The 57,879-nt window shown below is 41.9% G+C and overlaps 2 protein-coding genes across 2 annotated transcripts; one reads left to right on the top strand and one right to left on the bottom strand.

The window, feature by feature from the left end:
- The first annotated feature begins 7,377 nt into the window (after positions 1–7,377).
- LOC139405886 (progestin and adipoQ receptor family member VI) lies at positions 7,378–16,995 on the top strand. The gene is made up of 7 exons (XM_071148326.1): positions 7,378–7,587; positions 9,960–10,087; positions 10,299–10,504; positions 13,573–13,699; positions 13,790–13,886; positions 14,167–14,311; positions 14,582–16,995. The coding sequence occupies exons 1-7, from the start codon at positions 7,393–7,395 to the stop codon at positions 14,845–14,847; spliced, it is 1,164 nt and encodes a 387-aa protein (XP_071004427.1). The 5' UTR covers positions 7,378–7,392; the 3' UTR covers positions 14,848–16,995.
- A 9,012-nt stretch (positions 16,996–26,007) lies between these two features.
- On the bottom strand, positions 26,008–54,821 carry LOC139405885 (high affinity nerve growth factor receptor-like). Its single transcript, XM_071148325.1, has 17 exons — positions 54,465–54,821; positions 49,135–49,209; positions 48,483–48,554; positions 43,423–43,491; positions 42,914–43,068; positions 42,507–42,649; positions 42,047–42,185; positions 34,690–35,022; positions 34,473–34,493; positions 34,161–34,219; positions 33,959–34,061; positions 32,909–33,061; positions 32,619–32,749; positions 32,330–32,502; positions 29,769–30,024; positions 29,370–29,528; positions 26,008–26,988 (listed from the first exon to the last, which is right to left on the bottom strand). Exons 1-17 carry the CDS (start codon positions 54,656–54,658, stop codon positions 26,803–26,805), a joined length of 2,421 nt encoding a protein of 806 aa, XP_071004426.1. The 5' UTR covers positions 54,659–54,821; the 3' UTR covers positions 26,008–26,802.
- Positions 54,822–57,879: the final 3,058 nt, after the last annotated feature.

Below are 57,879 nucleotides of genomic sequence, written 5' to 3'. Positions count from 1 at the left end.
CCAGCAACCTTTCGGTTACTAGCCCAACGCTCGAACCACTAGTGCCACATCGCGGCTCTTTTTAGGGAATATTCGCACTCCACATGCCCGACTTCCACGGTAAGTGTTATTCTCTTGGGAAAAATAGATCCCAATCTCTCACCAGAAAGTTTCTCTCTGAGATTGTCTTTTCAGCCTGTGCCATAACTGAACATAACTGCTCATTTATCTGTTTGTCTGTGATTGTTGTGTGTCTGCCTTTACCATTTCTCCAGTATTAATGTCATATGAATGTGACTCCAGGCGTTGTACATTCCTATAAAACGGCACATAAATTTGAATAGGATATACGATTGAGTGCTCTTTGAGAAACGGTGTCCAATTGTTGGATCTTGTTTCTCTCATGAAACTATGCACTCAGCATTTATTCTTTTTTTTGCCATGTTCATGTTGTAGACAACTTCAGAGCAATGAATTGAGTTTCACCCTCTGCTCTGCCTCTGGCGCAGGGTGTTAGTTTGTTCCTCTACAATGGTACGGCGAGAGACCTACCTAGGCAATATGAGTTAAACATTTCATAGACCATATGTAGATCTCTTCCCTACACATCTGGTTGGTCTGGTCTGCTGTTAATGCCACTCTTTTGCAATGACAAGTTGTAACTTGTTCCATGTGACACTATGTTCTTGTGGTTAATCACAGATGATCATAAGTGATATTACTGGTTGACACCACACCTGCAGCAAGGAACTGTGTGACCCTGTTTAAATCATGTCAAATGCATTGTGAGAGAGTCATTCATCCGTTTGTAGATTAGTGCAAGCAAAGGCTCTGTTACGCTTTCAACAATGTATTCATGTTGGGTCAGCGATTACAGGAAAGAAGCGACACGAGAGGAAGAATGCATTTAAGAAAACACAGATCTTACTCTTACTGAACATAACAGATGATATTCAAATCCATTTATCACTAGCCTATAATAGTGTCATGTGGCATAGTGTGCATTTAAAGTCCTCAACAGACCGCGTTAATGAGTACTCCATCTGGGTCAATGGGAGGGTCTGATAGTTGGTTCAGCTATACATGGAGTTATTTAATGGATTCATACCTTCTGCCTCAGTACGGACATGAACCGGTGAATCCTGTTGTTCAGGGTACACTTGACCGTCAGTCATATTGTGTGTGTGTTGAGGTGATATCTTCCATGTTCCATTTCCTGCACACACTGTACAGAATCATGCAGCTAGATGACAATGCAATGTTCTATGGGGCGAACGATGTGCCCTGTTCTTGTTTGCATAAAACAGACGTGCCCATGTCAACATGCTCCCCGCGTAGACTTCTTATCTTCAGCTCCCGAGTTATAGTCATCTATTGAGGAAGGTCATGTGACGAGATCACGAGCCAGGGAAAGAATTTCAGAATTCAGGAGTTGGGCGAGAGAGTGGAGCAGAAAGAGGGAAACGGGGGAGAGAAGCTGCGTATTCAGAAGAGATGGGGTAAAGGGGAGGTGGAGAGGAGAGAGGGAGGACGGAGGGGAAGAAATTAGAATATTTGTACATTTTGAAACACGATGGTAGGGGAACTGAGGATGGCCACTGGCAGTCACTCTATTTAGAGTGCTTGTTTTACCCTTGTCTGCTGTATGTGGCAACCATTACCATGCTCTTGCACACAAACAAACAAAGTCGGACACTCACTGACACCTCTGACTGAGGGTTTAACCTACTTCTCACATTCTTGTTACTATTTTGCACAATTGTATAGTATTTTAGATAGAAAGTCACGAATGATCAAGTCCTTGCCAATACATGATTCAGAAGAGAAATATGTTGCTACTGTGCAGAACAGCCTTGTGAGTGGGTGGTGTAGTTGAGATTGGGTGGAAGTGAGCACATGAGAAGTGGTTGGCATCAGAGGCCCATGAGCAACACCTCCAAAACCTCCCGTTATTCGACTACAACAGAAATAGACCAACAGAATTCCCATTCTATTAGTTGATGGAGACAGTGGAGGATGATGAGGGGGAAACGGGTCATAATAATGTATGTGATGGCACAAATGGAATGGCATCAAATGCATAGAAACCATGTGTTTGATACCATTCCGCTGATTCCGCTCCAGCCATTACCACGAGCCCGTCCTCCCCAAACTCCTGTGGATGGAGAAGGAAATTTGAATCGGAAAGGACCGCACACTGTTACTACACACACCCAGGACTCCAAACTGACATGCTCAGTTTCACCATAGTTTTAGATTCCAGGCTATACGTCTGTGTTATTCATAAGTTGTTTTACTGGTTGTGACAGAACGTGCAGGGTTTTTTTTTTTAAGTGAACTGAGAACCATCATATCTATGCACTCATTGCAGGGTGCTCATTGTCATGAGATCTAATCAGATAGACTGGTCTTCATCAGGACCAAATTTACAACATGAACTTGCTTCTTGGGATAACTCAATTAGCAGAATAAGTATGTGTGCATACAGGTAGTGCCATTCCAAGGAGCACACGAACCCCCCCCCCCCCCAAAAAAAAAAATGGAGGCCACGGTGTAATCACTGTGTCCAAAACATTAGGAGCACATTACTAATATTGAGTTGCACCCCTTTTGCCCCCGAACAGGCTCAATTCGTGGGGGCTTGGATTCTACAAAGTGTCGAAAGCGTTCCACAGTGATGCTGGCTCATGTCGACTCCAATGCTTCCCACTGTTGTGTCAAGTTGTCTGGATGTCCTTTAGGTGGTGGACCATTCTTGATACACACAGGAAACTGTTGAGTGTGGAAAAAAACAGCAGTGTTGCTCCTGGCAATTACTACCATACCCTCTGAATGGCACACATACACAATCCATGTCTCAATTGTCTTAAGGCTTAAAAATCCTCCTTTAACCTGTCTTCTCCCCTTCATCTACACTGATTTGAAGTGGATTTAACCAGTGACATCATTAAGGGAGCATAGCCTTCACCTTGATTCACCTGGTCAGTCTATGTTATGGAAAGAGCAGGTGTTCCTAATGATTTGTACACTCAGTGTATATCATATCAATATGTGCAACCCACTATCGAAGCTTATTGTGAAATAGACACTAATTACTTGGATTGCAACGTCATACAGAATTCATTATAATATAATTCAAATTGAAGGGGCAGTAATTGGGAGCACGCTAGACTTTGAAGTGACTTCAGTGAATCTGTGAGGAACAGGAAATTAGTGATGTGCAGGTCACAAATTATTATTTTTGAAACAACCTTTTTTACTGCCTCGAGAGATGTGTTCCTAATGTTTTGTACACCCAGTGTATGTTTTAAATGAAGACTTTGCCTATTGAAACCAGCAGCACGCTTTGCAAACCACACACTGATACGCACAGCCTTGTATTTATCCAAATCATTGGCACCTCATCACCCCTCTTTCATTGATATGATTATCATGCATGCAAATTATTCACCCTCTGTTCTCAGCCCTGAACCCAGTGACCCCACTAGCATGGTTCAATGTCACAGACACAAGCTATTGTCTTGTCTCGCGTTCTCTGTGTGTGTGTGTGTGTGTGTGTGTGTGTGTGTGTGTGTGCGTTTGCATGTGTGTGTGCACATTTCCATGAATAAGAACTTCCAGTTCAGCATGTGTGTGTATTGAGCAGAATTGCTACTCATTTTCATAGAGCCCAGGCCAGTCTGTAACAGTCGGCCCTTGGCCCTGCTCTTTCCAGACTGGGCCTCAGTCACAAAGCACACTTTGTCCCAGCAAATGTGATAAGGCCTGCAGCTGGGCCACCATGCAGTGTCATGTCCCCTCTCACACTGCACATCACAGAGCCTGAGGTATGCATAATAATGTCAGGGCAACCTCCAGGTAATATTTCACCCAGCCAACACTGAGATAAGTGCCCTGACTCTGACAAATCATCAGACCAAAGCAACTTCCATTCTGAGCCTTAGCATAGGACTTATATGAGGCTGTTGTAGTAACTGTACTCTCACAAAGAAAGCCGTATGGATGGTGGTCACAGGAGGTTTGTGGCACCTTAATTCGGGAGGACGGGCTCGTGATAATGACTGGAGCGGATTTTAGTTTGATGGTGCTCTTTAACATACACTCTTAGAGGAAAAGGTGCTATCAAGAGCCTTAAAAGGGTTATTTGGCTGTCCCCATAGGATAACCCCTTGAAGAACCCAAGAAGTCAATTTCTTCAGCAAAGTGCCATAAACAGAAGAGAAGCTGTGAAGGTCAGTTGATTGTCATCATGTCATATTATTGCATACAATCCATACGGTTTGCTTGTTCAGCACATACATGTTCCGCTGTTTGTGTGTGCCTCAGTGGCTATCACTTAATATTTCCTGTAGTGATGGGAAGTTCAACGCTTTTTACCGACTCAGATCGTTTCGACTCGTTCAGTCAAAAGTAGGACTCTTTCGACTCATTTCGTTATTTTTATTTAGTCATGCCCAGAGCGCGCAGGGCCCCCTACCGGCCAACGATTAACTAAAAACTTGACCGCCTCATGATTCTACAAGCCTCTCGTTCACCATAAGGGGCTTATTGGAGCTGTCATTTGTGACTTACTAAAGTGTGCTTCAAACAATGTACATTTGTGATAGCTAGGCATACAACCAGACTAGATTGTGAACGACTCTTTGCGGAATGACTTGCCTGCCGAGAGTGGGAGATAAGCACTGCTGCAGGCCCCCCAAATGATTCTTCCTCGATTTTATTGAACAGAGGCAGGCTGTCTAGGCTTCTACAAAGCTGTATAGCTTTCAATAATCAATGAATCACATTCATTATTACGCCATGAGATCAAGTACCAGTTCTTAACATGTCTTCTTCTTCTCTATGCTGCAAGATCTATTTTCGTGCGCGCACATCTCTAGCCCGTCTCTGGGACCGCTGAGCTGGAGAAACGGGTCTGAATCCTGCCGTAGAGGACTCATCGTGGCCAGCAGAGCAGATCAAACTAACCACTAAAAGGAACGGGTCACTCTGGAAAAATGTATCATGACTCAAGTCAGTAAAAAAGGTTGTTTCAAAAATAATCATTTGTGACCTGCACATCACTAATTTCCTGTTCCTCACAGATTCACTCAAGTCACTTCGAAGTCTAGAGTGCTCCCAATTACTGCCCCTTCAATTTGATTGATATTTGTCACGGCCGTTGAATGAAGAGGACCAAGGTGCAGCGTTGTGGGCGTACATATTCCTTTATTTATATGACGCCAACAATAAACAATCCAAACACAACCGTGACGCTATAGTGCCAACAAACAAAGACAACTACCCACCATCACAGGTGGGAAAAGGGCTGCCTAAGTATGGTTCCCAATCGGAGACAACGATAGACAGCTCTCCCTGATTGAGAACCATACCCGGCCAAAACAAAGAAATACAAAACATAGAAAAATGAACATAGAATGCCCACACTAATCACACCCTGACCAAACCGAAATAGAGACATAAAAAGCTCTCTAAGGTCAGGGCGTGACAATATTGAATTCTGTATGACGTTGCAACCCAAGTAATTAGTGTCTATTTCACAATAAGCTTCGTTAGTAGGTTGCACATATTGATATGATATACACTGTGTACAAAACATTAGGAACACCCGCTCTTTCCATGACATAGACTGACCAGGTGAATCCAGGTGAAAGCTATGATCCCTTATTGATGTCACTTGTTAAATCCACTTCAATCAGTGTATATAAAGGAGAGGAGACAGGTTAAAGAATGATTTTTAAGCCTTGATACAATTGAAACATGGATTGTGTATGTGTGCCATTCAGAGGGTGAACAGGGTAGAGGTACCAGACACACCAGTTTGAGTGTGTTAAGAACTGCAACGCTGCTGGGGTTTTCACGCTCAACAGTTTCCCGTGTGTATGAACAATGGTCCACGACCCAAAGGACACCCAACCAACATGACAAAACTGTGGGAAGGGTTGGACTCAACATGAGCCAGGAAAGCTTTCAACACCTTGTAGAGTCCATGCCCTGACAAATTGAGGATGTTCTGAGGGCAACAGGGGGTGTAATATATTCCTAATATTTTGTTCACTCAGTGTATTTCCATTTAGCGTATCTGAAATACCATTGAGTTAGAGACAGGGAGATATGATGAGAGATTTAAATATCAGTAAGTAGGGCAAAATGAAACTTTCTCAACAGAAACTCTCAATAGATGAAGAATAGATGAAAAACTAGCATTTTTTTGTTGTTTTGCCAGCTGAAAAATGGCAAGCAAAGCATGCCTGCAACATTGAACATGGTTTGAGTTGCTGGGTTCACAAACATAAGGCTCTTATTGTCACGTATTAACAAGGTAGGTGGAATCAAGCGCAGAGAGCAGGTGCAGTGAGTCGATAGTTTATTCTCCGGAACAAACACTGAAAACCCGAAAACAGGGTGAAATAATCCAACACAGGATTAAGATATATCGGAGCAAATAACACAATACGTATTCACTAAAATACATGAAACCAAAACAATCCCGCACGAAACAAGGGCGGGACAACCTACTATAAATAAGGACGTCAATAAACTAAAATACACACAGGTGAAACTAATAAGACAAAACCAACAGACAAACGAAAAAGGGATCGATGGTGGCTAGTAGGACGGTGACGACGACCGCCGAGCACCGCCCGAACAGGCAGGGGAGCCAACTTCGGCGGAAGTCGTGACACTTATTGACTATGTCCCATGCTATCTGAACAGAAGGAGCCCTCTGTTCAGTACTACATAGCAGGAACATGTTATTGTCATGCTAGTTTTGTTAGCTAACAGCCCCACCATAAGACACTGCATCTCAGTGCAAGAGGCGTCACTGCAGTACCTGGTTTGAATCCAGGCTGCATCACATCTGGCAGTGATTGGGAGTCCCATAGGACGTCTTCTGGGTTTTGCCGGGGAATTTGTTCTTAACTGACTTTCCTAGTTAAATAAAGGTTTAATTAAAAACAATAATAATAATGTGACAATGCTAACCACTGTCTGAATCTGAGTCCATGTCTGGGGACGTCTAGAGAAGGTTGACACAATGGAAGAGTCCAGTCAACAAGGACTTTATGACAAAAGAAGAAATACTCATTTTGATGGAACCAAATGAAAATGATTTTGAATATTTTTGTTTTGGTTTGTAACTTGAAATGAAGTGGAAACAGAGTGGACTATTCCCCAACCGATTCACATACAGCATATCATGTGTGATATGTAAACACATTTTTTCTTCTGATGGGTATGTAACAGTCCTCACACAATATATCTGAGTGTATGGCAGTGTAATTTCTAGAGAATTATATCTCACAGACGTTTTCTTCCCTTTCTCTCTCTGCAGTGTTTCCTTTGTGGTGGGGGGGTGGGGTGGACAACGGTGGTGGGGGCTGGGCCCAGGCCTGGGGCTGGGACCGCTGTATGCAATGGGAACCAGGGCCTGGAGAGGGGGCACAGGCCCCAGCATTTGACTGCCCAGTCTGGTGTGTCCTCTGCCAGGGATGCAGGGCTAGGCTCAGGGAGGCCTGCCAGAGAGGGAGGGGGGCCATCAGACTGCCCACAGACATGCTTAGCATCAAACTCCCCCAGCTCTTTGACATCCACCAAGTCCCCAAGGTAAGAGTGGCCAGACTGAAAGAGAAATCTTTCACAACCATTTCACAAACCTTCAGAGGTTTCACTGACTAAATGTTCATGTTTTCCTAAATATAGGATATGGTGTCGAGATCAGGATTGTGTCACATAGTTCCTAGAGGGATGTTTGAACTTATGTTCAACCTAGTCCTTGCTCCATCTTCACCCGGGGCCGTATTCACAAAGTGTCTCAGAGTAGCAGTGCTGATAAAGGATCAGTTTTGCCTATTAAATTATGAAGTGACGCCCGACAACCTGCCCGCTCAACCCCATCCCCTCCTCCCTTCCCCAGACCATCTCTGCAGACCTCCCATTCCTTACTTCCCTCATCAACTCATCCCTGACCACTAGCTGTGTCCCCTCTGACTTCAAAATGGCCTGAGTCGCTCCCCTCCTCAAGAAACCAAGAACTACAGACCTGTATCCCTTCTTTCTTTTCTTTCCAAAACACTTGAGCGTGCTGTCTCTGACCAACTCTTTCACTATCTCTCTCAGAACCATCTTCTTTATCCTAACCTGCCAGGCTTCAAGATGGGTCACTCAACAGGTCACTCAACCTTCGACACCGTGAACCATCAATCCTCCTCTCCACCCTCTCAGGGCTATGCGTCTCAGGCTCTGCACTCTCTTGGATTGCATCCTACCTGGCAGGCCGCTCCTACCAGGTGACTGACTGTGTTTGCATCATGTACCCTAACTATTGGTGTCACCCAGGGCTCGGTTCTAGTCCCTCTCTTGTCTTCTCTCTATACACCAAATTACTTGGCAGATATCTCAGCTTGGATGTCGGCCCACCTCAAGCTCATCCTCGACAAAACAGAGCTCCTCTTCCTCCAGGGGAATGCCTGCCCTCGCTCCAAGACCACTCTATCACGATTGACAACTCCACGGTGTCCCCCTCCCAGAGTGCAAAGCACCTTGACGTGACCCTGGACAACACCCTGTTGTTCTCTGAAAACATCAAAGCAGTGACTTGCTCCTGCAGGTTCATGCTCTACAGCGTTAGTAGAGTATGACCCTATCTCACACAGAAAGCAGTGCAGGTCCTAATCAATCTCTCGTCTGGACTACTGCAACTCGCTGTTGGTTGGACTCCCAGCTTGTGCCATAAAAAACCTGCAAAACCTGCAACCTACACCCCAACCCGAGGACTCGGTTCTGCCAACTCTGGTCTCTTGGCCCTCCCACCCCCACAAGGGCAGATGCCGTTCAGCCCAGTCAAAGCTCTTCTTTCTACTGGAACCATTTTACGAAAACATCTGAAACCCTACCTCTTCAAAGAGTATCTTAAATAATCCCACAGCACCCCCCCCCCCCCCCCCCCCACACACACACACACACACACACACACACATTTTTTGTAAATAAAAAATTAAATAAAGATTGCCTTTCGTGAACTAACACTCAAAATTCAAAAGGCACTCGCACATCTGAGCGATCTTATTTGCAGGTGCCTGGCAACAGTTGAACAAGATGAAGGAAAAAGGAAACCGCACACTGCTCTTGGTAGTATCACTGATCTTTAATAAGCTTACGTATCGGCCTCACGTCCTTCATCAGAGCTTTTGTGAGTAAAAAAAAAAGTGCACCCTTATGTAGACCTGGCCCCACCCACATCCGTTCCACACATTGAAGGGGGTTGGAGGCAAAGGAAAAACAAATAAGTTACCAAATATAACAACATGCATTTCATAAATATTACAAAAGTGTATAAATAAGACGTATGAAACACGTCTTTAAAACCACAAGGACCCCGAGGACATAGCAAGTTTTCATTAGTCATTGGGAACTTCGTACGAAAAACATCAGAGTAACCTTAAATAGGCACATCATTCATGTTCAAATTCACAACATAACATACATAGGCATTTAATCATTAAGTCCTTTAGGAAATAATGTCTGGGGGGTGAAAATCCCCAAACATTCTCTTTTACTCAGAGTATTATTAATATCTCCTCCCCTGTCTGATATCTTAACTTTCTCTATGCCACAAAATCAAAAAGGTAGACTAACACTCGCACTTGACTTTTCCCCCTCTACTAGCACTGACTTTGCTGATAGCTACTAAAAAAAGTACTTACTATGACTGAGATATGTGGTTCTCCCACCTAGCTATCTTACGGTGAATGCTATCTTAAGATGAATGCAACTGTAAGCCACACTGGATAAGAGTGTCTGCTAAAATACTAAAATGCCAATGTTAATGTTGTTCAGCATTCCTGCTCTAAGACACTTTTTAAAATACAGGCCCAGATGAACCAGACTAGGAGGACAGGTCTTGATGTCCTCCAGTTGTTTGTTAGATAATCTCTATAGTAGCCTGTGTACTGTGTATCACAGTGTTTTGCCTTCAGGTGTTCCGGGAGGATGGCATCATCTCGGGATACCGTCACCCCCAAAGCTCCGCCCTGGACTGCATCCTTAGCAGCTTCCAGATGACCAATGAGACCGTCAACATCTGGACCCACTTCCTGCCCACATGGTATGTACACCAAAGCAAACACTCTGAATGAAGACAAGGAGATCAGACCCATAGATGGCGGGAAGGTATTCTGTAACAATTAGGCCTGGTTTTGACTGGAAAACATACGTATCAGATTGATGTCTTCCTGTCTTCATATCAAGTTTTCCGATCACTCCCCCATTTCATTTGAAATGGAACTGATGGTGTTGCGACACGTCTCATATCCCAGGTACTTCCTGTGGCGCTTCAGTGTCCTGTGCTCCACACTGAACTTCCTGTCGGAGAGCTACACCTGGCCGCTGCTGGTGTACATGCTGCTAATCTGCGTGTACCCCTTCACCTCCAGCTGTGCCCACACCTTCAGCACCATGTCCCCCGAGGCACGCCACATCTGCTACTTCTTCGACTACGGCGCCCTCAGCCTCTACAGCCTGGGTAAGGCCCGCTGCATGAAGTCTGACTGTCGGCACTTCCCAGTTAGACTATTAGTGCTTCCTTTACCTTTTAGTTATTTCTTTCTGGTTACATTTCCTCCAGTACCAAGACTGCCAACTCTCACAGTAGGCTACTGCTTCCCCTAATCCGAACTGGTGCAGTCCCACAGGGTACAGGCCACGTGCCATCTTTCAAGTTCCAAAAAGTCTCGGTGAACTTGGGCAATCAGTTGCACAATTAGAACTTTATATACTACTTCCCACATTTGTAACCATTGTTTGTGTGGTTACTTCATTGTTTGTATGTTTTATTTGGCGCCGTGTGTGTCATGTGTGTGTCTTTGCTGTCTGGGCTTGTCAGATTCACTTCAATTAAAGTTTTTGGCCCACAAAACCTACTCATACATGTCTTGTTCAAGTATCAAATCAAATGTTATTGGTCACATACACATATTTAGCAGATGTTATTGCGGGTGTAGGGAAATGCTTGTGTTCCTAGCTCCAACAGTGCAGTAGTATCTAACAATTCACAACAATACACACACATCTAAAAGTAAAAGAATGGAATTAAGAAAAATTTAAAAAATTGGATGAGCAATGTCGGAGTGGCATTGACTAAAATACAGTAGAATGGAATACAGTATATACAGTTGAAGTCGGAAGTTAACATACACTTTAGCCAAATACATTTAAACTCAATTTTTCACAATTCCTGACATTTAATCCTAGTAACAATTCCCTGTCTTAGGTCAGTCAGGATCACCACTTTATTTTAAGAATGTGAAATGTCAAAATAATAGTAGAGTGATTTATTTCAGCTTTTATTTATTTCATCACATTCCCAGTGGGTCAGAAGTTTACATATACTCAATTAGTATTTGGTAGCATTGCCTTTAAATTGTTTAACTTGGATCAAATGTTTCGGGTAGCCTTATACAAGCTTCCCACAATAAGTTGGATGAATTTTGGCCCATTCCTTCTGACAGAGCTGGTGTAACTGTGTCAGGTTTGTAGGCCTCCTTGCTCACACACACTTTTTCAGTTCTGCCCAAAAATGTTCTATAGGATTGAGGTCAGAGCTTTGTGATGGCCACTCCAATACCTTGACTATGTTGTTCTTAAGCCATTTTGCCACAACTTTGGAAGTATGCTTGGGATTATTGTCCATTTGGAAGACCCATTTGTGACCAAGCTTTAACTTCCTGACTCAATATATCCATGTAATTTTACATCATGATTCCATCTATTTTGTGAAGTGCACCAGTCCCTCCTGCAGCAAAGCACCCCCACAACATGATGCTGCCACCCCTGTGCTTCACGGTTGGGATGGTGTTCTTTGGCTTGCAAGCCTCCCCCTTTTTCCTCCAAACATAACGATGGTCATTATGGCCAAACAGTTCTATTTTTGTTTCATCAGACCAGAGGACATTTCTCAAAAAAGTACGATCTTTGTCCCCATGTGCAGTTGCAAACCGTAGTCTGGCTTTCTTATGGCTGTTTTGGAGCAGTGACTTCTTCCTTGCTGATCGGCCTTTCAGGTTATGTCGATATAGGACTCATTTCACTGTGGATATAGATACTTTTGTACTCGCTTCCTCCAGCATCTTCACAAGGTCCTTTGCTGTTCTGGAATTGATTTGTACTTTTCGCACCAAAGTACATTAATCTCTAGGAGACAGAACGTGTCTCCTTCCTGAGCGGTATGACGGCTGCGTGGTCCCATGGTGTTTATACTTGGGTACTATTGTTTGTACAGATGAACGTGATACCTTCAGGTGTTTGGAGGTCTTGGGTGAGTTATTTTGATTTTCCCATGATGTCAAGCAAAGAGGCACTGAGTTTGAAGGTAGGCCTTGAAATACATCCACAGGTACACCTCCAATTGACTCAATTTATGTCAATTAGCCTATCAGAAGCTTCTAAAGCTAAGACAACATTTTCTCAAATTTTCCAACTGTTTAAAGGCACAGTCAACTTAGTGTATGTAAACTTCTGACGCACTGGAATTGTGATACAGTGAATTATAAGTGAAATAATCTGTCTGTCAACAATTGTTGGAAAAATGAATTGTGTCATGCACAAAGTAGATGTCCTAACCATCTTGCCAAAACTATAGTTTGTTAACAAGACATTTGTGGAGTGGTTGAAAAATGTGTTTTAATGGCTCCAAAATAAATGTATGCAAACTTCTGACTTCAACTGTACATATAAGCTGAGTAAAGCACTATGTAAACAAGTTCGACAGCTCAATACCAACAGTGAAATCAGAGTTTGTTTTATTTTACAATTCTTTCACCTTGGAATAATGTTTGCTTTTCGTTTACAAACAGAAAGCATGCTGCACCAGATTGCACTGTCAGATTTAGGTCAACAGACAGCATAGATTAAAATATCAGCCTATCTTTTCCTCTCGGATCCAGCATCTGGGAAAAGTTTCTATGGATGTGTGCATACCACTGCTCTACAGCTTCACATGTACATTTTCCATGGATTCATGTCTGTTTCCACATGCTTGCTCAACCAATTCACATACTTGGGTATTTGCGTTCTGCTTGTGAATACGTGTGCTTTTCTTGGGTGTGTGTTTGCTTGTATGGGTGTGTGTGATAGACTTGTCCCTCTCTTTCAAACATACACTTTTTCAAAGTAAAAGACAAAGTTTATTTTCAAATCCATATTAATGGATATGAGGCCCATGCAATATGATCCTTATTCTACCACAATTCTCCTTACTGCCAAAACATACCCAGCCCTAAATGTCCAAACGTTTCTGGGATAAGAATTGCAAATGTTTACTGTAGGTGGTGTTCTGCAGCCAAGCTTATTTAAAAAAGCCTCTAGATTTATTGAAAGTACATCATTGGGATTAAAACTGGTTTTGAAGCATATTTACAGCAAGTGCAAGGCCAACGTTTCATTAGTAGGTTATTAGAGCCTAATTGATATGTTATGAGCGTTGCAATTTATAATTAAGTGTTTGGTAGGGAAATGCATGGTACATTTAGTTTCAGATGTTGTATGTTTTTTTTTTTTTTTTTTAGCTTTCAGTGTTTTTGTGTTTGTGTTCAGGTTGTGCCATAACTTATAGCTCCTATGTGATGCCTGACTGCTGGGTCAACAGCTGGCTGCACCAACACTTTGTGCCCATCGCCATCTGCAACACACTATTCTGCACGAGCCTGTCCTGCTATTCTAGGTAGGCAGCCAATAAGTTATCCTACCCATGATGCATCACTCTCCTGGTCGTTGAAACCATTAACTTAACTCTTTTCTTTTTTTTTCATAGATTTCTGGAGATGCAGTTTCCACACCGGAGTAAAATTCTCCGGACAGGGGCATTTGTCTTTCCATTCATCTTTGACAACATCCCTCTATTTTACAGAGTGAGTTTATTTTGAAAAGGTGTAGACAGAGTTCACAGAAAGTCTGCTTGTACGGTAATTGGGTTGCATTCTGTTTGTTATGTCACAGTTTAGATCTGATTAATGCCTCTCTTTAATACTTTGACCAGGACTTTTGGCTCATTAACTTAGAAGCTGATTTTGTGTAGAATAAATAAAGATTTGACCACATGCTGTTAAATCTTTTAATCTCTTGGCCGCTGTTTGTGCCAATGATCTTATGTGGGTTTGTATATGTGTGTGTGTCTGTGTGTGTGTGTAGCTGCTGCTGTGCTGCGGGGGCAGCTGCTGTCACAGTGAGGCCCTGCCCAGTCACTGTTACCACCTCCTCTTCGCCTTCCTCACCTGCTTCCTGTTTGCCTCACACCTCCCAGAGAGGCTGGCCCCGGGGCGCTTCGACTACTTTGGTACGTCCACACCAGCGCCCGGTTACCATGGCAACTGGAATTGGAAGGTTATATCAGTTATTGAGCAAGCTTTAGCTACTCTGGCCTGTGGCCAGTTATTGTTGGCGCATAGCGGTATCATTTCTACTGTATCCGTTATGGTACTGTAGGCAAATATTTGAACAGTGACAATTCTTTGAGCAATCCTGGTAAATCCTTGCTCACTGCAGTATGATCAAATTCAAGCATTTCTAATGACTCTCTCTCATTGATCTCTCTCTCCTCTCTCAGGTCACAGTCACCAGCTTTTCCACATCTGTGCCGTGGTGGGTACCCACTTCCAGATGGAGGCGGTGCTAGCAGATATGACCTCACGCAGGGCGTGGCTCATCGCCCAGGCGGCCGTACCCTCCTTCCTGAGTACCCTGGGGGCACTGGCCCTCGGCATCATCCTCAACCTAGGCATCATTGGCATCTTCAGTGCACCTCTGCTGTGGAACCCTCACCACAGTGCCAACCACCCACTGACGCCACCCACGAAACGCAAGGAACAGTGACACTCCCCACAACCAGTGACCACCCAGTATGTTCAAATGAAAAGGTTTGGCTAAATCATTCTACCAGTCGTGAACTTTGGAAATAATAACCATAAGAAGTTACAGTATATTATACCTTTTAAAACCAGGTAGTATTTGTATAAACCCATTGGAATATTATCACAGGATGGTTTTTCTACATGTTATTCTAACGTCATTATAAGGTTTGTTTAGGAGTTTATTAATGTGTTCACTGTTTGAAGCCGAATACCCAGCTATTTTTATGAAGCCTTTCAGTTATTCAGTATCATTGTATACTGTTAAAAGTTTTGGAGGTATTTTGAGTTAAAGTATCATATGCCAACTTCTTTTCACTTATACTTGAAAGGATCTGGGTTGTATGAAGCATATGTGATGTCTAACAACACATAAAAGTGCCTTTTTATATATATATATATATATATATATAATGACCCAAATGTTACCTAAGTACTTGTAAATATTATTTCTGGTTCGTGTAAATCTCAAACTGGAAAAATCTTTAACTGTAAATTTGCAGGAAATTTTCATATTAATATATAAGCATTTAGCTACTGTTTTTCAAATATCCTATATATTTATTAGCCATTATTAGAACATCTCAAAACCCATATTTAATATAAATTATGACTATCCATTACATGCTTCTCATGACTTCTAAAATAATCTATACTCTCACTAACTGGACTACTTAGTATGATTCCACCATTTTGTTTTAATATTCAATACCATCTCATTTAAATCTCCACTATCACTTTAATAGATTTACAGACCAGTGTGGTGCTCATTCAGATTAACCTTCTCTAAACGTCTACACTAAAAAAGGTGCTATCGGGGACCTAAAAGGGTTCTTCGACTGCCCCCATAGGAGAACCCTTTAAAGAACCCTTTTTGGTTCCAGCTAGAACCCTTTTGAGTTCCTTGTAGAACCCTTTCCACAGAGGGTTCTACATAGAACCCAAAAGATTTCTATCTGGAGTCAAAAAGGGTTCTACCTGAAACCAAAAAGGTTTCTCCTATGGGGACAGCCGAAGAACCCTTTTGGAACCCTTTTTTTCTAAGTGTGTACCTGAAAGCTAAAGCACTGTACTATGTCTATGATTAAAAAACAGGTGACATTTTACAGAGGTACGTTTCCATGGAAACTTCATGGTTCTTCGCAGTTTGTGTTCCTGTGAATGCCCAGTCACTTGAATTGTTCTTTGGAGTACTCTTATTTTTTACTTCTACAACATACTGTAATGGTCATTGGATGCATTTTTTTTAAACATTACGTGCTGTTTAAATGTCAGAGAATTACTGAAATTCTACCTAACATACATATGTTTTAGGGAGATAGGACATTCCAAATGACCTTGTTTATAACAGCTATCTAATGGAAGAAATCTTAGATGATGGTGCACAACAGAACTGAATAAGTGATGTCATCTCACCTCCCAGGAATGGGGATGTGGTCAGTGGAGGTCAAAGGCTCTTGGCACTGTCGTATTCATGTGGTATCGTGGTGGTCATTGCAGGTTTATGGCAAACCAATACACCGCTCACCCCATGCTGGTATAACATTGTCAGTGGCTATTGTTTACATGTATCCTCGAAAAAGAGTGTGGTATCTCTTGAGTATTTATTCCTTGTAGTATAAATAACAGCACCTACTGTTTCTGTTCAGTTGTAAAGTGTGAAGCATATGTACAGGTAATGTACAGCCAAAATAAAGGAAACACCAACGTAGTGTCTTAATAGGGTGTTGGGCCACCACGAGCTTCCAGAACAGCTTCTATGCCTTGGCATAGATTCTACAAGTGTCTGGAACTCTATTGGAGGGATGCGACACCATTCTTCCACGAGAAGTTCCATCATTTGGTGTTATGTTGATGGTGGTGGAAAACGCTGTCTTAGGTGCCGCTCCAGATTCTCCCATAAGTGTTCAATTGGGTTGAGATCTGGTGACGGAGAGACACACACACACACACACACACACACACACACACACACACACACACCCTTTAAAACCCTTATGCTCCTTTGAGACCCCTCTTTCAAAGTCACTGAAATCTCTACTTGCTATGGTAGCCAAAATAATGGGAAACTGGGCATTTTTATACATGACCCTAAGCATGATGGGATATTAAGTGCTTAATTAACCATTAACCATTAACCTGTGTGGAAGCACATGCTTTCAACATACTTTGTATCCCTCATTTACTCAAGTGTTTCTTTTTTTCTGGGAATTACCTGCATATTTACATTATTATTGTTGTAAATGTTTTAGATGAGGAAAAATGATTAATTACATCCCCAACATCATATAATCATTTCTTGACATAATAGCACTAACATGTACCACGCTAGACCTAACACACATGTCATTATTTTATCATGTAGCTCTGTGTCCAGTATGTAGGGGAGACCAGGGTTGGTTGTCACAGTGCTTATAACTCCCAAACTAGAGGGCGTTGTGTAATCATTTTAAGATTAAAATGTGTGAATTCTTTGAAAGAACTAATCCATCTGGTTAATTTATGTCGTCATAACTAATTAGCATTGGGTGCTGTTGCTATAAACATCCCGTCCCAATTAACCTGAACACCTTTGGCCGGCATATCAAAATGTGTTGGGAATAATATACAGTTGAAGTCATTAAAACTCATTTTTCAACCATTCCACAAATTTTCTGTTAACTTCTTGATCCTACTTGAGACGCAGATGTCTCAACTAGGCACCTGGAAATGCAAATGCGCTACGCTAAATGCTAAATGTACTCGTTAAAACTCAAACCTTAATCAAAATTCACATACAGGGTATTGAATTAAAGCTACACTCGTTGTGAACCTAGCCAACAAGTCAGATTTTTAAAATGCTTTTCGGCGAAAGCATGAGAAGCTATTATCTGATAGCATGCAACACCTCAAAATGCCTGAATGCGACGTAAACAAAGACTTTGCTTATCCGGTGCTACACAAAACGCAGAAATAAAATATAAAACATTCATTACCTTTGACGAGCTTCTTTCTTGGCACTCCTATATGCCCCATAAACATCACTATTGGGTCTTTTTTTCGTTTAAATCGGTCCATATATACCCAAAATAGCTTTCTATGGAAGCTGTGTCATTCAGAAAAAAACATTGTTTTTAAACGCTGCGTCGTTTTTTAAAATTAAAAAAGTCGACGATAAACTTTCACAAAACACTTCGAAATACTTTTGTAATCCAACTTTAGGTATTAGTAAACGTTTATAATCTATCAAAATGATTACAGGGCGATGTATATTCAATAGCTCCTCGTCTGCAAATCAATGGCTGCCAATGTGCACATTCAAACCATCCTGGTGGAGACCGGAAGAAACGGAATCCTGTTAGTTGGATTTTCCAACAAAAAAGTCCATTGAAAATGACGACAATGGCGACATCGTGTGGAATCTGTATGAATTGCATGCAGATCCATAATTAATTTTGTGCTCTTTTAACAACCCATGAAAGTGACTTATGGAAATTATTTTTAGCTTTCAGAGAGCAGTTTTTCTTGCGTTTTTCAATGAAACACACGATCTGTTATAGTCACAGCCGTGATTTAACCAGTTTTAGAAACTTCAGAGTGTTTTCTATCCACACATACTAATCATATGCATATACTATATTCCTGGCATGAGTAGCAGGACGCTGAAAAGTTGCGCGATTTTTAACAGAATGTTCGAAAAAGGAAGGGGTAGACTTAAGAGGTTTTTAACAAACTATAGTTTTGGCAAGTCTAATAGGACATCTACTTTGTGCATGACACAAGTAATTTTTCCAACAATTGTTGACAGACAAATTATTTCACTTATACTTCACTGTATCACAATTCCAGTGGGTCAGAAGTTTACATACACTAAGTTGACTGTGCCTTTAAACAGCTTGGAAAATTCCAGAAAATTATGTCATGGCTTTAGAAGCTTTTGATAGGCTAATTGACATTATTTGAGTCAATTGGAGATGTACCTGTGGATGTATATCAAGGCCTATCTTCAAACTCAGTCCCTCTTTGCATGACATCATGGGAAAATCAAAAGAAATCAGCCAAGACCTCAGAAAAAAATTGTAGTCCTCCACGAGTCTGACTCATCCTTGGGAGCAATTTCCAAATGCCTGAAGGTACCACTTTCATATGTACAAACAATAGTACCCAAATATAAACACCATGGGGCCACATAGCCGCCATACCGCTCAAGAAGGAGACGCATTCTGTCTCCTAGAGATGAACGTACTTTGGTGCGAAAAGTGCAAATCAATTCCAGAACAACAGCAAAGAACCATGTGAAGATGCTGGAGGAAACAAGTACAAAAGTATCTATATCCACAGTGAAATGAGTCCTATATTAACATAACCTGAAAGGTTGCTCAGCAAGGAAGTAGCCACTGCTCCAAAACTGCTATAAAAAAGCCAGACTACGGTTTGCAACTGCACATGGGGACAAAGATTGTACTTTTTGGAGAAATGTCCTCTGGTCTGATGAAACAAAAATAGAACTGTTTGGCCATAATGACCATCATTATGTTTGGAGGAAAAAGGGGGAGGCTTGCAAGCCAAAGAACACCATCCCAACCGTGAAGCATGGGGGTGGCAGAATCATGTTGTGGGGGTGCTTTTCTGCAGGAGGGACTGGTGCACTTCACAAAATAGATGGCAACATGAGGGTGGAAAATTGTAGATGTATTGAAGAAACATCTCAAGACAACAGTCAGGAAGTTAAAGCTCTGTCCCAAATGTGTCTTCAAATGAACAATGACCCCAAGCATACTTCCAAAGTTGTGGAAAAATGGCTTAAGGACAACAGAGTCAAGGTATTGGAATGGCCATCACAAAGCCCTGACCTCAATCCTATAGAAAATCTGTGGGCAGAACTGAAAAAGCGTGTGCGAGCAAGGAGGCCTACCAACCTGACTGTTACACCAGCTCTGTCAGGAGGAATGGGCCAAAATTCACCCAACTTATTGTGGGAAGCTTGTGGAAGGCTACCTGAAGTGTTTCACCCAAGTTAAACAATTTAAAGGCAATGCTACCAAATACTAATTGAGTGTATGTAAACTTCTGGCCCACTGGGAATGTGATGAAAGTAATAAAAGCTGAAATAAATCATTATCTCTACTATTATTCTGACATTCCACATTCTTAAAATAAAGTGGTGATCCTGACTGACCTAAGACAGGGAATTTTTACTAGGATTAAATGTCAGGAATTGTGACAAACTGAGTTTAAATGTATTTGGCTAAGGTGTATGTAAACTTGCACATTGGGAAGATGTTGCAGAGACATCAAAATAGAATATGAATGCCTGGCCGACATATGCATTCTGCAGTTCTACATAGTTTATGAAGTCTAAAAACATCTGTGAGATGCCAATTAGCAAACAATGTCTAGACTGCATCTCCCTATTCATAGCGTGTACATCCATTGGCCAGAGGTTTCTCTGCTATCTGGGTTTGTTGCCTTTCTGTCCCAAACACTTTTTCTGTCACACACCGACACATGTACACATGTGTGTGCAAACACACGCACACACAAATTGACTCAAAATGTCATATGTTGTTCTCAAGGCATAAAATGCTGAATTTTGCTAGGAATATCATTTGATCAAAGAAAGGCATGGCTATTTCTAAGATGCTGTATGCTATATTGCTTCATGTCCTGTTACAAATGGAAAGAACTACTAGCCAACATTGTGACAACCAACCCCATCAGCGGAGTCTGCCTAGGGGTGGACGGCGCATAATAATGGCTAGAACAGAGCAAATGGAATGACATCAACCGCATGTAAACTATGTATTTGATATATTTGATACCATTCCACTGATTCCACTTCAGCCATTACCACGAGCCCGTCCTCCCCAATTAAGGTGCCACCAACCTCCTGTGAACCTTATACTGTGTGATAACTGGTTGTCACAAGTGGACAGAGTGTGTTTGATGGCTTATTATGGCTTATTACTCCATGCTGGAATAAGACATACTAATAGGATCCCTATTTCAACCCAAGACCTTGGTCTTTCTGTTAATGGTGAAGGAGTCTTGTTATATATACACACCAGAGTAAAACGTGTGACAACCAACCTCAGTCTCCCCTAAAGGCGGTTATGAGGGAATAGAAAGTGATATTGTGATCAGTGAGGGAAATGGACTGTGTTGCAGGTCGGGCAGAGTGTACAGGCAGTGTAGGCACACACACAAATACACACACGCGCACATAGACACACCTAATTTTACTCCAACGAGTGCCCTATTGTTTGAAAACCATGTTTTGTTTCCAGGGGTTAGTGTATTGAACACAGATAGACCTTTATATTTGCCCTTTTCATCATCATTATACTACTCAGTTTTCCACTATTGATTTTGGTATGGTGCTTTCATCGTCATACGACTTGTTTCTTGGAAGTGGGTTGTGACTAGCGTGTGGCCGACCATATCGACCATAACTGTATCTGAATTGACATGTTGTAGTGCTGAATATATCTGCAGTTGGTGCATATAACCTATTGTCCTTTTACGTTTTTGAATATTTGAATGCTCAACTAAATTTCTAAACATTCTGTCATGCTTTTGTCATTGAAATCTACTTTCGATTTTTTTTAACTAGATTATCGCTGGAAAAAAGTGATGACCTATGAGTTCAAATGCGTCTGTTTGTTTACGGCGATCCCTTTCATGAAGCTACAATGATGATTTCTCAAAGTCTGTTCATATTGAATGACATGTTCCAGTAAGTAAAATAGGAAGCTATGCAAAGATTTGGTTGGATGACACAGAGAACCACACACCAATGACCTTCCAGTGACTCCTGAAGAGTGCTAGGTTTTAGCAGAGAGGAAAGAAGCGGTTTGAATGAATGTCTGTGCCCATTGTCCTTTTCTCACAACCTTTAATTAAACATTTATTTTAATTTAGCATATGTGCTGTGTTTTGTGTGGAGAACTTAATATAGTTCCTGGGGGGAAAAAAAACAGAAAAAAAAACGTTTCTTTGTTACTAAAATTGTATCAATGCTGCCTTATTAGAGTGTATTCGTCACCGGAATCATTTCTCTAATAAAAATGACTTACCACATATTTGACAGCATTAATGTGTTTTGTCTGTCAACTGTTGGGTCACATAGGGGAGTACTGCAGTTATTTTCAAATACACTAGATGACAACCTTTCACTGAGCAATGATCTACTGTAAAACAACCACTGTTCTACTGCAAGACGGAACAACGTATTGGTGTATGTATGAATGTGAGCAGTAGGGGGCATGATTGTACAAGGATCATTTTTTTTGCTTGTGTAGCCAACAAGTATGTAGCGAATCTCTTGTTGCCAAGCTAAGCCCACCTCATCTAAGAGAGTGGAAAATATAGTTATTTTTGCCACATTCTACCACTTTGTGGTAACATACAATAAAATGTTGCTTATCTTGTTTTGAGGCAATTTGAGGTTCTTATTTTCTATCTGTCAATGGGGAAGATGCTGAGATCTCGGTCTGTGCACTTCAGATGGGGAATAGAGGCTCTCTATCACTCCTCTCTTAGGGTCTTAAAAGGTGAGGAGTGTTAATGAGGGAGTTGAGATAGTCAAGGCAGACTCGCTTGGCTCCAGCCCTGGAAGGAGATGGGCAGTGGAATGTATATATCTATAGCGGGGTTGAAGGTATAGTCCCGTCTTTGCCTGTAAGACGTGATAAGCTCATGCTGGACCACTGTTTCCTAACAAGTGTTTTCATTTCCAATACACTAAAGAGAGGGAGAGAGCCAGCGATATAACATTACTCACAACCCATTAGCACTCCTAAGGGAGTGGATGTGGAGAAAAGGGAGGGAGAGAGAAAAAAGTGTCAGGTGAAGAGAGGCTGCTGTAATATATCCAAAGTGTGTTTGTTTGTTTGGGGGGTGATGTAAGGTAATATAAAACTGTATTCTTCCAGTAACTGATGTGTGTGGTAAGACTTCCAGTGAGAAAGTACTGCTGTGTGTAATTCAGGTAATTGATTACGGACCTCCACACAATGAAAGATGCTTTTGCAGGCTAAAACGTGTAGGTACAATTAGTCTATATTTATTCATCCTCAGAAACATTTTAAAAATATGGTACTGTAAGATGGTATACAATTGGAAACTGACCTCTTGAACCAGATGGTTGTTTTATTCGTGGGCAGACGATATACAAAGTGCTGGGGTAACAATATTTGAACATGACAATTTTTTAAACATCAATAAAGCAGATTTACATATTTACATTCAAAGGTGTCCAAATTGTTTTACTAGTCTTGTAAAACGCCTGCTTTTATTTTCAAGGTGAAAGGTTAAAAGGGAGAGTAGACCTTGTTGTGGTCTATAGGTTGTATCACGGTCTCTATTTCAACTCCATCTGTCACTCTCCTCCTGAAGGCTCGAACAGTGTTATCCATCTGTTACATGTGAAACCATTTCGCTGTATCTCTCTCAACCATCTTGTCCCTTCCTGGATTTCAGCAGCTTGCTTTGATGTTAAAGGCTGATGTTAAATGCTTTGGGGTCACTATAAGGCATGTTAACATGGCTATTTCCTATGAAAGCTATGTAACTGTACCTGAACCGATGAGCTATAGTCTTGCACTGCGTACACATGTTTTTATTTGGAGTATCCTCACTGGCCTTGGACAGAGAAATCATTCTACGGTATTTAAGTGCAAAACATTTAAGAATAGCATGTCAGGAAAAACACCTTCCTGGCCTTTAGTAGAAGTTCCCCCGCTGTTTTTTCAAAAATATTCCTATTTTACAATTAGTCGTCTTTGTTTTGTCCTCTGACAGTCCTCTGCATACACAGTAAGACATTTTAAACAGAGTGATACATTCGATAAATAATGAATTAAGTCAAAAGAATAACTATACAACTCTACTATATAATGTTTGTAAATATAATATTGTACATTCGGATTTGAATTAGTAGGCGGAGAAATGCAAAACATTGTACTGTATTCCTTTTGCTATAACCAACTGTAGTGAACAATATCGACAGTAGACGACGTCCGGTCAAACTTACCATTGCGCGCACACACACACACACACACACACACACACACACACACATACATATATACACACACACATTTACACGCACATATACACACACACACACACACACACACACACACACACACACACACACACACACATATATACACACACACACACACACACACACACACACACACACACACACACACACACACATTACTGTATTCAGACATTTTCAATCCAGATGATGGTTAGGTTTTGGATTATAAACGAATTGGGTTACCAAATAAGATTAGATTGATAAGGAGCATCTCTTAATGACCATTTACTTTTAGTTCATATTGCAAAATGCTAATTGATAATTGATATCCCAATACAATGCAAGTGATAGCCATGAAGAACACAGACTTTGTATGCAGTTTCTTTACTATGGTCTGGGCTATGCATATGAAAAATAATAGATCTGACATAACTGCCTAACAATAGAAAGCTTTCTGATTAGTGCAATTGACTTGGCACAATAGGCCTCTCTTGAAATCACTTTCACTCCTGCAGATTATATCACACAGCTTGAAAATGGAAAGATGGCTTCTTACTGTTACAATACAGAATGGTTATAATGGTAAAGCCCTTTTTATCAAAATTGTAGAAGAATGTTTGAAATTTCACCTATGAAAAGTATGCTCGGGGTTGAAAATCACTGAGCCCCTTAAACTTCACTAAAGTAATTCAACTTTTCCATATTCTCAGGCAACAGTAAATCCCGGAAAGTATTCAGACCCCTTGACTTTTTCCACATTTTGTTACGTTACGGCCTTGTTCTAAAATTGATTAAATAAATACAAATTCCCAACAATTTACACACAATACCCCATAATGACGAAGCAAAAACATTTGTACATTTTTTTTTAGCAAATGTATGAAATATTTAAACAGAAATACCTTTTTTTTTACATAAGTATTCAGACCCTTTGCTATGAGACTCGAAATTGAGCTCAGGTGCATCCTGTTTCCATTGATCCTCCTTGAGATGTTTCTACAAGTTGATTGGATTCTACAATTTGGAAAGGCACACACCTGTCTATATAAGGTTGACGATGCATGTCACTGTTGACAATGCATGTCTGAACAAAAACCAAGCCATGAGGTCGAAGGAATTGTCCGTAGAACTCAGAGACAGGATTGTGTCGAGGCACAGATCTGGGGAAGGGTACCAAAACATTTCTACAACATTGAAGGTCCAAGAACACAGTGGTCTCCATCATTCTTAAATGGAAGAAGTTTAGAACCACCAAGGCTCTTCCTAGAACTGGCCACCCGGCCAACTGAGCAATCAGGGGAGAAGGGCCTTGGTCAGGGAGGTGACCAAGAACCCGATGGTTACTCTGACAGAGCTCAAGAGTTCCTCTGTGGAGATGGGAGAACCTTCCAGAAGGACAACCATCTCTGCAGCACTCCACCAATCAGGCCTTCATGGTAGAGTGGCCAGACGGAAGCCACTCCTCAGTAAAAGGAACATGACAGCCCGTTTGGAGTTTGCCAAAAGGCACCTAAAGACTCTCAGACCATAAGAAACCAGATTCTCTGGTCTGATGAAACCAAGATTGAACTCTTTGGCCTGAATGCCAAGCATCACAACTGGAGGAAACCAGGCACCATCCCTACGGCGAAGCATGGTGGTGGCAGCATTCTGCTATGGGGATGTTTTGCAGTGGAAGGGACTGGGAAACTTGTCAGGATTGAGGTAAAGATAAATGGAGCAAAGTACAATGGGATCCTTAATGCAAACCTGCTCCAGAGTGCTCAGGACCTCAGACTGATGCGAAGGTTTACCTTCCAACAGGACAACGACCCTACGCACACAGCCAAGACAACGCAGGAGTGACTTTGGGACAAGTCTCTGAATGTCCTTGAGAGCCCGGACTTGAACCCAATCGAACATCACTGGAGAGACCTGAAAATAGCTGTGCAGCAATGCTCCCCATCCAACCTGACAGATCTTGAGAGGATATGCAGAGATTAATGGGAGAAACTCCCCAAATATGTTGTAGCATCACACCCAAGAAGACTCAATGCTGTAATCGCTGCCAAAGGTGCTTCAACAAAGTACAGAGTAAAGAGTCTGAATACTTATGTAAATGTAATATTTCAGTTTTTTATTTGTAATACATTTGCAAAAAGTTCCCGAAAACCCATTTTTGCTTTGTCATTATGGGGTATTGTGTGTAGACTGAGGGACTATTTAATACATTTTAGAATAAGGCTGTAACGTAACATGTGGAAAAAGTCAAGGGGGCTGAATGCATTCCCAAAGGCACTGTATAGTCTGGATTTCTCCAATCATGCAAAACCGTTCATCAGGACGACACCCTTTCAGTTACACAATAAAACACTCACAGTAAACACAGGTCTTCGCTGGCTCATCTTCTTCCTCCCGCTCCCAGCCAGCGGCAAACAGAGTTGGGGCTGGGTCGTCATGAGACGAGGCGAGCTGAAGCAGCATGGACCAGGAAGTAGGAAGTAACCCCCATTCCCATAGTCTTCCCATCGCTCCAGGGTAAGGTTTCTCTGAGGTACAGATCTGGGATCAGCTTCACCACCCCCAATCCTATCTGTAACCATTAGTGGCCAAAAAAATACCCAGTATCAGCGTCTAGAAGCAACTTCACCTTACTCCCTTCCCAACCCAATGGTCCCTATCAGAACAGATCCTAGCAAAGTCCAACCTGAACAAATATCCAATCAGAGGGGGTGTCGGTGTGGTTAAGATCCATAGACGTAAATGACAGCAATGCTTAGGTACAGGATTGCCATAGCACAGTCCTTTACCTGACTTCCACCCCTTCCCAATACCCGTCATTCCTGACCGTAAGTTCCCCTACTTCCCCTTGCCTGGACACTGCCCCAGCCTCAGCCACAGAACTCCTAGCCTCTACCCCAGGATGTCCAGATAGATAGGGGGGCTCTTAACCAGAGCCAAGAGGCGGCTGTGGATGTCCTTGATGACCAGTCTCTGCTGGGGCTCCCTCTGCCAGCAGCCCTGCATCAGGCAGTGTACCTCCTTGGGGCAAGTGCGTGGTCTCTCCAGCTCCCGGCCCTGTGTAATGCACTCGATAGCCTGTGGGGGAGCAAATAGAGGCATAGGGAGGGGGTTAGAATTAGAAGGTCTGCTAGCTCCAGTAACTCTAGGTTTTTGCTTTGTCTCTTTATCTGGGGCTATTACCTCAGGGTTTGAATGTTTTCATGTTCGTCACTTTTCATTAATTTGACCAGACAAGCTCAAGCTACCCTGGAGAGCTTAAGGTGAAGACACTTAGATAAGAACAATAAGTGGAGTTGTCAAGATGAGTCGACAACTTCTGTACAATTCTGGAGAACATTCTGTGAGAACCAAATATGTTGCCTCTAATAAACTGGTGATCTTGCAAAACAATGGAACAGTATTCATCAGAAATGGTCAAATTCACACATTCTTACACTTGGCATGGCTCGATGCATTTATCACTGTCAAGGACTGAATTCCGCTATGTCGATTCACATTCAAGGACTGCCCTTGGCCCCACATCACATAAAGAGCCAGCGACTTAACCCTTTTAAAGAGTTCAATATTCCTGACCTAATCCAATGAACTGAAGAGACCTGTCAGCACGGAACCTCATCATACCATAATACCCAACTAGCACATTTGGTTCCTTGGAAGTTGTGGGAATGTGCATTTTTGGTTTCCCATTGTTTCTGGGAATGAAGCCATACATTTCCTGACCAGTAACGCGGAATGTATTTCAAACATTCTGAGATTTGAAGTGATAATTTTTCCTGTTCTGGGAATGTTCATTTTTAGGTTCTGAGAACATTATACTATAGTTCCCTGAAAGTTTACTCTGAGGTTTTATTAACATTCTGAGAATGGAAATGATAGGTTATTTGAAGGTAATTAAATAACGTTCCGAGTTTCAATAAGACTGCTAGCTTAGAATCATTGTTTTGAACTCCAAGCACAGATAGGACACATGGAAATGAATTTGCTTAGGCACTAATCATGTAAACATATTTATTTTTTATTGTGGCACAGCGTCAGTGAGATTCAAACCTATGATCTTCTGTTCTTCAAAAAAAGTCCACTGCACTACCAGGATGGAGCTTGCATGCCATGTTTTTTTACTTATACAAAGCTATTCATTTTTGTAATTTCGGTCTATCTTTTAGGAAACGTTCTGTTAAAGTAATGAAACACCAAGAAAATAATGTTTTTTGTCAAGTTTCTTAAATGTGCTGAAAATGTTTCCAAGCAACTATCCTGCACCATTCCCAGAAAGTTGTGGGAAGGTTGTATGCATAATAACCATAGGACAACCACACTCTCACCGAGCTCTAAGAAACATAAGGTTCTCAGAACCTTATGTGAACAAAAATGTATAGTGACTTTCCAAGATGGCCGCCCGTCTCCTTATCTCAGACCTACAGTGGATGGAGTGTTTGGGATGATTTATCCCTGCCTACCCTAATTAGACGACATAATAATTACACACGTCCATCATTGGCCGGGAAGGATTAAGTTAACAAGGTTAAACGTCATTGGCCCTGGGCAAAGATGAGAGCCAATGAGATTAGAATTGAGTGGAAGGGAAAAGTGATCTACCCTCCACTTGAAAGGAAGAGAGTTATAGTCCGTAATGGTGCAGTTGCGGTCAGGACAGAGTCCACTTCTTGGGATGCAACCGAAAAGGGTTGGACTGGGTCCACCATGATTACTATGAAGTCATTGATTGACTGTATAGCAGACGGGAAATCCTAGTGCTCTAGTCTCCCTCTATGATCAAACACCCTCTATCCACTGGCTGAATGATGATGTGGTACAGTATTTACACTTTGCCTGGACACTGTTCCATTACTCAACACAACTAGACAGCAGAGTTATATCTACTTAATTATTACTATGAATTTAGAAGGTTTTTATCACCAATACAAAGATGCCACGAGAAAAAGATAGGTGCTTATATTTGTCCTATTTCACGTGTGAATTGGAAATGTGTTTTTGCATATCCCACTCTCCCTGAGACACCATCAGAGAATAGGGTCACAGCCAGGATCTGCCACTATGAACAACACCTGGAGAAATGAGCGTTGCTCAGCGGCATATCAACAGATTCTTCACCTTGTCAGCTCAGGGATTCAAACGAGCACTCTTTCAGGAAAAGGGGAATACCTAGTCAGTTGTACAAATGAATGCATCTTCCGCATTTAACCCAACCCCTCTGAATCAGAGAGGTGCGGGGGGCTGCCATAATCGACATCCACAGCACCCAGGGAATTGTGGGTTAACTGCCTTGCCCTGTGGCAGAACAACATATTTTTACCTTGTCAGCTCAGGGATTTAATCCAGCAACCTTTTGGTTACTGGCCCAACACTCTAACCACTAGGCTACCTGGCCCAATGCTCTAACCACTAGGCAATCTGCCAACCCCATGTTGCTTCCTACCCAGTGCCCAGTTCCGTACCTCGCTGTTTGAGAGCTGGTACCAGGGCTGTTTCCCATAGGTGAAGATCTCCCAGAGGACCACTCCAAAGCTCCAGATATCACTCTCCGTGGTGAACTTCCTGTACATGATGCTTTCCGGGGGCATCCAGCGAATAGGAAGCATCGTACGCCCACCCACCTGACAGGAGTGAGGTCAATGGTCATTCAATTGTACATTTATAGAATTCTAATTAATATGACAATAAGTATGATCCTCAGATGTACCATGCTACTTCATATGCGATAAGCCTATACATTGAAAATATCAATATGTATTTTTTGTACATAGAATTGGATATACTATTTTGTGAAATGTTACATGACAATGAAATGTTAGATGACAAATCCCCACCCTAAAAAAGTATTTCACTACTTCCACCTTTACCCTGTAGTAGTCTGTGCTGTAGATGTCCCGGGACATGCCAAAGTCTCCTATCTTGACCATCAGACCCTCTCCCATATCTCCCACCAGGCAGTTTCGTGTGGCCAGGTCCCGGTGCACAAAGTGAAGGGAGGCCAGGTAGACCATGCCTGAGGCGATCTGGGCGGCGATGTTCAGCATCTGGGGAAGAGTGAGCTGGCCCAGCGGGGGCATCTTCACCTCCTCCAGGATATGGGCGTCTGGACCGTGCGCCCTGGTGGACAGGAGGAGGAGAGGTCACGACCTTTAGAGTTTTACAGGCTTTTGGGTGAACGGCATGAGACATACTTTGGCTGACGTCAATAAGGACCCTTATTCACAGAGTCTCAGAGTAGTGTTAATATAGGATCATATAGCCTTTTTGATCATAATGAATATATGGACCTGGAGACCTGATCCTGGATCAGCGCTCCTACTCTGAGACACTTTGTGATATGGGCCCAGTTCTACCAGATAAATTTAAGCTTCGGATTGGTCCTTCGACGCATGAACTTTTGCACCAACCTAGCGATGCAATATCAACATACAGTAACCTGATGGATGATTACTGCATGCAATCTGCAGATGGAACATGTTGGACATACAGTCGGGAGAACAAGTATTTGATACACTGCCGATTTTGCAGGTTTTCCTACTTACAAAGCATGTAGAGGTCTGTAATTTTTATCATAGGTACACTTCAACTGTGAGAGACGGAATCTAAAACAAAAATCCAGAAAATCACATTGTATGATTTTTCAGTAGAAAATCATAGGAAATATCATTCTTTGGGGATGGTTTTCTGCAAAGGGGTCAGGACGACTGCACCGTATTGAGGGAAGGATGGATGGGGCCATGTATCGCGAGATCTTGGCCAACAACCTCCTTCCCTCAGTAAGAGCATTGAAGATGGGTCGTGGCTGGGTCTTCCAGCATGACAACGACCTGAAACACACAGCCAGGGCAACTAAGGAGTGGCTCCGCAAAAAGCATCTCAAGGTCCTGGAGTGGCCTAGCCAGTCTCCAGACCTGAACCCAATAGAAAATCTTTGGAGGGAGCTGAAAGTCCGTATTGCCCAGCGACAGCCTCGAAACCTGAAGGATCTGAAGAAGGTCTGTATGGAGGAGTGGGCCAAAATCCCTGCTGCAGTGTGAGCAAGAACTACAGGAAACGTATGATCTCTGTAATTGCAAACAAAGATTTATGTACCAAATATTAAGTTCTGCTTTTCTGATTTATCAAATACTTATGTCATGCAATAAAATGCAAATTAATTACTTAAAAATCATACAATGTGATTTTTGGGATTTTTGTTTTAGATTCCGTCTCTCACAGGTAATGTACCTATGATAAAAGTTACAGACCTCTACATGCTTTGTAAGTAGGAAAACCTGCAAAATCGGCAGTGTATCAAATACTTGTTCTTCCCACTGTATATGAGATCCTTTAAGTGTAATAGAGGCCGTCAGCTAGAGACCAAGCCATACCAAAACAACTTAACAAGATGGTTAATAGGAAACATAAGGCTTGTTATATGCCTTGCATTCATTTCGAATAATTTGATTAGCCTTATTCTAGCTGTATTCTTCAAACGTTCCACAGTTTCTCTCAATATCACATCCACCCCACCCACTCTGACTTGTAGCTCACTCCCAATAAGCTCCTCGATGTGTCCATCAATCCTAATAGAAATGTGTCACATGCAGGAAGTTATCTATTCTTTCACTATTAGTTTAACAGGCAGGTGGTAGGGTAGACGAGCAGCTGCCTCATAAGCCAAGAGACACACATCCATTCTGTCTGCTTGGAAATGCGATTTCCATCTATCCATGAATATGGATAGTGTGGGCTGTGTCTGTGTGCGCATCGAGTCTCCATTCCCAGTCTGGCCCCACTGGACACCTGGCAGTGGCAGACATACACTGTCTATGTCTGTTCCAATGGTGTCTCAGAGTATGTCCCAGGTGCAGCATGAGCGGTCATCTACAGTATCAACATGATGCTCTATCTGAGTGCTCAGTGAACATCTCTCCCGCATCCATGTCGGCGCAGACTTGCCTTTAGAACTTCAGAGTGTCGACAGGCTACGATAGGTTCTGCGGTCGACGTGGACATCGTCAATTATATGGTATCCAAAATGCATCTAAGATCACATATTCAGTCGTCCCAGATCACAGAAATGATTTGGCACTCCCACAACTAAGTGTCCTTAACCACTGCAACACACTATTGGTCCATGTGGTCCACCCCAAGTGGGTTGTTGTCTTGGGAACACAACACTGCAGAGCGGTGAGGACGATGGTGTCTACAAGTGTGGCTTGGCATAGAGACAGTTGTATTTGTGTGGCTCGTCAAGATAAATTAAGTGGCTTTGCTGAAGAGCAGTGGACACAACTACGCAGTGATGTCAGAACAAAACCCTCAGCTTCTAAATGTAGTTACCATGCTGAAGCTAAGGAATAAAGGCTAACAGGGGAAGGTAGGCATGGAGGTTATCCCTGTGGGGATTTAAGTAGGAGGTTGTGTTTCTTTTCCATACCTGAGGAAGCGGTTGAGGTCTCCATGTCTCATGTATTCAAACACCATCGCCAGTGGCTCGCCGTCTGTACACACTCCATAGAAGCGAACGATGTTCTGGTGCTGGAGCACTGTGAGCAGCTCAGCCTCTCTCTGGAAGTCCTGCCGGGTCGACTCGTTGGCATCCTTCAGAGTCTGACCACAGAGAAACACAGTCATGGGAGGATATGGCATCGTCATGTTTAGGAGGTCTAAACTTAACGTAATGCACCCTCTGAAAGTGTGGAAATGGATGGCCGTCTCATGCATACCTTGATGGCCACCAGCATTTTGTCACTGTCCGGACTGAGGTTGGCACACTCTGCCAGGTAGACTTTGCCAAACGCCCCCTCACCCAGTTCCCACTTCAGAACTATGTCCTGTCTTTTGATGTGCTGCACACCTGTACACACAGAGAAAGGCTTTCAACATTGGGCCTTGTAAAACAGTGTAGGATTAACAACTTTATCTATGGGAAAACATGGTAGACACAGCATATTAAATGCAATCATAATGAAGTTAGCACACATCCACTCCCTAGTTGTATTCCGATTACACTCACACATGTCTTTGTCTTTGAAAATGCCACAGAAGTACTGGGGGTTCTCCACAAAGCTGGACATCCCAGAGTCATCAGAGGAAGGAGGGCTCGCCCCTAAGTTCATGAAACGCAGTGAAACAGCAAGATCATCCTCTGTTCCCAAGACAGATGAACCTAGAGAGAGAGAGAGAGAGAGAGAGAGAGAGAGAGAGAGAGAGACGTGAATGTGGTACAACCATTTATTTTTCAGCAATTTATGGATGCATTGTTCAGCAACAAAGAAAATGTTGGAAAATGGACGTCAGAACAGTAAGCAACTACTGTATTTTCTGCAGACAGTATTAACAATTGCAAAACTCACTCAACGAGAAAACCACAGAACCCCCAGAGCCCTTGATAGAAATTGGTGGAGGGGAAACGAGTTGGCCAGTAGGGGGGCCCACTTAGGCAATCAGGTCCACTTAGGCACTTTCTGGGGGGGGGTCCAAGAGGACCTATCATGCCTAGCTGGCCTCCATCAGTCTTCTTTAATGGCCAACGCTGCAGCTAGGGGCTCCTGACACCGTTCACTGCTGTAATTAAGGCACTCTAACCGAGCTGTTGGGCTGACAGTGTGCAAAGTTACAGCCTGGAGGAAACCCTATATTGCCTGGCCTCATGTGAATCACTTTCAGAGAGGAATACAATGCTTGCTGCGGAACTATTGGCCATTCCAAAGTGATAATGAAAAAAATGAGTTGGCATTGTCGCTGGCTTTTGCTTGTTTCAGTTTGGAATGGATATGAGTCTTTACCGTTGGCAAAATGTCATATTCTCCTGGGGTTGTCTCTTATTGAATGCTCCAGACAGGGACGTGTCAGAATTTAGTCTCAACCCTTCACTTTCTAACAATTGAGGGGTTTTGAGAACAGCAAACCCATCTCAGGTTGTTTCATAGCTGTCTTCTATGAAAACCAAGGTAACGTGTTGCTTACTATTACCCCTGTGAGCATAGGAGATTATACTTTGTGCAAAACAACAGACACGACTGTGGTATTTGAAACACAGCGCATAATAGAGTGTGTCACTTACGGTGAATACCAAACTTGGACTGCTGGCCACACTTGTTGATGACCAGTACCATAATGAGGAGGAAGGTGCAAGCAAACACAGCCAGACCCACTGCCACCGACACCTGCACATAAACATAATTAGCATCAACATAGCGCTAAAACATTAACTTTCCATAGTGTATGTTATAACTATGTTTCAGACCCAATGAATGGCGTCTCACCCCAAACACTCTGCTCTCCAGGTTCTCAGTGACATCCTCATTAGATTTGTTGGTGGGAACTGGAGGGAGCAGAAAGGGAATCATTAATGATGGATCGTTGCTCACAAATCGCCATGATAACCACACTTAAAGTATGCAAGACACTGACACAGTGTATTAAAAGAAAAGTGGAGTATATGAAAGCAAAATCCGGGGTAATTTACACTCTACTACTCGTGATAACTATTTTTTGTTCTCGTTAGGTACAGTTTAGGAAGTTATCTGTTTCTACCAGGTAATAATCGCTGTCAAAATAACATTCAAGAGGCTTACGTGGATCACTTTCTTCAAGGACTGGCATGAAGAAAAAGAGGAGAGGATGACAAATTTAGACTAAGTACACAGTACATACTGTACGTGCAAGCACATGAGACTGTATATAATATAACACGAGTTGGTGAATAGTGAGGATCAGTATCATAGAGATCCTATTAAATTACTATTATTATTATAATTCCTAATTCTATGACCTTTCATTTCAGACAATCACCTGGGATGATGCCCTCAGGATCAAAGGGGTCAAAGGGGTTGTCCATGAACTTTCCCGTGGCCGTGGCTTGGTCCACGCCCAGTCTGTTCCCCACGATGATGGTGTAGAGGCCGTTGTTCAGGTGCGTGGGCTTGTTGAGAAATAGACAACCGTGCTTCACAGAGCCGTCGTCCGAGTCGGGAATGAACTGTGTGTAGGTGTAGAGGCCCTCGGTCAGGTTGGAGCCGTTGAAAAGCCAGCGGATGGTTGGCTCAGGGTTCCCGTCCACCTTAAAGGGGAAACACCAGTGGTGCTGTTGCTCGGCGTTGTGCAGGAATATGATTTTGGCTGGAACTGGATGGAAGACATGAGATGTGGTCCGTTAGGTTGTGTGAATGGGTAAGGAGACAAGGTGAAACAAAGGCTATTTCTTAATTCAGAACCTCAAAAATGTTTACAATAAATGTGTGTCAATTATTGAACATGATATTAGAATGAGATCACGTTTAGCTGAAATAATTATACACAAAGCTATAACCCTAGTTATCTACACATAAATTATTTATTTGTGCTGAATTTTCAGTTTACCACATCTAACCTGTTTCAGACAAAGTTATTGGTTGGTCAATAGAAGGTACAGCCTCATCCAAGTGACCTATAGGTTCCTCCTATGCGTTTCCATGAATCGATGTTCTCCATCTACACTGTCAACCTGTTGACCTGGTATGAATAATGAATCCAGGTTTTGTTAGGGCCCCTAACCACAAGAGCTACCTGGAAGCACGGAGCCGACAAGAAGCTACAGGAAATGGCTTCTTTAGATCGAAGACTATGCTAATGCAGAGAGACCCCTCACTCTGACAATTTACACCGACCATTCCACTGCTTTTAACCTATGACCCTACTGCAGAAAATGCTGTGCTAAGGGGATACCGAGGCATTTGTCTCTTTCCTCTAGATTATCTCTGAAAAGGGATGCTAAAGACAGTCATGGATGGCAAACATTTGCACACTCAGCACAATTACCACAACCCATCAGGTATGATTTAATGTCCATTTCTTTATTGTGGGTTAGAAAAGAGCACAATATGAGTTTTGTTGAACTCTGTCTGAAATGAAAGACTAAATTATAGTTAACTGTTCAACGTTTTCTTCGTAGATTAGACTTGTTTGATTGATTCTTGCTATCGATTTCTAGGGTGTAGTCTATATTTTCATTTTGAAAAACCTTTTCCCAAGCAAGTTAATTTGATATATATTACTGAACGGATGCTGCCTCTGCAGCACCAATCGCTTGAATCCCAGGAAGTGGTCAGACCAGCCACTCAGCAGAGCAGAGCCCTGGCTGTAAACACCCTGCTGATCGGGGAGCTAATTAAGGGTAATTAAAGGCTAGCGGTTAATGAGTGTCCATCCACCAGGGGGACTGATGTTGATAGATTAGCCGCGCTAACGCACTTACAGGCTGCCAATCACTCCGGACCAATACTGTGTTCCGGAGTAGGAGGGAGAAGTCCATTAGCCGGGGCTCTTATCGAATCTTACCACGCTTATCAACCTATTTTCCTCCCTACATTCATTAACTGTCCCTCGATGCTCATGCACTTGGCTGCAACTCTTTTTGGGCTTTATTTTCCAATGAGTGTCACTGAGTTGGTGAAATGATATTGTTTGGCCAATATTTTCTGTAATGTATTGCTAATACATTGACGCACTCTCTTCTGTGGGACCACAGTTTGCTGCAATTCAGTTTTCAGTAGAAAAGCTGGGCTAAGGCAAAACCACAGTCTCTGACAGTATAATGTATCTTCTATAACCAGATGTCTGTTTTGTTCTGTCATCTGTTTGAGGTCTTTGTCCATGTATGGTTGATACATGAGAAAAATGGTACAATAAATAAAATGCATCACTAATGTAACGTTACAGTGATGTATAACTAATGCAGTGGCTATCCATCCTTCAGGGAAGGTGGGGCAGAGTCACCAGTTTTGAGCCCCACCTGTTTAATTAACAAAGAAATATATACATATACAGTACCAGTCAAAAGTTTGGACACACCTACTCATTCAAGGGTTTTTCTTTATTTTTACTATTTTCTACATTGTAGAATAATAGTGAAGATATCAAAACTATGAAATAACACATATGGAATCATGTAATAACCAAAAAAGTGTTAAACAAATATGCAAAATATATTTTAGATCTGAGATTCTTCAAAGTAGCCACCCTTTGCTTGGATGACAGCTTTGCACACTCTTGGCATTCTCTCAACCAGCTTCACCTGGAATGCTTTCCCAACAGTCTTGAAGGAATTCCCATATATGCTGAGCACTTGTTGGCTGCTTTTCCTTCACTCTGCGGTCCAACTCATCCCAAACCATCTCAATTGGGTTGAGGTCAGGTGATTGTGGAGGCCAGGTCATCTGATGCAGAACTCCATCCCTCTTCTTGGTCAAATAGCCCTTACACAGCCTGGAGGTGTGTTGGATCATTGTCCTGTTGAAAAACAAGTAATAGTCTCACTAAGCCCAAACCAGATGGGAAGGTGTATCACTGCAGAATGGTGTGGTAGCCATGCTGGTTAAGTATGCCTTAAATTCTAAGTAAATCAAAGACAGTGTCACCAGCAAAGCACTCCTACACCATTACACCTCCTCATCAATGCTTAATGGTAGGAACCACACACGAGGAGATCATCTGTTCACCTACTCTGCATCTCACAAAGACACGGAGGATGGAACAGATTTCCACCAGTCTATTGTCCATTGCTCATGTTTCTTGGCCAATGCAAGTCTCTTCTTCTTATTGGTGTCCTTTAGTAGTGGTTGCTTTGCAGCAATTCGACCATGAAGGCCTGATTCACACAGTCTCCTCTGAACAGTTGATGTTGAGATGTGTCTGTTACTTGAGCTCTGTGAAGCATTTATTTGGGCTGCAATTTCTGAGGTTGGTAACTCTAATGAAATTATCATCTGCAGCAGAGGTAACTCTGGGTCTTCCTTTCCTTTGGCGGTCCTCATGAGAGCCAGTTTCGTCATCGCGCTTGATGGGTTTTGCGACTGCCCTTGAAGAAACTTTAAACGTTTTTGAAATGTTCCGTATTGACTGACCTACATGTCTTAAAGTAATGATGGACTGTTGTTTCTCTTTGCTTATTTGAGCTGTTCTTGCCATAATACGGACTTGGTCTTTTAGCAAATAGGGCTATCTTCTGTATACCACCCCTGCCTTGCCACAACACAACTGATCTGCTCAAACGCATTAAGAAGGAAATAAATTGACTTTTAACAAGGCACACCTGTTCATTGAAAGAAATTCCAGGTGACTACCTCATGAAGCTGGTTGAGAAAGTGATAAGTGATAAAGCTGTCATCAAGGCAAAGGGTGGCTACTTTGAAGAATCTCAAATATAAAATATATTTGGATTTGTTTAATAATTTCTTGGTTACTACATGATTCCATGTGTTTTTTCATACTTAAGATGTCTTCACTATTATTCTACAATGTAGAAAATAGTAAAAATAAAGAAAAACTCTGGAATGAGTAGGTGTGTTCCAAACTTTTGACTGGTACTGTATATATATGTACAGTTGAAGTCAGAAGTTTACATAGAACTTAGACAAATACATTTAAACTTAGTTTTTCACAATTCCTGACAATCCCAGTAAAAATTCCCTGTGTGAAATGTCAGAATAATATTAGAGAGAATGATTTTTAAAAGTTTTTATCTCTTTCATCACATTCCCAGTGGGTCAGAAGTTTACATACACTCAATTAGTATTTGGCAGCATTGCCTTTAAATTGTTTTACTTAGGTCAAACGTTTCGGGTAGCCTTCCACAAGCTTCCCACAATAAGTTGGGTGAATTTTGGCCCATTCCTCCCGACATAGCTGGTGTAACTGAGTCAGGCTTGTAGTCCTCCTTGCTCGCACACGCCTTTTCAGTTTTGCCCACAAACTTTCTATAGGATTGAGGTCAGGGCTTTGTGATGGCCACTCCAATACCTTGACTTTGATGTCCTTAAGCCATTTTGCAACAACTTTGGAAGTATGCTTGGGGTCATTGTTCATTTGGAAAACCCATTTGCGACCAAGCTTTAACTTCCTGACTGATGTCTTGAGATGTTGCTTCAATATATACACATAATTTTCCTACCTCATGATGCCATCTATTTTGTGAAGTGCACCAGTCCCTCCTGCAGCAAAGCACCCCCACAACATGATGCTGCCACCCCCATGCTTCACGGTTGGGATGGTGTTCTTCGGCTTACAAGCATCCCCCTTTTTCCTCCAAACATAACGATGGTCATTATGGCCAAACAGTTCTATTTTTGTATCATCAGACCAGAGGACATTTCTCCAAAAAGTACGATCTTTGTCCCCATTTGCAGTTGCAAACTGTAGTCTGGCATTTTTATGGCTGTTTTGGAGCAGTGACTTCTTCCTTGCTGATCGGCCTTTCAGGTTATGTCGATATAGGACTCATTTCACTGTGTATATAGATACGTTTGTACTCCATCATCTTCACAGGGTATTTTGTTGTTGTTCTGGAATTGATTTGCACCTTTCACACCAAAGTACGTTCATCTTTAGGAGACAGAACGCGTCTCCTTCCTGACCGGTATGACGGCTGCGTGGTCCTATGGTGTTTATACTTGGGTACTATTGTTTGTACAGATGAACGTGATAACTTCAGGCGTTTGGACATTTCTCCCAAGGATGAACCAGACTTGTGGAGGTCTAAAATGTTTTTTTTTCTGAGATCTTGGCTGATTTCTTTTGATTTTCCCATGATGTCAAGCAAAGAGGCACTGAGATTGAAGGTAGGCCTTGTAATACATCCACAGGTACACCTCCAATTGACTCAAATTATGTCAATTAGCCTATTAGAAGCATCTAAAGCCATGACATAATTTTCTCGAATTTTCCAAACTGTTTAAAGGCACAGTCAACTTAGTGTATGTAATATTCTGACCCACTGGAATTATGATACAGTGAAGTATAAGTGAAATAATCTGTCTGTCAACAATTGTTGGAAAAATTACTTGTGTCATGCACAAAGTAGATATCCTAACCGAATTGCCAAAACTATAGTTTGTTAACAAGAAATGTGTGGAGTGGCTGAAAAACAAGTTTTAATGACTCCAACATAAGTGTATGTAAACTTCTGACTTATATATATTTATCTTTCAGCAAAAACCAAGCCATGAGGTCAAAGGAATTGTCCTTAGAGGTTCAAGACAGGATTTTGTTGAGGCACAGATCTGGGAAGGAGTACCAAAATCATTTCTACAGCATTGAAGATCCACAAGGACACAGTGGCATCCATCATTCTTAAATGGAAGAAGTTTGGAACCTCCAAGACTCTTCCTAGAGCTGGCCGCCCTGCCAAACTGAGCAATCAGTGGAGAAGGGCCTTGGTCAGGGAGGTGACCAAAAACCTGATGATCACTCTGACATAGCTCCAGAGTTCCTCTGTGGAGATGGGAGAACCTTCCAGAAGGACAACCATCTCTGTAGCACTCCACCAACCAGGCCTTTATGGTAGAGTGGCCATATGAAAGCCACTCCTCAGTAGAAGGCAGGACAGCCCGCTTGGAGTTTGCCAAGAGGCACCAAAAGGACTCTGACCATGAGAAACAAGATTCTCTGGTCTGGTGTTACCAAGATTGAACACTTTGGCTTGAATTCCAAGCATCACATCCCGAGGAAACCTGCACCATCCCTACGGTGAAGCATGGTGGTGGCAGCATCATGCTGTGGGGATGTTTTTCAGCAGTAGGGACTGGGAGACTCGTCGGGATCGAGGGAAAGATGAATGGAGCAATGTACAGAAAGCCTGTTCCAGAGTGCTCAGGACTTCAGACTGGGGCACAGCCAAGACAATGCTGGAGTGACTTCGGGACAAGTCTCTGAATGTCCTTGAGTGACCCAGCCAGAGCCCAGACTTGAACCCAATCAAACATCTCTGGAGACCTGAAAAAAGCTGTGCAGCGACACTATCCATCCAACCTGACAGAGCTTGAGAAGATCTGCAGAGAAGAATGGGAGAAACTCCCCAAATACAAGGGGTGTCACGATTGTAGCTTCATACCCAAGAAGACCTGAGGCTGTAATCTCTGCCAAATGTGCTTCAACAATGTACTGAGTAAAGGGTCTGAATACTTATGTAAATGTGATATTTCAGTTATTTTCTTTTTATAAATGTGCAAAAATGTAAAACCGTTTTTGCTCTGTCATTATGGGCTATTATGGGGAGGCAGGTAGCCTAGTGGTTAGAGCCTTGGGCCAGTATCTGAAAGTTTGCTAGATTGAATCCCTGAGCTGACAAGGTAAGAATCTGTCGTTCTACCCCTGAACAAGGCAGTTAACCCACTGTTCCTAGGCCGTCATTGTAAATATGAATTTGTTCTTTAACTGACTTGTCTAGTTAAATATAGGTTAAATAAATAGACAAAATATTGTGTGTAGATTGATGAGTAAAGTCAATTTTAGACTAAGGCTGTAATGTAACAACATTTGGAAAAAGTAAAGGTGTCTGAATACTTTCAGGATGCACATGCATATGTCCCGTTTATGTATCCTACTGTTCTGAGTTGTTGTACAGAGAGAATACTCTAAGAACTACCCATGTTCTGAATTCTGTCGCTGTACATTTCAAAAGTGCTGAACAAATAGTTATGTTGACAACGTCCGTCTTAGCTGGCTTGTTAATGTCTTAATCAAATCTTATCCGCTTGTTGTCCCTTTATGCCATAGTTTGTACATCTCAATTGTCAGTAGAAACCACATTAGTTTTAAGCAAGTCAGCCACAACAGCTATGGTTTTAAAAAGTCAGTAAATGAGGCTGAATTAATTATTTTGCTGCCAGACAAGGCTCTGCTGATAGCCAGGTGTAGTGGGGTAAGGATTCACTCCATTGCGCTGGAAAGAAAATTCTGCTGTTTGGACAGAAGACATTTTGTTGGTATCGTTTGTCACCGTTATAGTGAAAGTAATGTATTGTTTACTGTTGTGTAGTGGCTTTGCTGGTATGCTTAATTAAAAAAAATGTAAAAAAAATTGCTCTACCAAGATTTACATGCTAAAATTGACACTGTACTAATGTATTATTGAGTGACAGCTGATAATAATCATCAAAACGAAAGACCTGTGGCATGTTAAAGCAAAGTGACAAGATGGGCTTACTTTTTGCCACAATTATTAATACTAAGTATTTCATTCTGGGGGAAAAATCTCTGGCTATACACATTGCTGCGAGAGGAAAATTGACACCATTTTTCTCTACCTCTCCTGCTTTCATTGCAGTATGACAGCTCTCACTGAGTCTTTCAGCTTTCAACACCCTGACAGCTTTAATAGTTCATTGGCACTTACATTCAATGTCCAACGTCACTTTCTCTTCCCCAGGCCCGGCCCGGTTCTCCGCCTCACAGGTCAAGTTGTGCAGGTTGTCTTCTGAGGACATATTCCACAGCTGCAGCTCCAGCTCCAAAGTGGAGCCCCAGAACCTCTCCTGCAGATGGAACAAGACGCAGAGGACAACAGGGGTTCACAACAATCATGGAGACATCTGAGATGCAAGGAGAGTCTGAAGGGTTATGACAATGTACACAATAAGGAAACCTAAATACACCATAATACTATTTTATTTGTAGTTCTGAATATTTCCTTCCTTCCTTTGTGACCCTGATCATGTTACTCGAGTTTGTCTTTTAACAGATGTTAGACATATTAAGGGGAACAAAAAGTGCATTGTGCAATATCTCAGAAAAAAACACTGATTCTAGCTGGTTTTCCCCAATCAGTATGTCCAGGTGACATCATCACTCAGTACCTGTACAGTATAGCGAGATAGCAGTTTATTCGTGCGCCACCTCACTACAGGCACGGGCACTCCTGTCACCTGACACACAAATGTCAGGTTGCCCCCCTCCTGGACCTTGGTGTTGGCATGGACAATGGCGACATCCGGTACAGCTGTAAAACAATGGACCAAGAATGGGTTGGAAACTCTATGGTCTGGACCGGGGTACTTAATATTGATAATGGTGTTTAATAGTAATCCAATCAGCAATGCCACTAATGCAATAAAGTCTAATAAAGCCTTGCCAGACTACTTCTACAGTGATTGAACTATACGTGTATATGCTATTCATGCATATATTACTTAGTAATAATAAAGTAAAAACATGTTGTTTTTTTTATCTCTGAACTGAGTAAAAATCTAGCAATTCAACTCACTGCAATTCTCCATCACTAAGGAGTCCAACCGTCGGGCATGGCCATTGGAGAGGCAGTGTAGCGGTTGGTTGTCAAGGTCACTGTGGTCGTTAAGCTGCCATTGCTGCAGCCAATGGATATCACAGGAGCACTCAAGGGGGTTGTCCCTCAAAACCCTGAAAGGGAACACAGAGAAAATTGGTCTGTTAAATCTGAAAGTTCTCCCAATCGTGAAACCTTCTTCTTCTTTCTAAAGGACTATACAAAGTATTCAAGGTGGTTATTACCAAAGATGCACACTGCAAATAGAACATTCTAGAATTTAAGAAAGAGGGGAGTGAATAGAGAGTAAAAACTCAACATGGAAAATAATTAATCAGTGAAATATGTGTTGAAAATTCTCTGCAATCAGTTCCAAAACAGATTGAAAGGGGTCTAGGTTGCTTATACAAAGTGAGTTGATATTTCAGTCACAGGTTGACTAGTTGAAGAGAGTACAGAAGTGGTGTTCTGAGGGGTGTTTTACTCACAGGTTGAGCAGGGGAAGAAAATGGAACACCTTCCAACTGATATGCTCCAGGGAGTTAGATGCCAGGTTTCTGTGTGATACAATATGGCAACATCAACATCCATTCAACAGGACATTCAGCATATAAATGGCAAAAAAATAAAATACAGTATTATACAATTTGTTGTTGAGTCTATGATTCCCCCCCCACCCTCCCTCCTTTCACCCATGTTGAGTTTTACATAAGAATGGTCTGTGCACGGCAAACAACTCAATATTTAAAACAATTACCAGTATAAAAGGGATCGTTTTGTTTTTGCACTGTTTCCATATGCTCGTCTTTAGGTGTCCAGCGTATTAAGAGTCCTCACATTCACACACAAACAATCAACAGTCATTACAGCCTTTCTGTTTGTTACGTTCACACAGGTATTTGCTATATCTATTCAAATGAGTTTTTCTGTTCCACCGTGTGTCTGACACATGTTGTATTCTCAAATGCTGCCATAATGAGGACAAAAAAATCCAAGTCTGTAATATACTTTTTTTTGCGTTATCTATAATCATTTTTGGGATGAAGTAAATAAACATTCATCTGGAGAGATGGTTTTGTAAAAATGTATGTTTTAATGTTGTTGAAATAAATCATACTGAACTGATCCCAAGATATGACCACTCACTGCAGAACAATGCGGACCTGCTTAGAATGACTCTCTGCGTGGACACATTGGTGCCTCCAGGTGTACTCTGCTGAATTACCCAGGCAAGTATTTTACATCAAGTGCTACATTCACAAACGTCATTGGCGCACCTTGTCTCACTGTTCTGTACATTAGGTGCTTAGCCCAAACACTTCTCTGAGACGGTGGTCATAATGCATGGTCATCGAACACTACTAGAGTGCTCAAGTTATATTAGCCTGATGATGCTGCTTCTACTTGTATGAGGAGAAAGGAGAACAGAATTTTACTATATCAAATATTGTGTATTAGGAGTATGAGGTTAATTCATTTGATAAAAATAGCTTAAATATTGTGAGCGATTGGGGGCCTCCCGGGTGGCTCAGTGGTTAAGGGTGCTGTACTGCAGCGCCAGCTGTGCCACCAAAGACTCTGGGTTCGCGCCCAGGCTCTGTCGTAACCGGCCGTGACAGGGAGGTCCGTGGGGCGACGCCCGGGTTAGGGAGGGTTAGGGAGGGTTTGGCCGGTAGGAAAATCCTTGTCTCATCGCGCACCAGCGACCCCTGTGGCGGGCTGGGCGCAGTGCGCGCTAACCAAGGTTGCACAGTGTTTCCTCCGACACATTGGTGCGGCTGGCTTCCGGGTTGGATGGCGCTGTGCGGCTTGGTTGAGTTGTGTATCGGAGGATGCATGACTTTCAACCTTCATGTCTCCCGAGCCCGTACGGGAGTTGTAGCGATGAGACAAGATAGTAGCTACTGAACAATTGGATACCATGAAATTGGGGAGAAAAAGGGGTAAAAATTCAACAAAAAAATAAATAATATTGTGGGTGATTGGCAGATGTAGCTTTGGTAGACCTACATTCAGATGTGCTGCACTTTATTGTAAATCAAAATAAAATGTGTATTTCTGAGGCATATCACTGCTTAGATATGTTATCCCCTATGTATCCCTAGTGTATCTCTTTAAACGTGCTGCAGATCACCATGACTGCTCTGAAACGCTTCTGTGCTGGCAGAGGGTGTAAATAAAACCTCTCAGAAGATGACAGCGGACCACACTGGGGAGGCACCTCCTGCAACCGATACATATTCACTCTGGCAGGGCCAATGGGGGCCAGCAGGGGTTCAATTATTTGTTTTCCTTGCTCCCAAAAGTTCATGTCAGATGGGTTAGCCATTGGGGCTTATCTATTACCAGCTCGATTCCTCCCGGGCCACAAGGGAAGGGAGAGGATGGCCGGGAATGGCAGCTGCTCCTAGCTGTGCTCACGCACAGTATCTTCATTTATGAACTGGGTGGTTCGAGCTGTGAATGCTGATTGGCTGACAGCCGTGGTATATCAGACCGTATACCATGGGTATGAAAAAACATGTATTTTTACTGCTCTAGTTACGTTGGTAAGCAGTTTATAATAACAATAAGACATCTCAGGCGTTTGTGATATATGACCAATATAGAACAACCCTTAGCAGTGGTATATTGACCATATACCACACCTAAATATCTTAAGGAACAAGGAAGGGGGTGGAGGAGAAAATATCCTGGTATGTCTTGAGAAGTTGCCCCCCAAGTATAGTATCAGAGCCCCTCCCATGTTCTCACCCATTTTGGGTGGCGTTCCCAATCTAAGAGACACATCTGTTACACCCCACAACCCCCGTCCTCGAAATATTGATTAAGCGATAATGGACCCTTAGTGGAGTGTATTTATTATGCAGCAGTTGTCGATAATCCACCAAAGTGAGCGAGTAAATGGTGACTGATGGAAGTCTTCTCCGATTTCACCAGACCCCATCCCCACCCCACCATCCCTGAACCCCATTCAGTACCCTTCCCTCTACACCCCCTCCTCCTCCTCCCAAACCGCCTGTCTTTCAGATAAACAACATCGGACATGTCACACATGTTTAGTAAGATAATGAGGACAAGATGGTGGAGACAAGGGTCAGCTACTGACGGAGGGATGATTGGCATGGATACGGGCAGTATTGGGGAAGCTACCAATTACCTCACACTGTAAGAAGTTAAGCTACACTAAAGCTACCGTCAAGAAAAACATTGTTTGTTTAACTAAAGTTACTTTGAAAAAGTAGTTCACTTCATCCAAACTACTTTATGTGAAAATTAACATATCTAAATCTGAAATGTCACAGACTGCAATTTGCAAGAACAGATCAATCTGGAGTCAGTTGTTAACAGAATTTGTCATTTATCCTATAGAAAACAAAAATGATGTTTTGTGTGAATATTAGGCAGGTCTGATGACGAAAAAGTAAGTAAATTCTTGCCTACTTCAACCATATTTATGTTATTTTATAAAAAAAAAGTAGTGTGTATTTCCAGTAGTTAGCTAAACCGCTACATCATAAAAAACTTAGGTTGGAGTCATTAAAACTTGCTTTTCAACCACTCCACACATTTCTTGTTAACAAACTATAGTTTTGGCAAGTCAGTTTTGACATCTACTTTGTGGATGACACAAGTAATGTTTCCAACAATTGTTTACAGACAGATTATTTCACTTATAATTCACTGTATCACAATTCCAGTGGGTCAGAAGTTTACATACACTGACTGTGAGTTGACTGTATCTTTAAACAGCTTGGAAAATTTCAGAAAATGATGTGATGGCTTTAGAAGCTTCTGATTTAAGTAAATTGGAGATGAACCTGTGGATGTATTTCAAGGCAATAGTACGCAAGTATAAACACCATGGGGCCACGCAGCCATCATACCGCTCAAGAAGGAGACTCGTTCTGTCTCCTAGAGACAAACGTACTTTGGTGTGAAAAGTGAAAATCAATCCCAGAACAAAGAAGACTGCTCCAAAACCGCCATACAAAAAAGCCAGACTACGGTTTGCAACTGCACATAGGGACAAAGATCGTACTTTTTGGAGAAATGTCCTCTGGTCTGATGAAACAAAAATAGAGCTGTTTGGCCATAATGACCATCGTTATGTTTGGAGGAAAAAGGGGGAGGCTTGCAAGCCAAAGAACACCATCCCTACTGTGAAGGGTGGATATATTGGATATATTGAAGCATCATCTCATCTCATTACATCAGTCAGGAAGTTAAAGCTTGGTTGCAAATGGGTCTTCCAAATGGACAATGACACTAAGCATACTTCCAAAGTTGTGGCAAAATGACTTAAGGACAACAGAGTCAAGGTATTGGAGTGGCCATCACAAAGCCCTGACTTCAACCCTATAGAAAATCTGTGGCTAGTACTGAAAAAGTGTGTGTGAGCAAGGAGGCCTACAAACCTGACTCAGTTACACCAGCTCTGTCAGGAGAAATTGGCCAAAATTCACCCAACTTATTGTGGGAAGCTTGTGGAAGGCTACCTGAAACGTTTGACCCAAGTAAAACAATTTAAAGGCAATGCTACCAAATACTAATTGAGTGTATGTAAACGTCTGACCCACTGGGAATGTGATGAAAGAAATAAAAGCTGAAATAAATCATTCTCTCTGCTATTATTCTGACATTTCACATTCTTAATATAAAGTGGTGATCCTAACTGACCTAAGACAGAGACTTTTTGCTAGGATTAAATGTTAGGAATTGTGAAAAACTGAGTTGAAATGTATTTGGCTAAGGTGTATGTAAACTTCCGACTTCAACTGTAGTTAATCTACAACCAAGTGCAAAATGTAGTTAAATTCCTAGTTGTACAATATGTAGTGCACTACTTCCCAACACTACATACGTGCAACACTGATGCTAGTTTGCTAGTTTCTAGTGTGCTGTACAACGTGTCTTTAGAGGGTAGTTGAAGGATTCCATTTGTGAGAAAGTTTGGATCACAGTGTTAGAAACACAAACATCAGAAAAGTAATCTACGATTCATCCATCAGTGTTTCTTTTTCTAATAAAGTTGATTCAAACTTTTTAACAAGTGGAATCCATTTCATTTCAATATGCTAAACGTGGTCCAATATGTTGTACGTTGATTGTGACTACACTTGTAAAAACAGGTTGGTCTACATTGTGTCAACCCAATCCTGTTAACTTTCAATTGAAATTGCATATTTCTTGTAAAACAAATTTAACACGCTGTTAGATCAGAGGTCAGAATCTGTCCCACATGACCCACTACTGTTGAGCCTCTGATAGTACACCAATTCTGTGCCTAAATAAATTACACAGTTTTACTGTTTTACTGTTGAATAAAATGGTATCAAATTAATTATGATTACATTTCAGTAATTTGAATTTGTATTCCAGCCTAAATCTATTGTTCTGCAGTTTATATATTTTTTTGAATAATAAACTCAAGAACTCAAGGCTCGGGGGACTTCCCCTTAATTGACAGCAACAAAGAGCCTGACCCAAGCATGGGTCGAGACATGACAAGGAAAGACAATCCCTCTGTAAAGTCAAGGACACTTACACATATTGGAGCTTGAGGTTGTGTTGGAAAGCATTCACCGAGATGTAGGCCAGCCTGCAGAACGTGACCGTGCTGGGGGGGTAGAAACACAACAGACAAACAAAAGACAGAACAGGAAGTGTGAATCACTGATTATGCTACTAGTTAGCCACAGTAAATCCATAGTGTGTAAGTTAGCCAGTCTGTATTAGCTGTGTTAGCTAGCTCCAGACCATTTCCTTTCTTTGAATACGCTAGTGGTAAGGTACTCAGAAGAAGGATTGAAATGAAATCACTGTACAGGACTGCAGGTCTCTGCTCAGAATAATGGCTAATGTGCAACACAGGAGGTTTACCCCCTTGATTGAAAGAGCCATAAAGGAAATGAAATGTTGAGTTGTAAAGTTTAGTACTGCAGATTGCTATAACAAGGTAGAGGGTATATTGGAGAGGGTGAATAGGGAGGGTGGAGTGTGGAGAAGACCCCTCCATCAATGACAGGACCAACCAAACATTTAAAGCCAAGTCAATCAAATCAACTGCTAGGTGTATTGTAGCACATTTCGCATGTGTATGTATTTCATGCAGTAATACCAACAGACATCTACAAATATATTATCATACAACATTAGAGAAATTCTGTACATATGACATATTATGCAGGGTTACTCACAGATTCTTCAACTCTCTATAGTTGGCAAGGTCTACTTCTGTGATGTTCTCCAGGTCGGCTTGATTTTCGATGTAACTGGGTAAAGAAACAAAAAAGAAATACAATGACATTCAGAGTTGATTTGAGTTTTTTTTTTAAATTAAAGCAACAAAAAAAATCTACTGAAAAGTAAAATACTAAAATAATGTCTAGGAACAATGAGCTTCATAGGCTTATTATAAGCAAAAAAACAAAATGATTGAACGGAAAATTATCTTTATTGTTATCAATAATTTTTACCCACAGCAATCCAGGCAGAGCAGGACAGTTAATGTAATGACCAATACAAAAGGTTGTAGGTTGTACATGTATTAAATGTGATGAAAGCCCTAAATAGGTACTGAATTGACACAGTACAGCACTGAGTGTTATATTTCATAGTGAAATTCATGAGTGCATTGTCCAAACCATGGGCCTTTGTGGGCTAGAGCCTGACAACTGATAGCATAACCAGACCAACGCAGATGCAAAGAAAACTAAATCGACTGTAGGGAAGACTTGGAAAAACCATTTGTCTTTTTGCGAGACACTCATTTGACATTGCTGATGGTAAATTCTCTTCAATGAGTCATTTTCCACATTTCCAGACGCACCTATTATTTCACGAGGGGACAGTATGTCAACTCAACACTCATTTAACACAAGGTCACTTTGCCCTACTCTTGAACTACAGTATATTGAAACTCTTTGTATATTCCATCTTAGAACAAAAATGTGCTATCTAGAACATAAAAGGGTTATTTGTCTGTCCCCATAGTATACAGTATAACCCTTTGAAGAACCCTTTCTGGTTCCAGGTAAGACCCTTTTTGCGGTTCCATGTAGAACCACTACACAGAGGGTTCTACATGAAAACCAAAAGGGTTCTCCTATGGGACAGCCGAAGAATCCCTTTGGAATCCTATTTTTCTAAGAGTGTACTGTACAGATGTAGGATCATAATTTGAGCCAGTTTGTTACAGCAGGAAAATCCTCTTGCAGCAAAAGGAAATGTGAATTATTATGCAGATTATAATTATTGGACATTTTTGTGGGGGTTGATACATTTTCCATAAGGGAAAATCAAGTCTGAAATGTCTAAATGTGATTACAAACGTCAGAAGCCTTTTTAAACCTCCTGCATTGCAGAAAGGTTATCCTGCAACAGGTTAAGATCCTACATTTGTACACGACGTGGCCAGAAATTGTACATTTTATATGGACTGTTATATATGATATTTATGATATTACTGTATCAATAACCAAAAGTAAAGCAGCATAAAAGGACCAAGGGGGAAACATTTCCCTCTACTTCAACAATTTTATCAAGAAAAAATCCAAGCTTTTTCACATACAGTATAGCCAAATATGATAGCTTAAAAAACAGTACCCAACTCTTTTTCAACACCTGGGAAATTTGTCATATATTTTCATTGGTATCTGGTTGACATGACAACCGATAACCAGATTACAACCAGGTGAAGACCACTCTTTCTGATCACTAAAAATGTCCTTTTACAGTTAGTATACAACCTGACCATGACATCACTAAAGACATCAGCCAGACATCATTGCAGCCAGTTTTGCCCGCTGGGCAGTGCCCCAAACATCTCCATCACCAAATATTTCCTTCTTTAACAGTGAGGCACTACTGATTCAGTCTGTCACTACGCAACACAGATATTTATTTCACCCACGGAGCAGTAATGTAATTGCAGGACAGGTGGAATGAGAATCACCAATCGCCCCCATGCTTATTGGATTGAGCCAAGTGGGTCATATTTCATCTAGTGTTCTCAGACGGGCATCCGCTGACAATTGGCAAAATTTTATTTATAACTTAGTGCATGATGAATTTGGGCCCCTGTTCCACAGTTAATGGTTTCTTGTTTGTTCCCCTGAAACACATGCCGAAAGAGCAGCTCTTGGTTATTGATTGAATTGCTTAGAACTCTGCTGGAGTTCTAAGTCACAAGTTAAGCCACAGGTACTGATACAGTGCCTTGCGAAAGTATTCGGCCCCCTTGAACTTTGCGACCTTTTGCCACATTTCAGGCTTCAAACATAAAGATATAAAACTGTATTTTTTTATGAAGAATCAACAACAAGTGGGACACAATCATGATGTGGAACGACATTTATTGGATATTTCAAACTTTTTTAACAAATCAAAAACTGAAAAATTGGGCGTGCAAAATTATTCAGTCCCCTTAAGTTAATACTTTGTAGCGCCACTTTCAGCTGTAAGTCGCTTGGGGTATGTCTCTATCAGTTTTGCACATCGAGAGACTGACATTTTTTCCCATTCCTCCTTGCAAAACAGCTCGAGCTCAGTGAGGTTGGATGGAGAGCATTTGTGAACAGCAGTTTTCAGTTCTTTCCACAGATTCTCGATTGGATTCAGGTCTGGACTTTGACTTGGCCATTCTAACACCTGGATATGTTTATTTTTGAACCATTCCATTGTAGATTTTCCTTTATGTTTTGGATCATTATCTTGTTGGAAGACAAATCTCTGTCCCAGTCTCAGGTCTTTTGCAGACTCCATCAGGTTTTCTTCCAGAATGGTCCTGTATTTGGCTCCATCCATCTTCCCATCAATTTTAACCATCTTCCCTGTCCCTGCTGAAGAAAAGCAGGCCCAAACCATGATGCTGCCACCACCATGTTTGACAGTGGGGATGGTGTGTTCAGGGTGATGAGCTGTGTTGCTTTTACGCCAAACATAACGTTTTGCATTGTTGCCAAAAAGTTCAATTTTGGTTTCATCTGACCAGAGCACCTTCTTCCACATGTTTGGTGTGTCTCCCAGGTGGCTTGTGGCAAACTTTAACCGACACTTTTTATGGATATCTTTAAGAAATGGCTTTCTTCTTGCCACTCTTCCATAAAGGCCAGATTTGTGCAATATACGACTGATTGTTGTCCTATGGACAGAGTCTCCCACCTCAGCTGTAGATCTCTGCAGTTCATCCAGAGTGATCATGGGCCTCTTGGCTGCATCTCTGATCAGTCTTCTCCTTGTATGAGCTGAAAGTTTAGAGGGACGGCCAGGTCTTGGTAGATTTGCAGTGGTCTGATACTCCTTCCATTTCAATATTATCGCTTGCACAGTGCTCCTTGGGATGTTTAAAGCTTGGGAAATCTTTTTGTATCCAAATCCGGCTTTAAACTTCTTCACAACAGTATCTCGGACCTGCCTGGTGTGTTCCTTGTTCTTCATGATGCTCTCTGCGCTTTTAACGGACCTCTGAGACTATCACAGTGCAGGTGCATTTATACGGAGACTTGATTACACACAGGTGGATTGTATTTATCATCATTAGTCATTTAGGTCAACATTGGATCATTCAGAGATCCTCAACGAACTTCTGGAGAGAGTTTGCTGCACTGAAAGTAAAGGGGCTGAATAATTTTGCACGCCCAATTTTTCAGTTTTTGATTTGTTAAAAAAGTTTGAAATATCCAATAAATGTCGTTCCACTTCATGATTGTGTCCCACTTGTTGTTGATTCTTCACAAAAAAATACAGTTTTATATCTTTATGTTTGAAGCCTGAAATGTGGCAAAAGGTCGCAAAGTTCAAGGGGGCCGAATACTTTCGCAAGGCACTGTATATATATATATATATGTATATATATATATATATATGTATATATATATATATATATATATATATATATATATATATATATATATATAGAGAGAGAGAGAGAGAGAGAGGAGTAGAGGCATAGAGGGAGAAAGTTCAGTACTAGCTGGACATGCTGCAGATGCAGTCTCTCCCTTAACGAGCTAGGTGGAGTGTTAATTGTTGAGAGCAGTAGAGAGAGGAACAAAGACAGAACAGCATGAGATTGCAGCAAACAGCATTTAGTTCTGTGTTCCATTTTCAGTACTGTATAGCCTAAGTATAACAGCCATTTTCCAATTCTCTGAAAAGAGTGGATAGAGCTGTGTACTGTAAAGTAACAGATAATTGCTTAAAGATCAATTTTCCAACTTTTGTATAGTTTCAGCCAGTTTTGAAAGTGGTGCTCATGAGCTAAAAGTGGTCCCTGTTTTTGTGTGTACTACATCATCCAATTGTGTCCTATGTCATCCATTTTGTGGGATATCATCTGAATGGTGCAATTCGTGTGACATGTAACAAATCCAATTCATGCCATATGAATCTGGATCCCGTAGCGCCTTTTTAAGTGGAGTGTACTGTGTACCCTTTAAAATATTATATGTGTCTCTTCTATGCAGTTTTACTTAAGTATGTATAATCTGTTGGTTAATAGTCCTTCGGGGAACCACAAGCCTCCTGCACAACCACATGTTCTCAATGGGTTTGTGAGGATGACCCTCACCAGGCAAGGATGTATGTATCTGAACACCTTGCTGCTATAGTGCCTCTATGATACATGATGGGGAAGAGTCTGTTTGCAGTCACCAAGGCAGAGTATCAGTGAAGCAGTGTCAATATCAGCGCAATCCCACAGACCTGATCACTCCACTAGCACCAACTCTGCTCTTATCGACAGTGTTCTCTTACAGCGCATCGCGCCCCAGTACAGTCCGTGCGAAACCACCAGACACAAGATCAAACAGCCTCTGTAACCCCAACTCAAAACGGGGGAGTTCAATTTGATGAGTTCATGGAGTGGAATTTGTTCACTGGAAACAGAAATTGAGAAACTCCAGTTGTGCAAATCATGGAAAGAGGACTAGGAGTAGAAGTCTCTGATAAGATGTAAGACGGATCATCTCTGAATACTTTGATACATACTCTTTGAATCTAACAGTCCTGTGAAACTTCACAGGAAGTGCCTGCACAGAGTGTCTTTTACCAATCTAATTTACAGAAGCAATCATCAAAGCAAGAACACCATTTCAAATGAAGTCCGTTATCTAACCAGCTCATCACCATACTAACACACACTGAAGGCCGGTGGCTATACAAAATGTACTCCATCCATAGGGTCAAGTAACTCCCCTCTCCTTGAAAATTAATGGAAACCAATCACCTTGATTAAACTCTATACTGGACTATATTCACCATCTCCTATTAAGACATGTATTTGTTGTTCCATGCCCAGCATTGCTTCAAGCAGCTCAAGCCGGTCACGCAACCAACATCAGATCAGCAAAGCAATGGATTAACCATTATGCCAACCCAACTCATTATTCACACTACCAGACATCCCATCCAAGACCGAGCCAACAGATAGATAAGCAAAACATGAGCACTTGACAAACACACACAACAAACCCAGCAGAACCAATCAACCAACCAACCAACCATCCATGCAACCAACTGCACTCACATTTCCGTGACGTTCTCGCTCTCCTGTAGTGCCAACATTGGTATAGTGGCAATGCCATTGGGCTCCAGGCACTGTAGCATGGCGAAGGAGCACCGGCAGGCGGATGGGCACCCTCCTAGGGCTGGCACCGCCAGAGTGATTGCCAGTAGTACCAGGGCCAGTGGGGCTGCCCATGGAGCAGAACCCACAGCCATGATGATGGAGATGGTGGAAGAGCAGCTCAGAGAGTTGTCAGTGCAGACTGAGACAGAGTAGGACTAAACAGGAGAATAGACTGGGAGGTTCCACACACAGCAGATCTTCTCTGGGCTGACTCGCAGGGTTGTGATCCCAGCCAGGAGACTCTGGTACTGAGCCACAGGAGCAGCTAGCAGCAGGAGCAAGGCAGGCAAGGGACCCTGGGGATGCTGGTAGGCTCAGCCTCCCCACCCTCACCCCCTTCTCCCTCTCTCTCTGTCTCTCTCTCATTCTCTCTCTTTCTCTCTCTCGGAGGGAGGGGCAAGGCAGGCCATTAGTTGACTGTGTGGGAGAGCCACTGTCACCAGACAAAGAGATGAGATGGGATGATGGTGATATGATCTTCTGCCTCTGAGTGAGACGTCTCCTGTCCCACCAGTGGTTGCAGGTGTGAGACAACTAAGAAGTCAGGACTCTTGGGTACCAACCAGTCTCATGCAGTGAAGATGATTGCAAATGGTAAAGCCATCTATCTGCATGGGTTTATGAATGAGGTTACTTCCCTTGTAGGTTTGTGAGATCAGAGCTAATAAGGGATTTAGTGGTGGTTGTGGACAAATCGGGGAAGATAAAATACTAGGAAACCCTAGTCAACACAACAGGCTATGAGGCGGTCAATCACTTTTTGACAGGGTTATTATTTCATGTAATTATTTCATTCATTTACGAAGGGGTAATTGTTACATTACTAATCAAGCATTCCTATTGGACGATTAATGTACAATGTGATTTTTAATTGTGTATTAAAAACCCCTTGTTTTTGTGTTCCAGGCGGACTCCCACAGAAAGTGATGCAGTCCAGAGGCATGGTGGATCCATGTTGCAACAGAGCTTAGGGCTGAAATGTTTCATTAGAGCACATGGCAAATGTACTGTGTGCTGTATGACTAAGTGATAATGGACTCCTGCCTGCTGGCTTGTGTTGCTGCTTGTGTCCCTTTTCGTTTGGTTTGTAAGTTGTGTGATGGTTTTAACTAACATGGATTTTAAGCTAAACGTAAGAGAAAAGGATGTTTATGTAAATGAAATATGGAGGCGATGAAATCGAATTGAATTGAAAAACTGTGTGCTGAAACCTTGGCAAACACCAATCCTTAAAATAAATGGGTTTAACCGTTCCTTTTGTTGTTTGCCTCTGCTTTCACACTGCCTGCTCAACCCAGACCCAGAACCTGTCACTTTTCTACCTTGTGACATGGTCATAAGACAGGGTTAGCATGATTAGCTGTAAACCTCATGTCGGAATATCATTTGTAAAGATGACATCATGGCTCAAATATTTCTCGTCAGAATGTTACTCAAGGAAGGCTAAAATAGCTCACTGCAATCGCGCAGAGACATCATGTAGAATTAGCATTACTTGTGGCCCTCCATCTCTTGGCGTCTATGAGACGGAGCCAATTCTTACCCCAGGGACAAATAGTATGCCCCACCCCCATCCCTCTTAGTCACCATACACATGAATAAGGTCATAGTGTCCTGACCACAATTACCAGCTATAAGCTGAATTGCCATTTCTGCTGCAGTAGTCAGGAGATAGCGATGGCTCAGTACTTCCTCCCTACTCTCCATACTTTTACTGAGCTCAGCTAGTAAGATTGGAAGGCAAGAAGCTTCTTCACCACGGAAGTGTTCTAGTGGAGTAGATAAATGTGTAGCATAGTGTTTGATGTGTGAAATATGACATTGAGCATACAGAATGCTTTGTACCAACCATTATTAATGCATGGATTGATACCAAAGTGAAGAAGACTTCAAGCTAAACTTAATTGAATGAGTTAATGTTTTTCAACAGTGGTTTGGTTTATTTTCTTTTAAGTGGTAGTTTGTGTGGCAGCGTACATGTCTGTTTGCATTGAAATGAGGAATGCTTATGCAAAGGAATGCTTATGCATCATATTCCATATTCTCTGAATATAAGAAAATATAGAGAATACATATAGTTTCTTATTTCTGTTTGAGCTAATGTTCCAAATCTATGATGGAGTTAGGGATAGGAAGTCTCCAATAATCAAGGGCAGTGCAGGGTATACTGAATAAAGCAGCCAATCAGAACAACGGGTAATCAAATTAAGGACAAATAGACAATATTCACCATGCTGAAACCTCATCAAGGACCTCAAAGCATCACAGAGGACGTCCTAAGGATGTTAGGTAACATTCCCGTTGGATCCCTTTGAGGTTTCAGTGAGATGTTATCTAACTGAAGTTCTGAAAACGTTCCAGGAACATTAAAGCTCCAATGCAGCCGTTTTAATCTCAATATCAAATCATTTCTGGGTAACAATTAAATACCTTTTGTGACTGTTTTCAATTAAAATGGTCAAAAAGAAGCAAAAATTGCTTCTTAGCAAAGGACAATTTCTCTATCAATAATTTTGCTAGGACGGTCCGGGAGCGGTCTGAGTGGGAAGGGGGAAACTGAAAACTGGCTGTTATTGGCAGAGAGGTTTGGAATTCTCTTTCTCATTGATATATTAACTAATTTACCACATGGTGATGTCACCATGGAAAGCCAAAACTCCATCCCACCAAAACAGGCAGAAATGTAAGGGCGGTCTTTTCAAACAGCTCTTACACTTAAAGGGTATTATCATAATTTTCACAGTATTATTCCAACCTCGTAGTGTGGAAATATACGCTCAGTGGCCCCGTTTATTAGGTTACATCCATCTAGTACTAGGTCAGACCTACCTTGGCCTTCAGAACAGCCTAAAATCTTTGGGGCAAGGAAACATTGCTCAATTGGAATCAAGGGACCTAATGTGTGCCAGGAAAACAATCCCCACACCACTACAGCACCACCATCAGCCTGTACCATTGACACCAGGTATGATGGGGCCATGAACTTATGCTGCTTACACCAAATCCTGACTCTGCCATCAGCATGATGCAACATGCTTTTAGCTGATAGGATTGGGACCCTGTGTGGTCATCTGCTGCAATTGAGTACCACAGTATGAGTCATAATACCCATAAAACCTAGCGGTAAAACCCAGAAATGGTTCCAATAATTTTTTCGTTGGTGATTTTAGAACTACTTCATATAAGGTCAGTGTTTCGTGTTTACCTTGGCGTGACGTTTTGATATCCGTGCAAATCTCTCTCGGACCAGGTAACGTTTATCAATATATTTGCCTGTAATTACCCCACAAATTGAAATGCTAATTAGCCTCCA

Source organism: Oncorhynchus clarkii, chromosome 3, assembly GCF_045791955.1.
Source record: "Oncorhynchus clarkii lewisi isolate Uvic-CL-2024 chromosome 3, UVic_Ocla_1.0, whole genome shotgun sequence".
NCBI classification, from domain to species: domain Eukaryota; kingdom Metazoa; phylum Chordata; class Actinopteri; order Salmoniformes; family Salmonidae; genus Oncorhynchus; species Oncorhynchus clarkii.
Note: the sequence above shows the minus strand (reverse complement) of the source record. Positions and strands in the feature narration are given on the sequence as shown.

Excerpts from the sequence above, each read along its gene's own strand:
- LOC139405886 (XM_071148326.1), top strand. The coding sequence starts at position 7,393 with ATGCAATGGGAACCAGGGCCTGGAGAGGGGGCACAGGCCCCAGCATTT. Across the intron at positions 10,088-10,298 it reads ACCCACTTCCTGCCCACATG|GTACTTCCTGTGGCGCTTCA; the intron begins GTATGTACACCA and ends CTCATATCCCAG. Across the intron at positions 13,887-14,166 it reads ACATCCCTCTATTTTACAGA|CTGCTGCTGTGCTGCGGGGG; the intron begins GTGAGTTTATTT and ends GTGTGTGTGTAG.
- LOC139405885 (XM_071148325.1), bottom strand. The coding sequence starts at position 54,658 with ATGGCTGTGGGTTCTGCTCCATGGGCAGCCCCACTGGCCCTGGTACTA. Across the intron at positions 33,062-33,958 it reads GTCCAAGTTTGGTATTCACC|GTTCATCTGTCTTGGGAACA; the intron begins GTAAGTGACACA and ends CTCTCTCTCTAG. Across the intron at positions 32,503-32,618 it reads AAATGCTGGTGGCCATCAAG|ACTCTGAAGGATGCCAACGA; the intron begins GTATGCATGAGA and ends CTCTGTGGTCAG.